This window comes from Quercus robur, chromosome 8, assembly GCF_932294415.1.
Source record: "Quercus robur chromosome 8, dhQueRobu3.1, whole genome shotgun sequence".
NCBI classification, from domain to species: Eukaryota; Viridiplantae; Streptophyta; class Magnoliopsida; order Fagales; family Fagaceae; genus Quercus; species Quercus robur.
Genome location: NC_065541.1, coordinates 65161130 through 65226065, shown reverse-complemented (window position 1 = coordinate 65226065; position 64936 = coordinate 65161130). Strand labels below are relative to the sequence as shown.

The 64936-nt window shown below is 33.6% G+C and overlaps 1 long non-coding RNA gene and 5 pseudogenes across 1 annotated transcript; 2 read left to right on the top strand and 4 right to left on the bottom strand.

Annotated features, from left to right (window-relative positions):
* Nucleotides 1–13983: 13983 nt before the first annotated feature.
* LOC126696640 (cellulose synthase A catalytic subunit 8 [UDP-forming]-like) lies at nucleotides 13984–19768 on the bottom strand (annotated as a pseudogene).
* A 1656-nt stretch (nucleotides 19769–21424) lies between these two features.
* On the bottom strand, nucleotides 21425–23469 carry LOC126697718 (uncharacterized). The gene is made up of 2 exons (XR_007646245.1): nucleotides 23102–23469; nucleotides 21425–21972 (listed from the first exon to the last, which is right to left on the bottom strand). It is a non-coding gene; the product is annotated as an uncharacterized LOC126697718 (long non-coding RNA).
* Nucleotides 23470–27451: 3982 nt separating this feature from the next.
* Nucleotides 27452–30445, bottom strand: LOC126696639 (amino acid permease 3-like; annotated as a pseudogene).
* Nucleotides 30446–31628: 1183 nt separating this feature from the next.
* On the top strand, nucleotides 31629–34264 carry LOC126696637 (uncharacterized; annotated as a pseudogene).
* Nucleotides 34265–36142: 1878 nt separating this feature from the next.
* Nucleotides 36143–37900, bottom strand: LOC126697717 (heat shock 70 kDa protein 4-like; annotated as a pseudogene).
* Nucleotides 37901–60351: 22451 nt separating this feature from the next.
* The window catches only part of LOC126696636 (phosphoinositide phospholipase C 6-like), an 11170-nt pseudogene continuing 6585 nt past the window's right edge, over nucleotides 60352–64936 (top strand).

Below are 64936 nucleotides of genomic sequence, written 5' to 3'. Positions count from 1 at the left end.
TGAAATAGTTTTCTTGATTAGATTACTTATAATTTATTTTTTTTATTAATTTGTGCTGCACACAACATGCTACTAATTTTACTTACTTTCACATCTTCAATTTATCACAGTATCAAAGCTTCAAACCACATCTATGAAAGAAAGGCATCTATATCTCTTTCTTTTAAATTGAAATTGGCTATAAATTTAATTGTCTAATTGCAACTTTATGGCTAATACATTTATCTATAATTATATCTTGGTCATGGGAGTAAAATATCAGAATTTATCCAATTTTAGGTTTGAAAACCGTTGAAATAGTAAAAGCCTTATACCTAATAAGAAGAGTTCCAAAGCATACCTTTGAAGTGATCCAAACCACATCTTCAAGATGTCTGAGAAAGAGCAGGTATATGTACAAACTTAATTATTAGTCCTTTATGCTCCTATATGAGTTCATATATTAGCTTAGGCTTAGGTCTTCTCTATGTCACATGCATGCTCCACCCCAATCCCCATCCCGTATTGCACACATAAATCCAGTTCAGTAATGTTTTAGTCAATTTATCTTTCTTCTCTTTCCAAAGTTTGGCTTTTTTAGAAGATCTTTATGTGTAGTTATGATGCATGGTTTCTTTATTCTTGTTTGCATTTAATTTTTTCATCTTTTTTGTTCTTTTATTTATTTATTTTTAACTTTACCGTTGATCTCAAATTAAACCACTGATGATTTTAGTTTCTAGTATAACTATTAGTAATTGTATCTTGGACTTGGGAGTGTAATGTCAGAATTTATCAATAGTTGTTATTTTTTTAGTATTGCTTATCCTAGAAACCAAAAAATTACAAAATTGCCCTACCACTTAGAATAAAATAAAATAAAAATACATTGGCATATCACTGCCTGCTAGGAAACCATTAAGGAGCAACTGCTAGGAAACCATGCTAATACACTATTCAATTAAACCAATCGAGTGTGAATTGAAATTCATCTTCTGAAACACATTATGTATGGATTTGCAACATAAGCCTATCATACGCTTTATTCATATCAATTTTCAGAAGTGCATGCTAAGTTCTTCTTCATAGTGTCTTCCTACTCTTCTCAAAAAATTCATGGTAAAAGTTTATATAAAATTAACATTCCCTAAATAAAAGCATTTTGAAGAGGAGTTAGAAGGGATTCCAACAGAGGCTCAAGCCAATTGAAAGGCACCTTTGATATAATTTTATAATTGACATAGCACATATTAATTGGCCTGAAATCATTTACTGGTCTCAGCCTAGGCACTTATGGTACCAGCAGAATAAAGGTTCTATGAAGCTCCCTTAAGAGATTCCTTGAATTTGTAAAAGAAAGTACAGCTCTAGTAACAAAAGTACCTGTTATATTCTAGAATTTTGAAAAAAAAAAAAAAAAGGCTGGAACATGGACTACCCCTGGTGCTTCCCATGGATCCATTTGAAAGATAATCTCCTTCACCTCTCCTTCAGTAAAGGTTCTGTGCACTTGCATCTTCTGCTCATTTAATAACCTACGAACTCGATTACTCTGAAGAAGTTGCAATATATCAACAATATTTCAAGGCTTGGTTTCCCATAAATACTCATCAATGCTCAAAGAACTATTCCTGAATCTCCAAGGCATCTTCTAACCACATCCCCTTCAAAGACTTAATACGTATTATTATGTTTGAAGATCTTCTCATTCAGACTAAAGCTTGAAAAAAGATTGTTTCTGTCACCCCATCCTGTATCTTTCATCTTGAGCCCACCTAATATGCTCTTGGTCTAACAATTCTTCAAGCTTAAACCTAAGCTTCCTTTCTGATGCAGATTGGTTAAGAAAGAATATAATATTTTAATATTTTATGTTGTTTTTTCTTTCCTAGTGGAATTAGGATTTATTTGCTTTTACAAGCTCAATTAAAATCCTTTTTCTAGTTGAATTAGGATTTTAATTTTTTTTTCTAGTTAAATTGTTTTTCCTTTCTCAAGTAGAAATAGGTTTATTATTTCTTTTCCTAAAAGGAGTAGGAGAAATTCTATTCCTATAAATACTCTTTATAGAGAGGTTATTTCTTTTCCTAGTTAAATTGTTTTTCCTTTCTCAAGTAGAAATAGATTTATTATTTCTTTTCCTAAAAGGAGTAGGAGAAATTCTATTCCTATAAATACTCTTTATAGAGAGGTTATTTATGTTATGTGTGTTTTTTAATAAAAGTTTGTTAGAGAGGTTTTCTCTATTATTTTGCCTACTAGCCTAGTGTTCTTGTAGAACTTAGGTTTTGTGGAAGAGTTGTAGAAATTGTGTGTTATAGATTCTGCTTCTACACGTTTTACATTGCATCACTTTCCTTCTCAACATCTTCCATAAAGTGTAAGCTGCTTGAACTTTTTTAAGTTTCTTCTGACTTGACTGATCCATCCTCCACTTGACCAAAATCAGTTTTGTTCCAACTTCCAAGCATATAGCGCTTTCTTTGTATCCTTGTCCTTCTTCACCAGTCTAAAACTATCTGTGCCTCTCACATCTGCCTTCCAAGCTACTTGGACATCACAACGTAGTCTTGTCTATATTTGGTTGCTTTCTTTCCTTTGTTTTGTGGCTACTTAGAGAACCAGTGAAAGTAGTTTTTATTGGTACGCACATCTAGATGAAGGTTTCCTGAACTATTGTGGACTGGAGTGGTGGATGCCGAACACAATGTGCTTTTCACTTCAACCGTTGTTCTTTTATTTTCATTGTCTATTCTATTATTCAATTCCTGCTATATATTATTGAAATAGTTTTCTTGATTAGATTACTTATAATTTTTTTTTTATTAATTTGTGCTGCACACAACATGCTGCTAATTTTACTTACTTTCACATCTTCAAGTTATCAAAGTATCAAAGCTTCAAACCACATCTATGAAAGAAAAGCATGTATATCTGTTTCTTTTAAATTGAAATTGGCTATAAATTTAATTGTCTAATTGCAACTTTATGGCTAATACATTTATCTGTAATTATATCTTGGACATGGGAGTAAAATATCAGAATTGATCCAATTTCAGGTTTGAAAACTGTTGAAATAGTAAAAGCCTTATACCTAATAAGAAGAGTTCCAAAGCATACCTTTGAAGTGATCCAAACCACATCTTCAGGATGTCTAAGAAAGAGCAGGTATATGTACAAACTTAATTATTAGTCCTTTATGCTCCTATATGAGTTCATATATTAGCTTAGGCTTAGGTCTTCTCTATGTCACATGCATGCTCCACCCCAATCCCCATCCCGTATTGCACACATAAATCTAGTTCAGTAATGTTTTAGTCAATTTATCTTTCTTCTCTTTCCAAAGTTTGGCTTTTTTAGAAGATCTTTATATGTTGTCATGATGCAAGGTTTCTTTATTCTTGTTTACATTTAATTTTTTCATCTTTTTTGTTCTTTTATTTATTTATTTTAAACTTTACCGTTGATCTCAAATTAAACAACTGATGATTTTAGTTTGTAGTATAACTGCTAGTAATTGTATCTTGGACTTGGGAGTGTAATGTTAGAATTTATCCAATTTTAAGGTTGATTACAAGGATGTTATACAGTGTTGAAATTTTTATTTTTAGATTATGTTGGAGCATAGAAAATGAATTTAAAATTTTTTACCTTAAGATGATGAGACTAAGGTTTTCTAGTCCCTTCACTAGACTTTATGACTTCCTTTATGGGAAGAAACAACTGACATAGGACAACGGGAACAAAATCAAATCAAATCTGACAAATCTAATTTGGATAGTCTGGATTTTGATGATTTAGGGTTAGAGGGAACAATGCCAGAAAATAGAAAGGGTTATAACTTATAAGGTTTCTAATTGGCCAAAGAAATGGTATGACTGTGAACAGTGTTTTCGCTAGTTGTGGGGAGTTTGGGGCTATTTGATGAATGAGTGGTTTAGGGTTTTGAAGTTTTTGGACTTTAGGATCTTAAAAGGGGAAATCAGCATGTGTTTGCAAGGTTCTAAGTTGCTAGAAAGTTAAGAGACCAGAAAGAAAAAAAAAAACAAGAAACTAATAGGCATCTCACCGCAAACAAAACTTCATAACTTTTATAAAAACTAGAAAATTATTTTTCTCCTTGAATTGAAAACATTATATCTGTATAAATAGATGACCTATTTCTTGTGGAACTTGGACCACTTAAAACTCCTAAAAGAGTTGGACTTTGACTTCTTGGGCTATACTACTAAACCCAAACAATATAACTAAACTCAAATAACCAAAATAGCTAGGGCCCAATGAACTACTTTTTTTTTTTTTTTTTTTTTTTTTTTTATAATATAAGGTAAAAATTCTACTCTAACTTAATTTAAGTGTATATGCGTGTGAGTTTTCTTCTTGGAGACTCGAACCTCGAAACTTGCCCTCCACATCCTACAAGCACTTATACTTATGGAGTGACCACGCATCCTGTGAGCCCAATAAACTATTAGTATAATGGTTTCTTGTCCTAGAAACCATAAAATTACAAAATTGCCCTGACACTTGGTATAAAATAAAAATGACATTAGTGTATCACTGCCTATATCATTCTCCCTTGGTGGAGTTGTCCTTGAGTTCGTCTTGAAGTGCAAAAGTAAGAAAGAATCTCGATTTTTTGAAGTGCATCCTAGACATTGAATAAACATACTGAATTTAAACCTTCTTTCTTTTCTTTGTCTGAGGTAGCAATGATAAGTAGCACCCAATAAGAGAAATGCTGAAAACTAAGATGACTTGGATGAAAAAACAGCATTATGTAACTCAGAGAAAAATGACATTTTACGTCTCAATAAGGAAGAAAAAGGCAAATTGCTCTTTTTTTCTAGGAAAAAAAAGTCAAGAAGCTCAATAGAGATAGATGATAAAATACCAAGTCATTACGCTTTAGTCTTACTCTTTAGTAGGCATAAACGATTTTTTTTTTTTTTCCGCTAAATAAAAGTAGAGAAGGTTAGTTTCACTGTTTGACTTGACTTATATAAAATTATTGTAAGTAGTGCTATTTTAATTTAAATATTATTTCAATGTTTTTAATTTCTTACGAGCTGATCTTTGTAGAAACTTACTTTGTTTATTTTTTTAATTTGTCTAGCAAATCGAAAAGATAAAGATTGCCATAATTGATTCGGGGATTGATAATAGATTTTCGACATTCTTACTTAATAAAGACATAGTTCGGGAAGTGTTTGATTGGGATGCTTTAGCATCGGAAAACACGTAAGACTTAATTCCTCACATTCAAGTTATTAATTGATTTTTTTGGGCCAAAGATTTTATTAAAATGTTAATTGCATTTAATGTTAATGCAGCATCATTCGAAATGCTTTGCGTTTTTCTAAGAATGGAGATAAAGGACGTGATAGTAAGGATAATACAGTACTCGACATAAAAGGTCATGGTACCCATTCTGCTGCATCGGCGACTAGAAGGAAAATTGAGACAAAATTGTATGACACCTTTTCGGTAACGATTGAAGGCGCAGCCCCATGTGCGGAAATTTATGTATACAAAGTTATACAGAAAAGTAAAAAAACTCTTCACCAACTTGATACTAATTTGGAATCAGACTTTGGTATGGAATTTGACGACGTTGTGGATGCATTTAAGGCTGCAATCGAGGAGAAAGTTGACGTTATATCAATATTTTTAGGATTTGGCATTCCAGAAGTGACGAGTCCATATCATCTTGATGCTATAGCTGTAGGATCATTTCTTGCCATGGAGGCAAACATATTGACTGTAGCTGCTTGTGGAAATAAAGGTCCTAGGAATAGAACTGTTAGAAACACTACACCCTGGATTCTAACAGTAGGCGCATCTGATTCAGAAAAAAAAAAATTATGACTACTGTGGTCATAGACGGAAAAGAATTTGAGGTACTTGTTTCTTTACTTGCATAATAATATTAATATCTCAAATAAAGTGATCTATTAATAAAACATCTTTGTCTCCTTAATTGTTTTCCACATTTAAAATTCAACCTCCTTAATTCAATAATTTTATCTTTGTTCATGCACAAACTAAAAAAAATATTAATAAGTCTATAATTTGATTGTTAAAATTGTCCACTCAAAATTATATGATTTATGCCTTCCTCTTGGGTGAAACAAACGAAGACTTATTCTTTATTTATTTCTCTCTTTCATTGTTTTAGTCAAATGATTACCCCCTATTCTCATGTTTTTTTATTTACTTTCATATTTTTGACATACTTGGTTTTTTAAATAAACTTTTTGCTTATAGGGGTCTTGTCTCAACCTATTAGAAACTGAATGGCATCCTTTAATAGACTTTCCCCGTCAACCAACAAGCTCCAAAAATCTGAAAAGAGCTAGAGGTTCACAGAAGACCAATGAAAAGAAAAGCGAAATATCATTAGAGGATAAGAAAAAGTACTTATATATCCAAAATTTTGAATCCTTTCATTATTACATATATGTTATTAACTAAAATGATGGCTTTATTATTTGTGCAGCCTTAAAAATCATTTGAAAGGAAGAATTGTCTGATGTGACAATTTAGACGAAGTGAAATTGGCATATAGGAATTACGCTGAAGCGATTTTATACAAATATTAAGATTTCACACCCTATGCCACTAGAAATGGTAAACTGCCATCAATTTGGTTCACTCATACAAAAGCTCAAAAGATTCGTGATCACGTAAGGTATGCTAAACTAATCCTTTATCAATAAATTGATCATTGTTAAAATTATGATTAAATGATTAAATTCATCATTTTTTAACAATTTAAGATTTTGGGAAAATCAGTAACTTAATATGGTATTAAAGTAGAAAATCCTAAGTTTGATCTCTAGCTTTACTATACCTTTCATTTAAAATGTTAAAAATCTCACATATTGGGTTATACTTATTAAAGGGGGATTTAGGTCCATACCTAAGGAGGAGTATTAGAATGATAATTAAATGATTAAATTCACAATTGGCATTTCAGGGTAATTAACCATGATTTTCAAACATTATAATTAGTAGGCTACGTTTTCAAACTATATTTTTTACTAGCATCTCGAGTCTAAGAGACTCGATTTAGGGCCTATAAATCGAGTCTTTGGAACTCGATTTTCATGGGTTGATCACGTTTGATGTGGTATTTTTTTCACGTGGCGTCTACCTGGAAATCGAGTCTCTAAGACTTGATTTCTATCCCAAAAATAATAATTACAAACATTCATACTCAGAAGACCCAAAATGCAGAAAGAGCAAAAACGCAGAAAGAAAGAGAGAGAGAAGAAGAAGAAGAAGAAGAAGAAATGGAGATGCAAGCTCAAGTCGACCCAGGCTGCGCCAGACCAGGCCGCGTGGGACCCAAGTCGCAGCGCGACCTAGGTCACAGCGCGACCCGGGCCGCGCAAGACCCAGGCCTTTCTCACTGCAACCCATGTTTCTATTTGTTTGTTTGTTTTTTTTTTTTTTTTTTTTTTTCTCTGATGAACACATACTTTTAGAATTGCTGTTGTCATTGTGGTTTTCTTTGTTGTTAAGATGAGAAGGTGTAAAGTGTAAAGGTCTTTTCTTTTCACTGTAAATGTAATATAGATGTAAATCGAGTCTTAGAGACTCGATTTACAAGTGGACGCCACGTGGAAAAAGTGCTAACTCAGACCCGGTCAGAACATGAAAACCGACCCTCAAATATAGTTTGAAAACGTAGCCTACTAATTATAATGTTTGAAAATCAAGGTTAATTACCCTGAAATGCCTTCACAATTTTCTAACCGTTTAAGTTTTTCGGAGAATTGGTAACTTAACAATTATATTTTAACATATATTAGTTCTTTATATCATTTTATTATTACGGCCAAAAATTCAAAAGTGGAACTCCAGTTATGGCCAAAATTTGTAAGAGTACGATTGTTGACAATCCAGATCCCTTGGTAATTGCTGACTTTTCCGGAAGAGGACCAAACCCAATTACGAAGGATATTCTTAAGGTAATTTAAATCTTTTATTGATTTATAGTTCATTTACTCTTAGAAAATGGTAATAATCTTTCATTATTTTCCTTCTTTTAATCTTATCCAACCTGATATATGTGCACATGGTACTAAAATTTATGTACCCTTTGTCAAAGCTAATAGTAGGGATGAATACACAATTAACAATGGAACTTCTTTGTCCTGCTCAATTGTAGCTGGAAAAGTTGCACTCATAAAACGTGAATTTGAACGAAAATCATTAAATAACTTAAATCTATCTGCAGCTTTGATTCGATCTGCTATCATGACAACAGGTAAAGAAATTTTGTTTTTTTTTTTTTTCTTTCATCATTTGAAAAAACAATTGTCTTACACTCTTTTTGTTATTTTCTAGCCCATAATTGTGAAGATAATATATTTGCTAAAGGGGCAGGAATTATAAATTTTGTCAAGGCTATGGATCCTGGATTAGCCTACGATTGTAGTGCAGATGATTACGTTAACTTGTTGTGTGGGCAAGGGTTTGATAAGGAGCTTACAGAAATTTATAAATATAGAGGTGACTCAAGGAAGAGCATTAAACCTTGGGAATTAAATTACCCCTCGCTGATGGTTGTAGTACCAAGTTCTAAGACCATATATTCGTTGAATATTCCTCGTCGTCTCACATATCTCGGGACTTCATCATCCGATTACATAGCAGAAGTGAAAAACGAAACAGAAGGAGATGGTATCAAAATTGAGGTAAAACCGAACAAACTACACTTCGACTGCTCAAACTGTGTGCAACAATTTATGGTTAATTTGAAGGTCGATAAGGAACTTTGGAAAATGCGTGCACTTTTTCATGCATCTTTAGTATGGACAAGCAAACATCATAGTGTAAGAAGCCCAATTGTAATTGTTAGAGAAGAAGCAAATATGCTTAGGCCACCTCGGGGGTTCTAATTTTTGGGATATTTATGTAATGAAGTTTGATTGTTTGGTTTTATATTTATAACCTGCTTGGTTATGGGTTTATCTTATTTTATTATTGTTTTAAGTTTACTTATGTTGTTAACTCAAACCTTGTGGCTTGTGATAATCGGAGAGAGTTCAATAGAATTTAGCATACCGTAAAGAGGACTATTTCAAAAAAAAGAATGAAAAATCCAAAAAATATGTACAAACAATAAAGAAAAATACATTAGATACAAGAGAAAGGAAAATCTATAAACAAAGAAATGGAATAAGTAGAAGTGAATCCTCAAGCTATGAGTTGGTTCCTGAACACTATGAATTCTAAAAAATATGACTATTAAACTCCTCCCAAGTTATCCACGTAAGTTATTCTTATATTCATTTGAACAATCTTTTGATTCTAGAAAAGTTTGATGAGATGTTTTGAGACCAATATTGAAATGTCCATCATCATTTATCACATGGAGAAAATCCTGTGAAATGCTAGAAAGACGAGATTCTCGAATTTTCTAATACATATTGGGCCCCATCAATTCAGGCTTCTCTTCTGAAAAATATCGAATAAATATATTTCCCGGCCCGAAGATAATTTGTTCTAGAGTAATATGGGGTGACGCCCTAAGGCACAAATAAAAGAACATCACTTTATCTATATTACTTTATGTGTAACTTCTCATATTCAAACCAATATGGGTTGGTTTGAAATATGAGAAGTTAGCAGATATCTGTTACAACTGCGGAAAAATAGGCCACTAGAGCAAGGATTGCCATGGCGATCCTTTCTTCCTCAAACAACCGGGTTGGCGTTTAAGGCCGCCGGCCCTTGCCTCAGAGCAGACAACTCCGAGGTCCCACACATGCCGCATGAGTCATGACACCCCCCAACCAGTACATTCAACCGGTCAAGACCTGTCCTCTGATACCACATCCCAGACCTGCACACAAGGACAAAATCCCATGCTCCAACATCACTACTGTCCAACCCAGCAGAGCATTTCCCACCCATCACAATACCAGCATGAAGTGGAAGCACTCAAGGCTACAGAAGTGGACAGCATGCCTATATTATCAGCGAAGGTTAGTGCCAACACAACATCTCATCTTGGGACCACCAGAAGTGACTTAGCCTATCAATTCGACCATCCTATGCCTTCGATTAGTATTGACCCAGCTGGACAGCCCGATAATAAGGAAGCCAGCCCATCCCACTTAATGGGCCAGAAACCCAAGATTTTAAAATTACCTGCCAACTACAAAGCACAACCCTTTACCAAAGCCCACATAGTTAAGCTACACCCCAAGCTCAAGACATCAGCCCACTCCACTCTACAGCCGATACACAGAACCCCTCACCAAAAAACATAAACCTCCCACTGAAGAGAAAAGTCACCCAAAAGGAGCTCGCTAGCTTCGCAAAGGGGCTTAAGAATGCAGTCGAGGTACCAGGAGCAGACCCAATCCCCTCCAAAGTCCATGGTGAATCCCTCAAGTCTAGAGCTTGAATGGCTCATCTTCTTCCATGTACCACCAATGCAAAACCAGGAATTTTTTAACTAATTTGAATTAAAGAACTAATTTTTTGAAGTATGTAATTAACTAAATAAGAGCAAAACATTTTACAATACATCTTTCAAGTTAATTACATATTTAATGGTTAGTTGAAACTTACAAGTAAGAACCACTCAGATTAATAGGATGCATAAAATGTTTACTATAATATTTTGCTCTTCTTGAAAGACGTATTTTAATGGGATGCATCAACTTTTCAGACGTATTTCAAGTTAATTACATATTTAATGGAAAATTGAAACTGATACATCTTAGGTGCGGAGAGAGATTTAGGCCTTATAAATCTCAACTAAAAAACACAATCTTAGCACAAAATAAAACACTTGTACAGTGACTTAAAATTAAAACCATGAATATCAAACTTTGTCTAAACCAAAGACCATGATAAACACAATTATATAGAAAAATTATCGCAAAAATTGAAATACCAGGAAAACAATTTGCTTTGATTCTAAAACTCAATTCATGTTATACAATCATGATATTGAAGTACGTTCTGATATTAATTGTTGAAAAACAGTAGAAGCAAATAGAATTAAAAACCCAACAATAAAAAAACTCAAAACGAACAAACCCAGCAATAAAAAATTCAACACCCTAAAAAAGATGGAGTAAACAATCAGCCACACCATAGCAGCCTTATAAATCTCGATTAAAAAACACAATCTTAGCACAAAATAAAACACTTGCCCAGTGACTTAAAATTAAAACCATGAATATCAAACCAAGTCTAAACCAAAGACCACAATAAACACAATTGTGCAAAAAAATTACTGCAGAAAATATAAACACTAAGAAAATAATTTGCTTTGATTCTAAAACTCAATCCATGTTATACAATCATGATGTTGAAGTAGACAATGGAAGCAAACACCACAACACTATGCTAAGAAATCAAAGTCACACTAAGTAGTTGGAATCACATAGAATTATAACAAAATCTAAAAAGGCAAACAAAAACCATAAAGCAAAATAAGGGGGCAAAAAAGAACTGAGATGTAGAGATACCTCAATCAAAGCAAGCAAGTTCTCTCAGTATTTATACACTATATGGAAAGGAAGACAGGAAGGAAGGAAATCAAATAGGCAGCCGTTACTGCGAAATAGTAGAGCAGGAAGTTGGTAGCGTTCAAACTCTCGTTATCTCACACAATACCTGAAGGCTCCAACATTTTTTTTCCCTCCCCTTTAAGCTTCCCTCCACATTACAATCTTCAAACTCTCTATCTCCTCACGTTTCTATTTGGTCACGCAAAACCCTGAAGGCTTCAACGGTTTTTTTTTTTTTTTTTTTTTTTTTTTTTTCCTTTAGGCTGAAAAAGCTCACACAAAACACTGAAGGCTTCAACGTTTTTTATTTATTTATTTTTCCTTTGAGCTGAACTGAAAAGGGTTTAGGTTGGGCTTAATAGTAGAACTAAATAAATAAGAGGTGAGCTGGATTAATTATACAGATTTATTATAGGAAGATAGTAGAAGTAAATAAATAAGTAGTGGGCTACATTTATAGGGCTGGGATTTATAGGGCTGAAAATTGTATAAACCATTTTAAAATTGTAGGACAAATTATATTTTTTTTAAAAAAGAAAAAAGAATGACGTGGCAGCTGATGTGACAGAACATGAGATCAGTAACATTAAACACTATGCTTCAGCTTTTAGTAATATATAGATATAGATTAAGAGTTTTTTTTTTTTTTTTTTTTTTGAGTCATGCTTCTCATCACAATCTTGTCAAGTGTTTTTTTTTTTTTTTTAGAGAGTTTCAACCTATAGGGTCTGTTCCTAATGATAGTTCTTTTATCATTAAACCAAAACACCAATCAATTTTTGGTGTAGGCGGGGATTGAACCCTAAAGGCACGTTTGGTAGATTGTAATAGGCATTGTAATGTAATAGTTATTTCTATGGTTTAGCTATTCAATAGTTTGGTTATGTTTTTATTACAAGGAATAGTCATTCCTTATGAATTACTATTCTTTAAAATGAGGAATAACTATTCCTCTCTAAAAGGGTTGTAATAGCTATTCCTTAATAGATGTAATAATTTCTAACATCAATATATTTCCAAATAAATAAACTTTCCATATCCACCTAACAATTATGGAAATAAAAAATCATCAAAAAATAACTCATCTCTCTAAAATTTAAAATATATTATTTTCTAGGAAATATATTTGTATGAATGAGATATTTCCTAAAAAAGATCATAAGTTTTATTCTAATGTTACAACTCACAACCAAACTAATGAATATGTTTAGTTATTCCATTACAACACATTTTATTCCTGGTAATAAAGATTACCATTCATGTTGTAATCCACATTTAGTGTACCAAACGTACCCTAAATCTCTTATTTAACTATTAAAAACTTTACCAGTTGAGCTAACTGGAACCACATCTTGTCAAGTGTTGATCAATGTAATATCAAACAAATAAAGACCTGTAATGATACTATATGCCATACAAAGAATAATACCAATCAAATATAAATTTTGTACTAAAGAGACCAATAAAATTGTACAAATTAATTGATTCCTATAAAACTATTTTATCTTCAAATTGAACAAATTTTAATCCAATGTAAGCCCTATCCAACACTGAGATTCAAAACTTTGACACTAACCTTAATTTAATGTCATGCATCTCAAGCCTTTAGAAAAATCAATATTTGGCCACAAAATAATCATTCAATAAAAAATTCTAAACACAAAGAAAGAAACATGTGAATTGAGAATATTAAAATACACTAAATAATAAGGAGAGAGAGAGAGAGAGAGAGAGGCATCATTGTTGTGTTGAAGCTAATTTTCCCATTGCAACTCCTAAACTTCATGTATCAGAGAAATTGAGAGAGACAATCCAACTTTGAGATATTATAGGGTTGAAATTTTGTAACATTTTGTTGAGGAGGAGGGGGAAAGAATGTGGAAGATTGAAAGTTTATTACATTTTGGTAGCAATAATATATCAACACATGAAAGATTGAGATAAATCCACAAAATGTAATAGTTCAAAAAAAAAAAAAAAAAAACTTGGAAAAGGTAAATGGCAAGTTTTATTTGGCAACACAATAGGGAGAATGAATAAATGTTGAACGAAAAATGGCAATGGAAAATAATGGCAACTTTGCACCAAATAGAAAAAAGAAGAAGGAAAAATTACATTTTGCCTACTTGTAGTTTGCCTGAAAAATACTTTATCTACTTATGGTTTAAAAATTAACACTTTACCAACTTGATGTTAGTTCCATTTATCTCCTATTACCCACTTCTGTTAAAAACAGGGGTAAATTTGTATCTTTATTACCCTTTATGTGTCTCTCATCTCAAAACATAAAAAACTAAAAAAAATCAAGAGAAAAGAAAATCAAAAAGCTAGGTTTTGTAAAAATTAAAACCTAACTTTTACAGCTTTTTTCATGTATCAACTTTTGGAGCTTCTATTTTAAAACCTTCATCTCTTTCTATAGAACTCACACATAAACAAAGCCATTAGCAACTTTGTCTTAATCCTAGAATGAGTAAAGATCAGATGAACCAAACATAGAGGCAACATCAACCATGAGTCTCGAAAGACATAACAGACCAAAGCTTTGAGCCTTTACACATGTTTGAGCAAAAACAGAGACAAAAGTGAAGGACCTTCAACCTAAGCTTAAATGCCATAAATGCAACTCTTTCAACAAATCAAACATAACCTCTCTGTGAATTAACATTTGTTCGCAATTTCATCCAAAGAATTGAATCTGTATAACACTACTGCAGGAACATGAACAAAAGCCCGAAGATGAAGTTCATCAAATTAGACATGGATGATTAAACAATCTAACGGTCTCGTCAATATACCAAGCCAAAAATAAATTAAAAGAATAAGAAGCTAATTAATTTCCCATTTCTTGATGAGTTGTTGTAAGTCTTGTAATGAGAACAACCTTCACTTTCTACGAGTTTGAACTCCTTTTGGATTTGGCTTTGCTTTTAACTTGAGGCTCCTGGATCGAAAAAAGAAAGTTGCACTTTGTGTTTTCACCAGGGTGTTCCGAAGGATAGACAAACTATTTAGTAAACAGACCATATACAGTTTTTTTTTTTTTTTTTTGCTAAACCAAACCATATACAGTTATACACCCTAAAACATACAGATGACTAACCTGTGGTAGATGCAGGAAAATGTTGGTCATCGCTATTGCTGGATTGTGATTTTCTGCACCCTTATTCAAGTCATAGCACACCTTCAGAAAGAATAACAATGCGTTGGATATTTTTATAAAAAATATCATATTTTGATACTCATTTATGTGAATTGAGGAAATCAATTACCCCTTAATACCAGATACGCTGATGCTTTTGAATTTCTGATATAGTTTGATACAGCTTTGAAATTTATATTTCTTACTTTCATAATATAGACATGTGCTTATAAGGAAACTAACAAAAACAATGGATAAATCCATACGTGCTATCTTTTAAACTTACATCAAAGAAAACTATTTTGCGGTTAGCATATCGATCACTGTGATCAATTCCATCAAACCAAATAGGGAACTGCACATAGCATATATCTCGACCAACTTGTGGGTCCATCAAGAAACACATCGCCTCACGAACTGCCTTCCATAGTTAACATAGTGATCACAATCAAGGTTGAGGATGTAGGGAGCATTTGTAAGAACTGCAGACACCCTAACCTGTAAATGCAACCACTAAAGTGTTATTGTAATGTTAGACTTCCAATGCCAATCATTAATTTTGTGAAATTATGTTAACATACCAGAGCATTTTCAGCATCAGCTTTCTTGTGTTGTCGGTAGACTGGTCTTTTCTCCCTGGATATATAGACCAATCGAGGAAGTTCATTTCCCTCTACATAATGGGCACCACTATGTCCAAGGAAAACCTGAATCGATGAAAAAAAATACCATAGTTAAAAACTTGTATTTTACAAAAGGGGATGCACCATGTAAAAGCATTTTTCTAAGATCTGTAAAAACATTAATGGACTAATAGTTGCTAAGATTGTAATTTGGCGAGAGAAAAGAAGAAATGCTATTTACTCAAAAATTATGTTTCCATATATATAATTTCAAGTAAATGCCAACGAGATCTTCAAGTAGTGGCCTTAAGCTTCAAAGTTTACAGCCCAAGAATTAGTTTGAGAAAAAGCCATGTTTCATTCTATATACTAAATGCTTCCTGAAATGTAAGATATTAAACATCTAAATGTTACACTATTAATTGAAATTTTATACAAAAAATATAGCTAGAAGCTACATTTACCTGAATCATTCCTGTGCGGTCATTACTGTCATTCCCTGGCCAAGGTCTTCCATCTAGCATAGTCCAACCTTTTTCTGGTTTTTTTTGAGCCTTCGCTACTAAAGCATTAATGCGCACTCTAAACTCTTCATAAGCTCTCTGTAGCAAAATAGAACCAATTTTGAGACTGCTTAGTTTTAGAGACACAATAATACATAAGTTTGCCAACAATAAAACTTAAGAGAAGCAGAATCTGCTGGCCATAAGTTTAATGTGGATTGAATCAAAATCCTTAATTAAGATGTCAAAGTGGAATTAGTAATTGAGAAGTTGTAGCTAGACAGCATTTCAGTTGCTTACCTTTATTGCTCTACGTTCTTTCACAAAAGAAGGTTGCACTTTATTCTTCAAATAGTCAAACTTCTGTGCAAAGTAGAACTCAGGTGTACGTGGTTCAATAGCAAATTTTTTGCAGAATGGTACCCACTTTCTTGCATAGTCAGCCATTTCAACAAGAGATTCAAATGAAAGCACGGAAGCTCCGTCATCAGACAAATAGCAGCAGACTTTATCCACGAGGTAGTCCATTGCAAGGATGGAAAGCACAGTATTGGCAGTGATCAATGGTGGTTCTTTCATTGGATCAACAGTGCTCACAAAGACATCCACAGAAGTGAGCTGGGAGGGTTCACCCTCTCTTTCAAACCTGATATGTTAGTGAGTTTAACCATCCCATGTATGTATTTGGTTCAAAATTTAGCTATCATATTTTTGTTCAAAGTGTTCATCAATTAATAGGTCCATTTATATTTTAGTTGGAAGTTTTACTCAATACATATTCTCTTCTTATGCAACCTTACATGTTAAATTACCTGCTGATTCAGCCTAAGCCTACATAAATGACACCTGTGATTGGGGACCAAGATATAAGCACAGAGTTGGGATCAATTTCAGAAACATCAGTTGACAATGTTTGTAACCAGGTTTAATTAAAAAATGACAAGTTATTAGAAAAGGCCAAGTTTTACAGAGGATCAGACGCTATTCAACCAGCTTTGTACATGCATAAAATCTTATTGCACCAGTAAACACTTTCAAATAATTATGGCTTGCATCTTTGACATTGAAAGCCACAAGTATGTATACCTTGCAGACAGCTTGTCGATATATGTCTCCCTATTGATTACCTATATAACTATATTGCCCCCTCTACAATATATTCATAGGTGTTAGGCAAATTTTGATTGCCTATATAACTATATTTAAGATTTGGTTACACCTACATTACAGGCTCCTCAAACCAGAGTCTGATATTAAAAAAAAAAATACAATTCTACTGGTGCCTTCAGCCTTGTACACGTTGATATCACAAGCATTTGATCAATACGTGTGAAGACTGAAGATGTGCACTTTGTGAATGTTATTTTATTTATTTATTTATTTTAATTCAGACAAGTGGTATCTCTGTGCCCTCCCAATCCCTGGGATGTGGCTTCACTTGTAGCCTCAGTATTTAATAATTGTTGCAGTTAGATTTCATCTCATATTGTCAATTTATTTCTTGATAGATTGTTCTAGTTTGTAGTTTCTTAGTTTCTCTTGATGGTCTTCTACAGTTTCCTCTGTTGCTGATTACAACAGAGAAAACTGTAGCTGTGATTGGCTTGGTATAATTACTTATGGAATTTAGCAATTTATGTGTAACGTTGTTGGTTGCAGCTATGTACTCCTTGCTGGAGGATTTTAAAAAGTAAAAACTCAAAGTTGTCTAAACACGCAAAAAAAAAAAAAAAAAAAAAAAAAAAAAAAAAAAAAAAAAAGAAAAGAAAAAGACATTAGGACTTCCTTTGCCAATTTTAAATGCATATGAATATGATCATCACTTTCTCTGAACGATGCTTGTTTCTCCTCCCATTTGTTTTTAAACTTTTAATAATGTAGCCTTGCTGCTTAGACAGGCAAACTGTGTTGGCTTTCTCCTCTGTTTCCTTCCTCTCAATCCCAATTCAACTGTTGACAAGAGCTGGTTTCCAATTTACGTCAACCTTGAACGTTGTGAAAGTTAATTTTCCGATCCTCATAATGATGAATTTACAACTTATTAAGTTTGCAAATGACTCTCTCACTTATGTCCCATTAATCTCAAACAAAGCTTCTATCATTGCATATGTGGGTGCCATGTATTCTGTTGGAACTTGGAATCAATAGGCAAATATTGGCCATGTCACAAAGTGAATAGAAATATGCCCCATAGACTGAAAGCACCAAATGCAAGACCAACAAACTCTTCCATTAACACTCAAAAAGAGCTTCACAATACTAGTTACTTGCATTGCTGCCACCGCTCTAAAACTTCAACTCTTCTTTAGTCTCAGGCAGTGGCGGAGCCAGGATTTGACTCGAGGGGGGGCAAAATTTATATACACTATGCATGCATATTGAAACACACACATATTACATATATGTTGGATAGTTGTAAAGGATTTTTTTTTTTTTTTTTTTTTTGCATAAATAAGCCATCTTCTTTTATATATATATATATATAGAGTAAAAATTCCATTTATAAATGAAAATATTTTTAGTAATTAAGTATGAACACCAAATACAACTAATGTAAGTTTGTGTTATTATATAATTATCTCAAAATTTTGGTTTATTATACAAAATTTTATGAAGTAGGATAATTATTACATAAAGAATTTTTTTTAGTAAGGATCTACATGGTGAAGTGGAGAATTGACACCAAATCCCAGCCAAAGCTAGAGAAAGAGATGCAACTTTGAGATGGATATATTGTCAAACCAAATACAAACCTTCTTCTTACTAAAATTTAAAAGCCAGCCAACTATTTTTTTTGCTGAGCCAGGGTGGCAACTGCCCCCTCTCGACCCCCCCTGGCTCCGCCCCTGGTCTCAGGTCGAGTAAATTTGAGAGCTTCAGCCATTATACTTGCACCTCTTTGTGACGGGTGAGTGGGCTTGGCAAATCTCCCCAACCCAAGGTTCCTTAAAAAAGCACGATGGGTTCAAAATAAAGCCCAATATCAAGCCCATAAACAACTTGACTATTTAAGTATGCCTAATTGTATCTTTATTTTATTTACTAAATAAAATTTAGTTACAATTCTTTAGATGTAATACATTGGACTTCAAAATTAAATTCAAATACATGGTTATGCTGTCCAAATGAAGAAAAAACATTGTTAGCTAAGGGTGCATCTACATGGGTTGAGATTTGAGGAGGTTGGAGGTTTGGATGGTGATGATCCGGTCATTGTATTCATGTGCTTTGCATCCGAGGCATTCAAGCTGCTACCTACAATACCTTTTTCTTTAACTACATGGGCTTCATTTACATCATTACATGTTTGCTTCTACTTGGGTCTAGACTGGGATTGTAATTAGCTTCATCTCTTGTAATTTAATTTTAGGCTCTAGTTGGTTGCTGATAAATACAAAATGTAGTAGAAATACTCAAGGGAACCCAACCCAAAAAAGAAAAAGAAAAAAAGAAGAAGAAGAAATACTGACCAACCAACCAAGAAAGAAAGTAACGGGGTTTTTAGTATGCATATGATTCATTCATCGCAATTATGTTAAAACAAAAAAATACATAATTTTATTTTTAATTATCATTTCAAAGATTGGAGTATTATTCATTACAGTTTTTCTCCTTTCTTTTTGTTTGGCCTAACATCATAGATTCACAGGATCCAATTATCATCTCTAACCAAAGAGGAAAAATTAAAATATTATATATATTTGCTAGAGTGGAGTGGGTTTAGCATTGGTATCAGGTACGAGAAATATTCATGTTTATTTTAGTAGAAGAGTCTACTTTTTCTATTTTACACAACCTATTTCAAAAACACCAACATAAACTTATCTATTTTATTCTACATTAAAAAAAATATTTATTTATTTATCAATTCTCTCTATCTCTCTCTCACTGTGTATACTACAATAAAAAAATTACATTCTCATAATCTTCTCCTCTATCATTATCCACAAACACATTGAATACATTAGTTGAAACATCCATCAAATTAATACAACCAGATCAAGGAAAAAAGTATATTGCATAAACAAATAGTTTTGCTTACAACCAAACTAGATAAATGGAAGTTACAGAAATAGGCCACCCAGATCCCCCTATTATTGCTTCTCAAATCCTAGATGATGTATCTGTTTTGGGTTTTAATCCCGTTTAATGAAAGCTTTCTAGCATTCCTTTAAAAAAAGAAGAAGGAAGTTACAGAAACAATAATGAATTATAATTTAAACAAACTTAAAAAACGTTACATACCGACTCAAACAAACTTACCCATTTAGTCTGGACGAAGAAAATCTCATAACTCGAAAGAGTTAAGAGTAATTGAAAATTTGAAATCGACTTCTCACATCAAAAAAAAAAAAAAAAAAAACCCAATCGTGTCGTATCTGTCGACTCTATTAACTACACACCACGTGTCCTTCCTACATGACAACAATATCCCTCCCAATGCATGTCTCACACTGGGGCCCACCAGATACTTATCCGCCCGAATCTCATCGTACACTTCAAAACTCTTTCATTCTCTCTGTAAGAATCTTTAAAATAAAAACAAAAATCAAAAACCAAAAATATAAAATAAAAATAAATTCCACAACCTCCTCCTTCTTCTTCTTCTTCTTCTTCTTCATAATATAGCTTTAGGGTTTTGCAGGCTCTCATACATACATACATACATACATACATATATACAGATATATATATATATATATATATATATATACTATTTAACTAATGTATCTACTATTTAACTACTATAAAAGTTGTTAGTTAAACTTTTTATATTTATTTTATTTTATAATAGTTGCTAGTTAAACAACTATTATAAAAAGATAGTTGTTTATAATTGGATTGAGATTCAGTAAGTAGTTAAACTATGGTGCATTAAAATTAATTCTATTAATATTTTTATTTTAATTCAGTAAGTAGTTGTTTATTTTAATTCTATTAAATATTTTTTTAATTAAAAAAAACCATTTAGTATTGCCAAGTAAAAAAAATTAATTTTGTGTTCCAAACAGTTATTATATTTGAGGGCCAACAACTATAATTATTTTGTATCTAAATTCAAAATAATACACACACATATATATAATTGGAGTATAGGGCCAGCAAGTATAATTATTTTTTCTTTTGTTATTCTTCAGAGAAAGTAAGAATTATAGTTGATCAATTGGGTCATCACTGGTATTTCTCTTTTATGGATAGATGCCATTTTAAGTATTGGTCGAATATTTATACTGGATTTAACCAAGATTTGAGGGACAATTTGTTTTCTTTAAATTTGATTTTGATTAATTTTTATCTTTCTTCCTTGTTTTACATAGAATTAGAGGGACTATGTTTCGTAAATTCCAAACCCACGATAAAGCCAAAACCTCAAATCTTCTCCAAGGCAACGAACCCCAGTTCTGCTTTCTCACAAGAAATATCCGTTAAAAATTAAAATATAAATAGTATTAACTTTTATACCATGCTGCAAAATCCCTTTATCCCTCAAAATAAAACAGGATTTGACATTCTGAGGAGAGTTTCAGGTGGAAGCTCAAATATGCACTATACGGTTATCGTCAGCATCAAATACACCATTTTTACTACAGTTAAAGCAGAAATCAAACAATAAAAGAATGCTAGCAAAAATTGGTGTGATTCTCAAAGTGATGGAGAAAACATAAACGAAAGGCATACATATGAAAGATCTGTACTTGGCATCCATTTGCCATTTACCATATATTCAATACTGGCAATCCCAGCAGTTACAAGAAATGGTCCACAAACTTTATATATCCATCCATATTAACAATAAACGAACACCCAGCACCTATTTTATTAGTTTCAACCCAGGGGATGCCCAGACCCTGTTAGCTTCAGCAATCTCAGGATCTGGGTGGCCTATTTCTTCTTGAGTGCCATTATCCTCAGCTCCATCCCTGTCTTCTGGGACTGGTGCTGCTGCATGCATATATCTCTTCCAGTGCTCCCCACCATTCCAATCTTGCCTCTCCTGCCCCCAATCTCTCTCCCTATCATGACCATAATCCTTTTCATCTCCCAGGCGGCAACAATCTCGGTCTCTGTCCCTGTCCCTATCCCTGTCTCCGTATGTCCCTCTCTCTCTATCCCTATCTCTTTCTCATCCATGCCCACATTTGCTATCATAATCTGCCATATTCTCTACCATAGTATCGTTACCTCTAAAACAGGAATAACAAAATGAATAATATAGAAAACTAATATAACTTTTGAAGGATTGATGATGTGGTAAATTCATTACTTAAAAATTTAAGAAGTGCAATACAATTGTCATATATGCTAATAGATGAAAAGTGATGACCTGTGAATATGCACCTAAATTGTGATCCATCATAATTTTCTCTAAACAATAACTTAGCAAAGAAACCAGCCAGACTCAAAATACCTAGCTACAGGGCTGTTTAAGCACTATAGTGGCTTCAACTGCCATGCAATGTTAAAAAGGTGAAAAATAAGCAACCATTTATAGGTAGGTGAGTGCCTGCCTCCTTGATACATGTTTTTGCAAGACAGCTTCCATTAAACTCTACAAGCTTCTACATCACACATTGACAAACTCCGTCCAAATATGCTCACTTAAGAATTCATATACTCATAACCAACCCTATTGTTTAAGACAATGGCCTATCCTCCTCCCTTTCTCAAAACCAAAAAATAGGACATCATATCACCTTTGTTGTCTTTAAAGCAACAAATACTGTGTTTTAGTTACCAAATTGTGAAAGAAATTAAAAAGCAGTGCAGAATTTTGCTCTACTCTCCAAAAATAAGAGATGTAAAACAGTCATACATAAAATATAAAATAGATTTTATTCCAACTCTAAATTATATGGAACAAAAAAGACCATATCACATTTGCACTCTAATAGTAATGTACGATCCCTCATACTCTCATTGCACACTTTCAGTACAGAGAAACCTGGCAGTATCGATAAATGATATTATAGGAAGTACTGAACACCACCTCAAGTACAATGTAAACCAATCATGCAATTGGATAATATGAAGAGCACAAATCCAACCTTGCCCACTTAGACCAATCCTAAACAGACATAAGCTAGATATATGCCGATAAAGAATGAAAAAGACAACTTGTCTAAAAAGAAAGGCTAAGGCTCATCTGTCAGCAGAAAAAAGTAGCATTCTGTTAGAAGACATGGGTGTCTATCACAACATAGATCCACTAGATAAAAGAAATTAAAAAAAGGAACTGTAATATAAATACAATTTTCATTCTATATCACACAAAAAGAAGAAAATCAGAAACCAGAAGCGTAGAATTAATTTTACCAGTATCACAGTCCCGTCTTCTAGCCCTATCTCTTTCCCTGGCAGGGCTTCGCCCATAGTAATAATCCTGCTAGAAGTTATGCCAAAATATGAATCTTACAGGAAAGAAAAAACACAAATAAGATATCTTTTCCATTATATCCATGGGTTTAGAGAGAAAACGAGAGAAATAATGGTATGTATCCTTAGAGAGAAAAAATGATAGGGCCTATCATCAAAAAGAGGAAAAAATAACAATACTTCTTTCCCTTCTTAGGATGAATAGAAAAGTGGGGTAAAGGGAGACATTTTGGCTTCTGTTGTTTGTTAGTCAATAGCGGGGGGATAAATAGCGAAATGAATCTATTTTTTATATGTGCTATTTTATATTTGAGATAGATGGGAAATAGATCAAAATACTTACGATTCATATGTGGTGACAAACTAGTCGATCTCAAACCCCCCCCCCCCCCCCCCCATTTTTTCTTCTTTCTCTCTCTCTCTTCTCCGTAATTTTACTCCCATACAAGATATTACACTTATATATCCTTCCATTTACTTTTCTTCCCCTCCAGAACCTTTTATCAAATACAGAAGTTAAACAGGAATGAAAGCAATGCAAACCTTTTCATGAGCCTCATCTTCTAAACCGTCAGTTGGTCAATCTCCTCCTCCTCTTCCTCCTCAAAATCATCTACCAAAATGCCTCATCTAGGTTCCAATCAACCTAGTGATTCAAAAGACATCAAACACGCATTTTCAAAGAGAGTCATGGAAGGCAAAGGAAGACAGAAAATTACAGCAGGAAACCTATGAAGGAGATCAAATTCACAAATACATGCCTGGTAAATACCATTAAGCAAATACCAGATTTAAATAAAAGCAGGTACCTTTTCTTGATACATGGAAAAGCAATGTCACAGAAATAATCTTTTGTCATAAGTCCATCATAACCTCATTCGCATGAAAAAGTGAAGCCTGATATAATTGGAAGTAAGGCAAAGTGCAGGCAGCTTAGTGTATTATAAATGCATATGAAAATAATAACTTATAGAAGTTGAAACTATCAATGAGAAAGAAATCGTGGCAGATTCAAGAGATATGTTGAGGATCTTACGTCCTTCAGGAAATTTTCGCCTGAGCTTCCTATAATCGTTGTACAGAGGCTTTAGGCACCAGTAGACCTCGACATCAGTTTCTGTAAGATGCAAATAAAAAGCACCAAGTATCCGTACATATCTGCGCCCAACTAAAAGAAGAAATGATGTTAAAATTCAAAGGGAACTGCCAGAGAAACAACTTCACATTAACATGACAATAGCACAGAGAAAAATGCAGCATTAAAAGAAGGTAAAACCCAAGGGAAAAAGCACTGCACAGTGACTTCCACAAAATTCAAGGTAAAACCAATATGCTAACACACGCGGATAATTATTAATTAAAGTAACCATCATATTAAAAAAAAAAACATGAATCTTATGTTTTTATCCATATTTTCATTTCAGCATCCAAATGCTCTTACATACTTCATGAGAAACTCCAACCCAATAAAACAAAACCCTCTAATTGAGTTGAGCTTCTATCAAATTTTTTTCTAAATCTAAGCAACCCAAAGAAAGAATAATATTCCTTGTCATTTGTTTCATACCATGTTCAGAAGCATGAAATTGGATGCAAAGAATAGAAATCATGGGTGCCAATTTCTTAAAATTCCAAATTTCCAATTACCAAAAACCCTCAAAAACATGGCACGAGAGACAAAAATCACTTAATTCAGCTTTTGTTGTGATCATTATCATCAACAAGCAAAAGAATGGAAACTGATGAGGCCCTACTTAATTCAGCTCGTCTTTTGATCATTGTCATTAAGAAGCAAAGAACAGATACTGATGGGACCCTGGTGTTTCACTATATCAGTTTCTCATTTCATTAAACTGCAAAACTAACAAGTAGCATTTTCAAAACCAAATCAACTGAAACCATCACCAAATTCCATAATCATTTCTTTTTAGCATAAAAATCAGTTTCCATTTCATATTTTATGCTCTAAAAAGAATCGATAGCAAACATGAGAACCCCAAATTTCCCTCTTTTTTTTCCTTTCCCTCTACTTCCACAGCAGCCACCAAAAAAATTATTAAAAAATATTTTCCCTCTATGATTTTTTTTTTCTTCTTCTTCTTCTTCTTCTTTTGCAGCTACAAAAATTTTGGTTTTCCATCCTCTTCCTCCACTTTCTCATCAACCAAACAAAAATCTACAAAGCAAAACAATTCAAACAAGATACAGCTACATCCACTCATACTTATGAGTGCGTGCATATATATAATATATTATATAACACTTCGTCCTCCATCAACAAAAATCACAATTACCTTATAACTCTAATCACAAAAAATCCTAGGGGTGTGATGAAAAATTATTTCACTTGCAAACACATCATACTCATCACACCTTTAGATTTTTTAAAGATTGGAAAATGTAGTAATCTCAAATTATAATAGATGAAAATTATTAACTTTTTATAATGATACAAATTCTTATGCAAAATTCAATAGATATTATAAGGAAAGTTTTGATGCATTCAAGTAGATATATAACTGATCCAAACAGCCACAATACAATTAAATACACTATACTAACTTAGTCGAAAAATAAAAATAACTAAAAACATAGGAATCAGAGATGAAAAAAGTACCCTTTCTAGGCTCTCCAATTTGTTTCATAGCAATAAACACAACAAAATTATTGATAAAAAATGAAAATTCCAATAAAGTTTAACCTTTTGCATGATTAACTAAGTTTTGTCTCTCTGTTACAACAGGAATGAAAGAAACTGAAAAAATATAACTATAAAAAAATTCATGTTTCCTCAGTTTCTTTTATGTATGAAGTGTGTGAGGACACCATTTTTGTTGATACAAATTTAATATCATGCTTTATGCTCATTGTAAAGTAAGCTACTCAAAACATATCTAATGAGCCAAAAGAGAGGTAGTAGTCTCCAAATTTGTGAGATTGTCCCTGCAAATCAAAATGGAAAATTGCTATCAACGTACAAAATGCAGTAAATCCATCCACTTTCAAGCTGCAAATTCCCTCTCAAACTACACAGAATATCCCCTTCAGGCTTTCTTGCAAGTTTGTTGGGATGTTCCCTTTAATCCTTTTTTGATGCTAAGTGCTTTTCAGCCACACCATTACCAAGAATGGCAGTATATTACATCCCTTTGATTTTGAGGGTAACTCCTAAGTTTGGCATCAGGATGAAGCTTCAAAAAAGAAAAGAAGAAGTTCAATATTGTTTACCCAAGGAAAAAGAAGCTTGAAACTAGGAAAAAAAAAATCCAAATGATAGATTAAGCAATCTACAAAATTAATTGAAATAATCCTATATTAAATCCTAATTTGTGGTCAGGTGCAGGTTTCTTCTTGGCATTCTCTGCTCTTTAAAAAGAGTTTTGAGAGAGGGCTTGTTTTTTGTTCTTTTGAATCAAATGTGAGTCCGATTGACAACTATAATCAAATATGTTTAAGGCAATTCATCAAATGAAAAAACAACCAACTCTAACTTTTTAATCAGTACACATTGTTACTTTCAACAGTATAAAGATAAATTTTAATCAAGAGCCAAGCTAGTTAGTGCTACTAAATCTTCAAATTGTTTCAAAATCAAATCATGAACTTTGCAAACTACAAAACCCATTTCTTCCCTTATTTTTGAGCAGGGCTAGCCCAACAAAATTTGGGGCCTAAGGCGAAAATTTTATATGAGACCTTTTTATATGTAAACATTAATTAAATAAATTTATATAATACTAATTAAATTTTTAAAAAAATCCAATGGATGGTTTAGTATATATCTAAAGCTTGTCAAATGTTCTCCTTAATTTGGTTAGTTTCACCAAAACATATGGTCCATTTGCATTAACCTAGATATCAGGGTATTAAAACCTATTTACATGTTCTAAATATTGTCTTATACGTGAGCCTAAATTATTGTTTGATACTGATGAGTTTGGATTAGCTTTTTTTTCTTCATCTAACTGTGCTTTTGTCAACTTTTATCAAATAGACAAATAAGTATTTAGATCCATGCGTGTAGATCTGTGTGGTTAGGCCCTATTGGAGAAATGAACAAAGACTTTTAAGTTATTAAAAACAAACATGATTTTGAAACTTATATGAAGGGTTGATTCCAATTTGAGTCCCAGCTTTGTGGCCAAGCACCCAGGCAAGGCAACACAGCATATACGAGATTTTTGCCATTAATTATACAGCAGGTGTATAGTGGGGTTTTTGGAAGCTAGTTTTGGTTTATTCCTTACTAGAATCCCAAAAGTAAACTATAAAAAAAAACTAACGGCTCTCTTAGTAACTAGTTTTGAATGGCTTGTAAGTCTTGAGATCCAGAAAAAGTCCTGCAAAGGAGCCAACAGTAGCAGCTATAAAAATGAAGAGACATGTCACACTGATTATCTATAGCCCAAACCACCTGCTTGTCGAGGGTGCAATCTTCTTTTGAGAAATGTACATCTCAATGGCGAAGAAAACTGTTAGTGGCCAGAATCCAAAGGCTCCTAGTATTCCAACAACAGCATTGAAGAAAGGCAAGAGCATGGATATGAGGGTTGTCATAATAACAAAGATTGTCCTCCATACTAGACGGAACAAGTTAAGCTGGTAAATACCAAAGAAGGGGATTGGTATGTCATATTCTGTTGTTACAAAGTCACTCTTTGGCCACTTCTTTGCACTCCATTTTTCTATAAATGCAAATAAAGGCTGGCAAAAGACCTGCAGTTTATATGTATATTAGTTTGAGATGCAAAGAAAGACTCTTAATCTCACTAAGACCAAAAGTTGTACAACAATTTATTTCTAATTGTTGCTTGAGTATGTATATAACTATTGTGGGGGCCGGTTAATCAATAAATATTAAAACCGTGTAAACTGGGCCTGTGGCCCATCCGAGGACGTTAAACCATCCGAGGAGGCCCATATAAGATTATAAGGGGAACCAAATGAAAAGAGGAGTAGATATCACATGAGATGGGTCCAATATGCGTCCGAGGACAAAATCCTTCTCGGCAGTATGTGTCCAAGGTCGATCTGAATGCCGTATTGTCACAAACACACTTCGAAGTTGCATTACCACAAAAGGTGGGACATGGGACCAAGGGTAAGAAAGAAAAGATAAACAAATATCTTTAACAACAGTTGCCTCCGCATTAATTGCCTCTCAACCAACTCTCTGACCGCATTAATGTGGAGGTGATGCCTAAACAGTGATAAAGCAGCCTTACAGCTGCTGGTTGGAGGTTCCAGAAGGTGTTGGATGGGACAGGAAGGGATCCCCCGAACCCAACCTACACGTGTGTGGTGAAGATGACACTAGGAGGGCAGTATATAACATGGAAGAATGGGCCAAAAATGAGGATCGGAACTTCTAAATAATTGATGTCTAGAAGAAAATCTCATGAAATAAAGAACTTAGCTTGCTTGAATGATAAATTGATCGTGATATTTATGTTAACCCATCTAGAAACGTTAAGTTCAATCGTTTTTCTTTTAGATTTAATCTAGTTCTTTTATATCCACGCTCTACAAATTTATTGTTTGGGCCTTTAGCGTTCGAACCCAATACGAGTTTGGGATCATTACAAATTGAGTCCTTACAACTATATATACCTGATATGCACCAACAAGGTGAACAACAATTGCTATATTGGCAATGTCCAACAGCCAGTAGGGGTTGTAGAATCCAAAGCCAGTTAAAAGATTTCCAGGAGGAAGCTCACCAAAGGATGCATATCCTATGCATCCACACAGTAAATAGAACACTGTAGTTACAGTGATTCTAAATAAAGTAGCCTTCTTCATGGTCTTGTGCTCTACAGGTGGTGATCTTATTGTATCCTATGGAGGCAAGCATCTCACAGATTATTTGATATGTTGGAACAGTATATGATTATGATCGTCATCATGGATGCATTAACAAAATGATCTCATTTTCTGGTCAGATATATATAAATGAAGTACCTGAATTTCAATGAGAATGATGGAAAAAGAATATGCAAAGGCAATAGCTCCAAGAGCTTGCAAACTCCTCCACATCTTTTGAGTAGCAATCACTGTTAATGTGCCTATGCTAATGCCCATTAGGCTTCCTTTGAATTTCCCACTTTCTACCAATAACAAAGGTAGCAGTTAGTCATACATATCTTGGTGGCTTGGTTCATTACTTACAGGAAGAAAATAGTTTCAATATTTCTTCTTTCTTCCTCTCTTTCTTATTTTTTAATGAGTGAGGTTGATCCCAAGAAAAAAAAAAGGGAGACTGAAAATAATAATCTCCGTTTCGTGAGGCATGGTCTCTAGCTAATTTTAATATATACTTTGGGGTGGGTAAAAGTTTCTAGGCTGTCAACGTTGTTAGTTGCTAATACAAACCATGTTCAGTGAGTGATGACATATCTAGTAATCACATAGTTGAGTAAATAAATCGCATATGATTGGCTCAAGTGTGACTTGCTTATATCTACAAAGTTTACTACAGATTATCAGTATGTATATACCTGCAACTTTGCCTAAGCCAAGACCAAGACCAACGCTTAAATATGTGAATGACATAATTGCTGCAACAATAGAAAGCCACCTTACTTGATCAAAGTCAGGAATCTGAGAAAAAAAAAACCTCTATGATTCCAAATGTTATCATCTGCCCATTGCTTGACATGTGACACGGATCTTTCCCACCACTCTTATGGAAACAGTTTGATCTCATTATTGCCCTGAATAAAACACAAACATAAGAGCAAAGGATATTGATTTCTTCTTAAGTACAAATTTATTTCTCTCTCATAAATCATGCAAGCTTTTGTTACAAACTAGTAATATTCTAAAACACTTTAACCAAAAAATATATATGTATATATTCTAAAACAGAATGTAAAACACGAGTTAGTATACTTGGGAAACTCACATCATACTGACTGATGCTGCAATTGTATATCCAATTGCAATGCCAAACAGATTCAGGTACTAAATCAACCCACATAACATGACCTTTCTCCCTTCTGCAGCCAAATGGACATCAAGTTTAGATTCACAAAAACAAATACTCTCCTAGCTGGAAAAAAAGGATACTCTTTATTTGAAATGGATCCATTTCATGATTGAAACTAAACATTACAAATCTAAAGGTTTATTTAGTACCATTTTATTTTAAAATTTTAAATGATGCGGTACTCTAAACATTGTTAGATCTTGAAAATAAAATCTTTATCATGTTCCTATCTTATAGTTATAGACACCATCTCACTGACCTAAGTTAGGCTTGACTACATCCATGTAGGTGTACATAATTAACTGAGTTACGTCTAATATGAGAAATGTCAACGGATGTTCTGTAATTATTAACAAATTATTTTAAGAAAATTTTTATTAAAAAGAAACAATTAATGTTTTCTCAGCCTTTTCTATTTCCCATGAAAATTGTGTCAAAACTTTCCTAAAATGGGTTATTAACAATTAGCCCAAGGGCATTTATTAACATGACCCATATAATATATTGGTAATGAACAAAACCAACTCCATATAATTTGAAGTTTAAGTAGTGTATTTATTTTTTTTTAATATCTAAAATCTATTCTTCTTACTATTTGAGAAGAAAGATTACAAATTAATTTTTTGTATTGAGTTTTACTAACATCTATTTTTGAATTGATAATATGACTTATCTACTAGAACATGTAGAAACTAGTTTATTAAATTTAATATTGTGACTTCAATTAATAATAAAATTGCACAACACCGTTGACATATCCAATTAAAAACTTTAACATATAATTCTATTTTGATAATTTAACAATTAGAATAGGAGATTTGAGATTTGAACCTTGTATATTTTTGTTGGAAACTCCAATAAAGTACTACTTGAGCTATAAAGTGAAGAGGGCTAAAACCTAATTTCCCATTTTAGAGAGAGAGAGAGAGAGATTGTTTGTTGTGAACCGGGGCCTTACTCTCTTTTATTTTTGGTTGTGAACCGGTCCATTCCAAATGATAATTAAATGGGCTTGTGGCCATTGTTGTTGAAGAAAGTTATATAGGGTCTCTTTTATGGAAAATGATTCAACAGGCTGAGCCCAGTGAGAGAGGATGGGCTATATCACTCTTTGTAAAAAAAAATCATGGGCTTTAATTTTATTAGACAGACCATATGGGCTTTAACTAGACTAGGCCAGTTCGCGTAGTTGGGATCTTTCTCTTTTAAAAAAAAACCTCAATTTTGTTTTGCTGAGAGACAGACAGAGGCGGTGAAAGAGAGAGAGAGGGACGGTGGCGAATGGAGGTAAGAATGGTTTGTTGCTTTTAGATTTTTAGTATGAAATCAATTTATTCAGGGCAAAGTACGCTGTTTTAATATTCGTATTTTGTGGAATTAGGGCTTTGAAACCTTGTTGATTTTGTTTGATCTGTTAAGGGTTGGTGTGATTGTTCTGTTCTATTTGATTAATTTTTGAGATTGCTGTTAGTAATAACCATGCTTGGCTTTTGTAAATTCGATGTTCATTACTTAGATGAGCTTGGAGAACAATGTCACACTCCATATGTTCCCTCTATTCAAATTCAATCTGTGCACAATCAATTCTCACCCTTGGAAGGCATCATAAAGTGTTCTCTAAAGGATGACGCATCACTAGAGAAACTCAATGCACGATTCAACAACAACCGCAACAACAAAGTCTTAGTCCCAAAATTTGTGGTCAGGTATGGATCCTTGATAGATTAGATTGGGTTATCCACATGAATTCTTTTCTTCTATCAAATCTTAAGTCATGCTCTCTTCTACTTCCCTAATTGACATGTCTTTTTCTTTTTCTTTTCTTTTTTTCTTTTTTTAAGTTAGTTATATTAATGTTATTTTTGGCCTTCCTCTACTTTCTTTTGTTCACTCAACTTGGATTAACTCCCTCCTTACCGGTTCATTACTTAGTCTCCTCTAAACATGACCAAACTGAAACCATCTCAAACGACTCTTCCTCATCTTTTCATCAATAGGGACTACGCCTATCCTTAAACAGATTCAATTTCAATTTATCGATTCCCACCATTGGTGGACATTACACCTGTGAATTGCGATAGACTATATCTTACAAGATAAGCTTGGAATGCAAATGAACTACTCACAAATTAACACTTGGTAGCTGACTCTGCAAGTATTAACCTCCCACCACCAGTTGACTCTTGTTCAGTTCAAAGGCACAGACCTTACTATGGGTGGATAAGCAGTGCTGACAATGATGAATGTGTGTACCTAACCCCAGCCATAAAATTATCACTGCCTGTTAATGAGCTTAAGCCTTAAGGTGATTTTGTTAAAAAATTTATGAGTGGTTTGGAGTTGATAAATTGAACATGGAGAGTATTTTGTTGGAGCACAAGAAATATTTGATTTCAAATAAAGACATAAAATCCTTGAAATTGGTGGGATGTTCACCAGAATTACTTGTCAACTGTACATTTTAATATGATGCTACATATATGGGAGGGTGGGGGGTGGAGGTGGGGGACGTTATTATAGGAAAATGTTGTGTTTTGTACCTTACTTCACCAAATAAATTCAATCAAGACCAATTCAATACAACCATATAACTTATTACCTAATGCACTTCCTTGTATAGTTACAACTTCCAGGGTTAGATGGTTGAATCTAATTGGAAAACCTAAAGTACAGTACCTAAGGAAATGTACCTAAGCTTTACCTATTTTATAAATTATTTTCATGCCAACCCTAGCTGAAAAATCAGTTTAGCCATGTTATTTTCCTGAATGACTTGGTTGGGACTCCTTCAAGAAAGAAGGTGCAAAACCTTGGTTCTTCTTCTCTCTTCTCAATTTTTCTGAAGAAGTCATGTTATCCTAAATGATATATAGTTTATAACTTATATATGTTGGTACAAGTAACTAAGTATTTTAATGACTATGCATTTACTTTGTTTTCTTTGCAGACAACTCATCCACTTTACAGGCACAACAAACTGGTACCCTATAAGGACCCTCTTTGTAAATCCTTGCACCCACCTGGGGAACGGAAATATCAAATACCAGAGCAATGTGACTATGAGGTTCAGTATGTAGATAGCAGTTCATCTACTGGTGCCCTTGCCAAGGATGCTTTTTTTATTCAGCTTTACATATGGATAACAATTTAAACCTCCTATAGCACTTGAGTTGGTGACTTTGCTTGCTTCCTTGATCTAAATTAATTGTACAAACCCTTAATTTTCAATTTCTTAAATGCCCAACAAAGAAAATTGCTTAATGGTACCAATTTGAATTTGTCCACTCAGTCACCAGACCATGGCAATAGTGATGTCATCGATCTTTCACCAGTATGCAACAAACGGAAGAAGGATTTGTTTCCCCATGGGAATGATGATGATTGTTATTTACCTAATAATGCACACTTTGACAGAGTTTTGGAAATGAAATTCCACCCAGTCGAGCCAACTTGGTTAAATGAGTTTAGTGGGGGTAATAAAGAATGTATATGGGCCTGTTACTACTGCAAAAACTATATACGAGGATGACGAAGGGTTCTTGATCATTGTTAGCATACCTTCTGCAGATCTCCAGAGAGTAAAAGTTACCTGGAAGAACACTCACTCACATGGGATCATAAAGATATCCTGTGCGAGTAAGGCCCGCATGCCATTTATTAAGAGACATGATAGGACATTTAAGCTAACTGATCCAACACCAGAGCACTGCCCTCCAGGGGAATTCATCAGGGAAATTCCCCTTCCAACCCGCATTCCAGAAGATGCTAATCTGGAAGCTTACCACGATGAGACAGGAACGATGCTTGAGATTATTGTGCCCAAACATTGTGTAGGGCCAGAAGAACATGAGGTCCGTGTATGCCTTCGTCCTGCTCCATGGAGTGAACGAGCATACGTCGACCTGAAAGAGGCATTAGTGTGAGGGATGCCAGGATGGTTACAGTGTTTGGTGCTTCATTGTTTTCTAACCATATTCCATAAAGGAATTCTATTAAATAAGATCTGCATTTTTTTCATGTCTCTTCTTCTCTCTTTTAGTCTTGTCTATAATTTTTATCAGATTTTTCTTTAGTTGGTCTTTTATACAGGTGACTGTATGTTCAATGTTTGACCATCTTAGGCTTTACTGACACGTCTCCTTATTTACTTGACATGCGTTAGATGCCCCTATGCTTGTTCTAAGCATTTGGTTTTGTTGGTCATTTGACATGTTTTGAATTTGAAATCTTGCTTTATAATTGGCTGGTTATAACATTTATGATTATGTTTTTGACAAATCATTTTTAGTGCCAAGGCTAAATGGCCTTGTGTTCCCCCTGCTTCCTACGTTCTGATATTTGATTAATTTAGTTAGTAGCTAAAGTTTTTGCGTTGCATAATGATGGATGTCGTAGAATGTGTTATGATGACCTCTGAGGAACTGTTGAAATTGTATGGTGTTTTTCTTTTTCTTTTAGTTGTTCTCATATCTAGTCACAGAGCTGTAATCATATTAAAAAGATTGAAGTTTAACATGCATGGAGGTCCATAAGTAGTGTTAATACAATGTGCAAAGTTCCTGCATTAATCGAGTGTAAGCTATGGCTTGCCCTCAGAGACTTCATCAATACTGCAGTGATTTAGGCCTTTGATGGTGATACTGACTGCCATGATAGTATTGATCTATGTCTCACACTCTTGCGAGTTTGTGAAGGAATGAATGGTGCGACCAAAAAGATCGGTGAATATTCAAACAGATTACTTAGGCCGTATACTATTATATATTTTCAAGGGCTTTGATTGTCTTGCACTCCTTTTATACGCCTAAAGTCTGTACCACCCAATCAAGTCATAGATTTAGGCGTTGGTGCTAGGAGCCGTTGAAACTTGAAACCTAGCACGATTCAAATCCTTTCTAACACTAACGTTATCAAGCAAGATTTTCAGGGCCTGGACAAAATTACATTAGGTTTATATGCATAATGAATTGAATGCCTAAACAAAATGCCCATATCAGTGTAGAACCTGATGAGGACTTAAGAGCCTTTACGTGCACGACATGGAATGCCAATCGCCTTGCTAACTCCCAAGAAAACAATACGTTAATCCAAAATTTACTCCAACGATAAGAAAAATTGTAAGAAGTTTCCTGCTAGAATAATATTCTTGTGCTCTTTTGAGCAAAAGAGCGAAAGCACCTATTGCTGCTTCCCACCTTATAGCCAGATAATACTCAAAATTTTCGCCAAATATATAAAATTCATAATCCAATGTGCCTCTGAAGTAGAATATATAAAAAAATGAAAATAGAAAGGTAACCAGAACCATTATTGTAATAACGAACCACATTAGATGTATATTCTACTAAGAGCAACTATATTGCTTTAGTTTACCAGAAAAAACTATATTGCTTTTGAAAAGGAACCGAATAGTATATAATTTACTCAAGACTACTTCCGATGTGTGGAAGTATCCAAAAACCATGTCCATCAAACGATGATGGCATCAGCCAAAATATCCCAAAAGAAAAAGCTTATAAAACAACCGAAAATAAATAAATAAATATCCATCAGTTTTCTAGCTGAATTATGGGGGCTTAGGGAGGGGTTTATTTTATGCAGTGACTTAAATGCTCATTTTCTTGTAGTGGAACTTGATGCTAAAGCTGTTGCGGATTGCTTTCTCAACCCAAACTATCACAATAATGTTATCTCACCCATTTTGGATGACTGCAGACAGCTGATGCGTCAATTTCTTCAAATTCAAGTTAGGCATTGCTATTGCCAAGCCAACCGGTGTGCGGATATGCTAGCGAGAATGAGCACTGACCAGGAGCATGATTTTATTTCCTTTGATTGTCCGCATGTGGACATTAGAAACATTGTAGATGAGGACTCTGCTGGGTTATATGTAAATAGAGCATGCTCTGTAACGGATGGTTTTGTTTAGTTTTTAATGAAGTTCGTTTCTAACCAAAAATAAATAAATAAATAAAAACTTCAGCATAGAGGCCTAATTAATCATTGACTTAATCAACTTCTTAGATCTTAGGACCAGCACCACTGGCACCAGCTGGACTAGCATCCTCATCCATGCCGCCACCACCCATGTCAGGGCCAGCACTCTGGTACATCTTGGCAATGATAGGGTTGCATAAGCTTTCGAGCTCCTTCATCTTGTCCTCGAACTCCTCAGCCTCCGCAAGCTGGTTACCGTCCAACCACTGAATTGCCTGATCAATGGCGTCCTCGATCTTCTTCTTGTCCTCAGGTGAAAGCTTGGAACCAATCTTCTCGTCCTTGATGGTGTTCCTCATGTTGTAGGCATAGTTCTCCAATGCATTCTTGGCTTCAACCTTCTTCTTGTGCTCCTCATCCTCTGACTTGTACTTCTCAGCCTCCTGAACTATCTTTTCAATTTCTTCCTTAGACAACCTTCCCTTATCATTTGTGATTGTGATCTTGTTCTTCTGGCCGGTGGTCTTGTCCTCGGCAGAGACATTCAAGATACCATTAGCATCGATATCAAAGCAGACGGTAATCTGAGGAACACCCCTGGGTGCTGGAGGAATGCCAGAAAGCTTGGAATTTGCCAAGCAAGTTGTTGTCCTTGGTTCTTGCTCTCTCACCTTCGTAGACTTGGATCAAGACACCTGGTTGGTCGTCTGAGTAGGTCGAGAACACCTGCTCCTTCTTGGTGGGAATTGTGGTATTCCTTGGAATCAATACAGTCATAACACCTCCAGCAGTTTCCAAACCAAGAGACAGAGGAGTAACATCCAAGAGCAAGAGATCCTGCACTTTCTCGTTGCCCTCACCGCTCAAGATTGCGGCCTGAACAGCGGCACCATAGGCAACAGCCTCGTCGGGGTTAATGCTCTTGCAAAGTTCCTTCCCATTGAAGAAGTCCTGCAATAGCTGCTGAACCTTGGGAATTCTAGTGGAACCACCAACAAGGACAACATCATGTACAGTGCTCTTGTCCATCTTAGCATCCCTCAAAACACTTCTCAACTGGTTCCATGCACTTCATAAAGAGATCAATGTTGAGTTCCTCAAACCTAGCACGAGTAATTGTCGAATAGAAATCGATACCCTCATACAAATCGATACCCTCATACAAAGAATCAATCTCAATGGTGGTCTGAGCAGTCGATGAAAGAGTCCTCTTTGCCCTTTCACAAGCGGTCCTCAATCTCCCAAGGGCTCTGGGGCTTCCACTAATGTCCTTCTTGTTCTTCCTCTTAAAACTCCTGAACAAAGTGATTCACCATTCTGTTATCAAAATCCTCTCCTCCAAGGTGAGTGTCACCAGCTGTGGACTTCACTTCAAAGAGACCCTCTTCAATGGTAAGCAACGACACATCAAAAGTACCACCACCAAGATCGAAAATCAAGACATTCTTCTCGCCGACACTGTACGCCTTCTTGTCAAGACCATAAGCAATGGCTGCAGCAGTGGGCTCATTGATGAGACGCATCACATTGAGACCGGCAATGACTCCGGCATCCTTCGTGGCCTGGCGCTGAGAGTCGTTGAAGTAAGCCGGTACGGTCACAACAGCATTCTTTATCGTGGCACCAAGCTAGGCCTCGGCAATCTCGCGCATCTTAATGAGGACCATGGAAGAGATTTCCTCAGCAGAAAACTGCTTCTCCTCAGCTTTGTAGTTGACCACAATCATGGGTTTATCACCAGGCCCAGCAATGATCTTGAAAGGCCAAAGCCTCATGTCATTCTGGACCCACGCATCACTGTATCTCCTACCAATCAGACGCTTCGCATCTGCGATTTCGAACGCAAAAAAAAGACAATGTAAGCATCCAACAAAAACAGATTTTTTTTTTTTTTTTTTTTTTTTTTTAAGATTATGCGTGTGTATATATGTGTGCACATGTTAAACAATTGTACAAAACAAATTACCACGTTTTTTTTAGCCCTCATATGAAACCTATGTTTTTAGGCCAAGACATTCTCTAAGACTCACAACCGAGCTAAAAATGCGGTCTTTTTGTGTTCCGTGATTAATAATTTTTAAGACAATATTATATTACTGTCAGAAACTTCGATTAGACCAAGCAATTCCCAACTATCTAACAAAATATACAAATACTAGTCGCTAACCCGTGCGATGCACGGGATAGTTAAACAAAATTTATACACATTCACTTTTATTGGTACAATCGTTTGAAAATAATTCTAACTAATACCCAAATGTAAGAGACACATTGACTTACTATTTAAAGTAGTTTTCTAAAGAATTTACACATATTGTGCAACTAAGCCTTAATTTCTCATCAACAATAAAAACATGGAAATTCAAAACATGAAAAGAAAATAAAAATTACAACAATTAATTCCATTATCTTTCATGCTATACTTTGTAATTGTACGGAATTAAGTCAACTCAATTTAAGTAATTATAATAAAATTGGCTTCTACTATTCTCTATTCTATAGAGATATGAACATATTGGATTTCTCAAACAATTACCGGTATTGCAATAAAATGATTTATTATTGAAAATAAGAAATAAAGAAAATCTGTCTATAGCTTAAAAAACACAATATACTAAAATTAAAGAGATAAAATTTTCGGAGGACAAAATATTATAGATAATTTTAGAAACAGATTATACACTTAAAAGGGTTAGTAATTTATAGCACTTACCCCCCACTATTAGTATACAGACACCAACTGCGGTCGTCGTAACCCTTTGAAAGAACCTTCCTCAATTGGACCCTATCAAAAAAAAAAAAAAAAACACCCAATTAACAAAATTGATCCAAAAGGGTCTAAAAAGCACACAAAATCAATTCAAAAAACAAAAATATGAGACAAAGTAATTACTTTCTGCTGCCAATGAAATCGTCTTTTGTATTGTTGTTCCAAACTGCAACACTTATCTCTTTAAGGCCTTCAATTAACGAAAACACAAACTTCTCTTGGAATACCGGAGTATTATGACCATCTATACACACACACACAAAAAACAAAATCAGCATAACTCACTATAACTCTATAGAAGCCTCAAAAATATAAAGAGAAATTAAAGGGGTTGAATTTGATATTTATGTTTGGAGAGAGAGAGTTTGCAGAAACTGTGGCTTTATATTTCTTAACATGAGAGAGGGGTAAGGTTGCTAGGGTTTTGAGGTGTTATAATGTTTTTATTTTTATTTTTTAAATATTGTGCTGACGTGGAAAATTGTGGTATTTCTTAACTTGAGAGAGGGGTAAGGTTGCTAGGGTTTTGAGGTGTTATAATGTTTTTATTTTTTAAATATTGTGCTGACGTGGAAAATTGTGGTGCCAGCAGAGGTTTCGGTTTTATATATATATATAGATTACCCAACAAATTCAAGTTCATCACGCGCACACATAAATTATCAGATCTAATAACTCATTGCTCAAAAAACATTTAATCTTTTTAATAAAATATTACCCAGCAAATAGTTTTATATCCAGCTCCCAAAAAAAAAAAAAATTCATATATATAAATACTAACAAATAAATAATATCATACTCCAACTTGTTGACAGTTATACCAAATTCAAACAAAAGGAATTTTATTTAATATTTTGGTAGTTAAATAACTCAGAAGTCAGAACTCAGAAAGACCATTCATTAAATTAAAGATAATCATTAAACGACCATCGTTATCACTTATCAACTACCTCTGCGAAACTACGGCAAGCCTATTTAAAAAAAATCTATCGTCGTTTTCAATTCTCTGCTCATAACTATATACGATGCCCTGATTATATAGGTGTTTTTTTTCATAAAATTATCACTGCCTGTTAATGAGCTTAAGCCTTAAGGTGATTTCGTTAAAAAATTTATGAGTGGTTTGGAGTTGATAAATTGAACATGGAGAGTATTTTGTTGGAGCACAAGAAATATTTGATTTCAAATAAAGACATAAAATCCTTGAAATTGGTGGGATGTTCACCAGAATTACTTATCAACTGTACATTTTAATATGATGCTACATATTTGGGAGGGTGGGGAGGTGGAGGTGGGGGATGTTATTATAGGAAAATGTTGTGTTTTGTACCTTACTTCACCAAATAAATTCAATCAAGACCAATTCAATACAACCATGTAACTTATTACCTAATGCACTTCCTTGTATAGTTACAACTTCCAAGGTTAGATGGTTGAATCTAATTGGAAAACCTAAAGTACAGTACCTAAGGAAATGTACCTAAACTTTACCTATTTTATAAATTATTTTCATGCCAACCCTAGCTGAAAAATCAGTTTAGCCATGTTATTTTCCTGAATGACTTGGTTGGGACTCCTTCAAGAAAGAAGGTGCAAAACCTTGGTTCTTCTTCTCTCTTCTCAATTTTTCTGAGGAAGTCATGTTATCCTAAATGATATATAGTTTATAACTTATATATGTTGGTACAAGTAACTAAGTATTTTAATGACTACGCATTTACTTTGTTTACTTTGCAGACAACTCATCCACTTTACAGGCACAACAACAAACTGGTACCCTATAAGGACCCTCTTTGTAAATCCTTGCGCCCACCTGGGGAACAGAAATGTCAAATACCAGAGCAATGTGACTATGAGGTTCAGTATGTAGATGGCAGTTCATCTACTGGTGTCCTTGCCAAGGATGCTTTTTTTATTCAACTTTACATATGGATAACAATTTAAACCTCCTATAACACTTGAGTTGGTGACTTTACTTGCTTCCTTGATCTAAATTACTTGTACAAACCCTTAATTTTCAATTTCTTAATTGATTTGAAAACAATTCAAGATTAATTGAGCTATACTTATAAAGTAGCATTATTTTTTGTCAGTCCTATTTGACTTAAAATATCTTTTCACGAGTTGAAAAGGGAGCTCGTTCGTTTCAAAATTGGAATAAGTTGGTTAAAGTTTCAAATTCAGATAAGAACTGCATGCTCCTTTTATGTTATGTCATGCTAAACTGCTTTAAGATGATTCCTTTATAAGTGGTTTGTTCAGTTTGTTTCTTACCTGGTTCATCTATTTTTTTGATTCCCTATATAGCCACATCTTGGTCAATTAACCTTTTTCACTTTTTTTCCCTGCCCATGTATTGTAGGAAACTTTAAGCTTATATCAGGACAAACTTGAAAGGTTCATAGACTTGAAATGTTTTGCATGCTTGGTATACTATCATATATATTGGTTGAATTGTTTCCTACGGCTACAAACATTATTCTACCGTTAAAGATACACAAAATAAATCAAGTCCTAGATACTCTAACCCACTAACACACATACTTGCAGGTTCTCTTTCCCTCAAACAAAATAAAATCTTAAGTTTTTGCACTTCGACCATGCACTCTAGGATTTATGTTTAAAATAATTCAAATTTAATTTTTGGATGGCGTTTTTTTTCAGGGGACATCCATGGAATTGGTAATAATGGGTGAAGATGGGAAATGTGTAGTCCTGTATGCGAGCAGCCTGTACTTGGCACAAATGGAAATGATGGATTTACAATTAGTAAAGAGCCAAACTCTAGTACTAGAAGTGTTGGTTGGTCTTCTTGGCATATGAAGAAAATCACATCTTTGTATTTGTGCATTTGAATGAAAGTAAGAAAAGCATCAAGAAGACTGGTTGTTTTTCAACCCAATTTTGATCAGGGTCATAAGGTTTGGACAATTTGTCAAGCCCAGTAAAAAAAAGAACTTTCTTTACACTCATTATTCAATAAATGAATGTGAATTATAATTTTATACAATAGGGCTTAACATTTCAACTTTCAATCATCATAATAATAAAGGATCATAATTAAGGGTCTATTTGATTAAGCATTTTGGGAGTGCTTAAAAGAGTGTTTTTAAAACTCAAAATTTTGTTTCACATTAGCAACTCCTTGTAACTCTTTTACAAACATTCATTTTAAACTCAAAATACCGTTCTACATCAACTTATACAAACAAACTCTAAGTTTGCGTTTACCATTGGCTTAAAAAGCCAGCTTTTTTTTAATATTTAGTTTATTTTTACTACTATTCATGGATTTTATTGCACTTTTTAATATTATTTATAGATTTCACTATACTATTTCAGCTACTTTTTAGGTACTTTCAGCAAAAAAAATTTCAGTTTCAGCTAAATAAGCTTTCCCAAACAAACACTTAAGTATTAAAATGTCTAATTAAATCAAACTAACATATATATTAAAATTTCATATATATTAAAGCTTCATTACAGAAAATACAAAGTCAACAACCATACTTGAATGTAGTACAAGAACAACTTCACAAACAACCCAAAAAAAAAAAAAAAAAAACATTACGTGGGCAACAAGACTAGACAAAACAAAAAGATAAAATGAAAGATGAAAAAACTAAAAGCAGTGGCCAAAACAAAAAGAATAAGAAAAGAGAGAAGAGATCACACTACACCAAAATAAGTCTATTACATCAAGTGTTAATACAACAAAATTAGTATAGTGGTATTAGACATAATATCACATCTAAAAATTAAAAGTCGTTGCATTCGTAACTTAAAAATAGTAAATTATTACATTAATAATAATTAGTTGTAATAATTTATAATTTTTAGTTGCAATAGAGATTTTAATACTAAATTGAATTTAGAAAATTTTTTGCAATAACTTAAATTGAAGAAATCAATTTTTTTTAATAACTTAAATTGAAGAAACCATTGTAATAACTTGATACCAATTATATATTTTGCGATATATTATAATAGATCGAAATTTCAAAGAGATGGCTTATTGCAACAAATTTAACATTGCAATAACTAAAATATTAATTATTTTACAATCTAATGCAATGACAAACATGAAGCTGCAATGAATATATTATTATAATGATCTAATTCCAATTATTTTACAATCTATTGTAAGAAAAAATATGAAAAATTTAACTATTACAATAAATATACTGTTACAATAATTTGAACCCAAATTATTTTTGTCAATTCTTTACAATCTATTGTAATAAAATTCATGAAATAATAGCCTATTGCTACAAGATATTCGAAGTAATAAATTGTTTATTGCAATAGCAAATATATTATTACATCAAAATTTTCATTAAAATATTTAAGGTTTATTGCAACAAAATTTTTTTGTAGCACAAACTTATTACCTCAAATTTTATTGCAACACTTCGCATAAACTATTGCAATGACTTTGATGTTATTGCAATTTTTTTTTTTTTGTAATAAACATTTTTTGTTGTAGTGAGAGGAAGGTAAACCCTAAGCTGCCGCCTTCTTCTTCTTTTCTTTTCTTTTTTTTCTTTTTTTTTTTTTGTTAATACCAGAACCTGACTCTACTACTATAGTACTATTGTATTTTCCAAACGATGAAGATCCGTGGTCCGTCCATGGGTGAGATAGCGAACTGTAAGGTAAAATTTAATTTTTGTTTGACTTGCCTGTTTGACCAAGTATACGTTTGGATTCAGATTATTCTCCACGCGTTTTGCGTTTCAGTCGTTTTTTTTTTTTTTTTTAAACCAGTGCTATTGCACTGTTGGACATGAACAGTGTAAACAGTATTTTAGTGTGAATAGTAATTCATTTTTTTTTTCAGTTTTCACACCCAAGACTCGGTTTATATTCTCTTAAATTATGGATTTTTTTTTTCAAAAAAACACATTTTGAAAACATTTTTGTTAGTTAGCAACATTTTTAAACTATTTAGAAACAAACGTCTCAACTGTGAAACTCGATTTGCCTCATCCACACAGCCAAAATAGGAAATTAACCTTGATTTTCAAACATTATAATTAGTAGGCCACGTTTTCAAACTATATTTTTTACTAGCATCTCAAGTTTAAGAGACTCGATTTATGGTCTATAAATTGAGTCTCAGAGACTCAATTTCCATGGTCTGATCATGTCTGGTGTGGGATTTTTTCCACATGGCGACCATTTCAAAATCGAGTTTTAGAGACTCAATTTATAAGTTCTGAAATTTTATAAAGCAATTTTTGGCCAAAGTAATTTACAAAGTCCTCTTAGCTTTGATCTTATGTGTTGCTTTTGCACTACTGCTTCCTGCAAATTCTTGTTTATTGTTTAATCTCTTAAAATGGATGAATGGTGACTAAAGTACCATGCCACCACCGCGCGAGACCCAAGTTGCGCGACCCAGGTCGCGCCAGACCCAGGTCGCAGCGCGACCCAGGCCTCTCTCACTGCAACCCATGTTTCTGTTTTTGGGTTTTTTTTTTTTTTTCCCCCTCTTTCTTCTCTGATGAACACATATTTTCAAAGTAACTGAGGTCGCTGAAGAACTCGAAGAAGTCGATGGAATCATTGCTGTTGTCGTTGTGGTTATTGTTGTTGTTGTTATCGAAAATAATATTTTCTTTGTTGTTAAGGTGAGAATGTGTAAAGGACAAAATCTTATCTTTTTATTGTAAATGTAAGATAGATAAGACTTGATTTACAAGTGGACGCCACGTGGAAAAAATGCCAACTCAGACCCGATCAGAACATGAAAACCGACCCTCAAAGACTCCATTTATAGTCCAAAATCGAGCCTCTTAACCTCGAGATGCTAGTAAAAAATATAGTTTGAAAACATGGTCTACTAATTATAATGTTTAAAAATCAGGGTTAATTTCCCATTTTGGCCGATCCACACCCCAAAGACCCACAACGAACAACAAACCCATTTCAACTTCAAGCAAACCCGGAAACCCACAATGAACAACAAACCCATTTCAACTTCAACAACAAAGTAAATACACAGAGAGAGACAGAGAGCCTTGATGCACCTGATCGAAGCCATGATTGTAGCTCGGATCTCTTGCGGCGTGGTGGTTCATCTATGTCGGGATCTCTTGCTTCCTTGTCCTCTTCGTCAAAGTGTATTTTTTTTATTTTTGGGTTTGGGTTTCTGATTCGATCAGTTTTTGTTTTGGATTTTGTTCTTGGGTTTTTGGGGCTTTGGAAGTTTGAGAAAGGAGAGAGGGAGAAGAAGAGGTCGAGAGGAAGATGGGGAAAGAATGACTTTTGTTTTCTTTGTTGAAGAATAAGGAGAAGGATATTATGGGTCTAGGTACCAATGCCACTCCGACCAAAAGGAGAAGGAAATAGGCATAGTGAAAGAAAATAAAGTACAAAGAGGGTCTGTTTGGATACCGCTTATTTGCTGAAAATTAAAAACTTATTGCTAAAAACACTGTAACAAAATTTTTTTTAAATATGAATAGTGTCGTGTGGAACCCACTTTTAAAGTTGCGAACTCGAGTGTAAAAGATTCAAAATTTTAGTTTGCTAAATAGTTTGAAAACTTTGTTAACTAACAAATATGTTTTCAAAATGATGTTATTTTGAAAAAAAAAAAAATCCTTTAAATTACAATTGTTTTTTCTTTTTCTTTTTTGAGAAAGCTCTTAAATAATATATATATATATATATATATATCTTTAAATAAAAATTTTTTTTTTTTTTTGAGGTGGGTAGATATCTTTAAAGAAAATTGTGCCCATAAGAACTAAGAAACCATTTCCCTTTTTCTTGTGTATTTTTATTTCCCCCTAAAAAAATCATTTAACTTTTTCAAAAATTTCTAAATATTAGTCTTTTCAAATATCCTTCACAAGTGTCACATCATGATGTTGAGCGCTTCGAAACTTTAGGGCCGTTTGGTAACATTATTCTAATAACGTTGTTTCTATTTTTTGAAAATACGTGTAGGTAAAAAAGTATGTAAAAATACGTGTAATATTATTTAAAAACCGAAAACATGTATTTAAATACATGTACCAAACAGAAAAACCTTTTATCAATTGGGCAATTATTATTTATTTTTTAAAAGCAATGTTAGATCTTGAACTTATTACCCTCCTATCAACTTTGTTTTTCTTTGGTAAGACTGGGTGGTATGTGGAGTCTATAATTTTCTGTGAACTGTTCCATTTGTCACAATTTCTATTTTCTTTGTACACACAATGATCATATATTATCTATTTATATATATATATATATATATATATAGATAGAAAAAGAATAATTAATTATTATATCTTTTGGGGTTTTTTTTTTTTTTTTTTTACATATTTAAAGTCAAACTTAGGTACAATACATTAGATTTTTTAATTAAATTCATACACATCATTGTATTAACCAATGAACACGAATAATGTTTAATTTTTCATGTTTGAAATAGATGCTTGATCCATCCTCTACTTGAAATTATAAGTGGGGTCTAATAAATAAGGCCCTAATCTATATGATTTAACAACCAAAGAAAGAAACATAATACAAAAATGTTGTTATATATATATATATATATATATACACACACACACACACAAAAAGGTTGAAGGGCCTCTCCCTAGCTAGAATACTACCAAAAAGTAAAGCCCAAGAAATTCAGACGATAGAGCCCATTTACACAAAGCTTGGCCCCCAAGATTTGGTTATTACATCATTGGAAAAAAACAGCTTTTTGGACACACTCTTTCCGACTTCAGTATGGAACATAGCTTTTTTTTTTATTAATCTGTGCTGCACACAACATGATACTAATTTTACTTACTTTCACATCTTCAAGTTATCGAAGTATCAAAGCTTCAAACCACATCTATGAAAGAAAAGCATGTATATCTTTTTCTTTTAAATTGAAATTGGCTATAAATTTAATTGTCTAATTGCAACTTTATGGCTAATACATTTATCTGTAATTATATCTTGGACATGGGAGTAAAATATCAGAATTTATCCAATTTTAGGTTTGAAAACCGTTGAAATAGTAAAAGCCTTGTACCTAAGAAGAGTTCCAAAGCATACCTTTGAAGTGATCCAAACCACATCTTCAGGATGTCTGAGAAAGAGCAGGTATATGTACAAACTTAATTATTAGTCCTTTATGCTCCACAGCTTGGTTTCCCATAAATACTCATCAATGCTCAAAGAACTATTCCTAAATCTCCTAGGCATCTTCTAACCACATCCCCTTCAAAGGCTAGTGTTTATTATTGCAATAGATCATAAAATAATTTATATCACATTATTGCAATGATAACTTCATTGCAATTAGTTCATAATTTTCATTGCAATAAATTGCAAAAATAACCAGTATCAATTTATTGCAATGATTACTTCATTTTAAGTTATTGTAACAATTTTTCATAATATATTAGGATATTAAAGCCTCTATTACAACCGAAAATTATAAGTTATTGAAACTAATTGTTATTGATACAATCAAGAAGAAAGTTGCCGTGATATTAATAGTCTTGGGATTTGAGATTCCAAAAGTGATAATATATTATGTTCATACCATAGTTGTGGGCAGAAATACTGGTCCTAAGTTTGGAAATGTTAGAAATTTCTAATGATTGGTGCATCTAAATTAGGGAAAAAAACTTTGTGATTACTATGAACATAGATTGAAAAATAGATTATAAAATAATTAATATTAGATCATTTTAATAATATATATTCGTTGCAATTTTATGTTTATCAATGCAATAGATTGTAAAATAATTGATATCAATTTATTATAATAATATCTTCATTGCAATTTCATGTTTATCACTGCAATAGATTGTAAAATAATTTATATCACATTATTGCAATGATAATTTTGTTGCAATAAGCTATTAGTTCATAATTTTCATTGTAATAGATTGCAAAAATAATAGGTATCAATTTATTGCAACAATTTTTTTATTTTAAATTATTGTAACAAATTTTTCTAATACATTACGATATTAAAGCCTCTATTGTAACAAAAAATTAGAAGTTATTGAAACTAATTGTTGTTGATGCAATCAAGTAACAAAAAATTAGAAGTTATTGAAACTAATTGTTGTTGATGCAATCAATAACAAAAAACAACTTTTTGGACACACTTTTTCCGACTTCAGTAGGGAACATAGCTTTTTGGACAAAGTTGGAGAGGATCGCAGAACCGGATTGAAGGCTTCCACCACCACCTTCACAGAAGGCTCTCCACTCATCAAGTACATAGTTTTGTCTATATTTGGTTGCTTTCTTTCCTTTATTTTGTGGCTACTTAGAGAACTAGTGAGAGTAGTTTTTATTGGTACTCACATCTAGATGAAGGTTTCCTAAACTATTGTGGACTGGAGTGTAGTAGCAGCTCCAGGAATTTTCTTGAGGAGGGTCATTAAGAAAGTTAAATTAAACAAATTTTAATAAAAAGAGAACTTGAATATATTTGAAGGGCCTCTCCCTAGCTAGAATACTACCAAAAAGTAAAGCTCATGAAATTTAGACGACAGGGCCCATTTACACAAAGCTTGGCCCCCAAGATTTGGTTATTACATCATTGAAAAAAAAACAACTTTTTGGACACACTTTTTCCGACTTCAATAGGGAACATAGCTTTTTGGACAAAGTTGGAGAGGATCGCAGAACCGGATTGAAGGCTTCCACCACCACCTTCATTGAAGGCTCTCCACTCATTAAGTACGTAGTCTTGTCTATATTTGGTTGCTTTCCTTCCTTTGTTTTGTGGCTACTTAGAAAACCAGTGAGAGTAGTTTTTATTGGTACTCACATCTAGATGAAGGTTTCCTGAACTATTGTGGACTAGAGTGTAGTGGTGGCTCTAGGAATTTTCTTGAGGGGGGTCATTAAGAAAGTTAAATTAAACAAATTTTAATAAAAAGAGGACTTGAATATATTGTGTTATTGAAAAAAAAAAACACATACATGAAATTTTACAACTTCTTTCTACAAGTTTTCATATTTTTTTCATTCTAAAAGAAAAAAGTTTTCATATTTTGAAATTGTCACATGATAGTTTAGTATCAGCTGTCATTATCTATTGTCAATGTAGATGTAACCATTTTACTTTGTTAAGTTTGTAGTATAACATTTTTATTTTTATGTAGTTATCATTATTTATTTGTTATTGTTTTTTATAAATTATTGACCCACATAACCACACTCATCCATACATAAATAATACATTTAACAATCACTAACTTCACTATTTTTTTTCTTGAATCACTAGTGCTTTTAAATGTGGGGGTTTTTGCCTTGTAGCCATTTTGGCTTGACACTTTTGTCCCACATCGGTTAGAGAAGCGCCCCACGCATGCCTTATAAGCCCTTGGAGCAAGGCATGGTGTACCACTCACACATGTGTGAGTGGTACACCATGCCTTGCTCCAAGGGCTTATAAGGCATGCGTAGGGCGCTTCTCTAACCGATGTGGGACAAAGGTGTCAAGCCAAAATGGCTACAAGGCAAAGCCCTTGGCCTAAGGTGAAAATCCTGAACTTCCACACTTGGGGACGAGGACAAATCCTTGCGGGCTTGGCTCCCCAAAGAGGACAATGAGCCAAGTGTGCGGGGAAAAAACCCCCACAACATGATAATAATATACACACATAACAAATCCTCTATATTTCTTGGTTATTAAATTATATAAAGTTATAGTATATTTATATTATACATGTACCTATTCACACACTTCACAATTCACACAAATATAATATAAATTTGTAATAAAGAGAGACATTCAAAACTCACAAACACTCACATTCTACTCTTAGAGTCGGTTTCTCAAAAAAAAAAAAATACTCTTAGAGTCGGAGATATATAGAAAGTCAGATAGAGAATAAAGATGAGATGAGATTCATGAGAGAAAGGGAGAGTGATTATATTTATATTATACATGTACCTATTCACACACTTCACAATTCACACAAATAACATTATATAAAAAATAAAAAAAATAAAAAATAATGCACAAAATTAGTATCAAAGACACACTCTCTCTCTCTCTCTCTCTCTCACACACACACACACAGACACACACACACACACACACACACACACATATATATATATATATTTATATATTTATATATAATATAAATTTGTAATAAAGAGAGAGATTCAAAACTCACAAACACTCACATTCTACTCTTAAAGTCGGTTTCTCAAAAAAAAAAAAAAAAAAAACTCTTAGAGTCGGAGATATATAGAAAGTCAGATAGAGAATAAAGATGAGATGAGATTCATGAGAGAAACGAAGAGTGATTTGTGTTATTAATTAGTTTTGAGATGAGCTGATCTATATTGTTTGATTTTGGGATAAATTGATTTGTGATCAGGGTGTGCAAGATTTAAACCAAGTTGTGCAAAAATATTTTTAAGGGTAATTAAATTAATAATAAATATTTTTTATATATAAACATTTTTTTTTCCAAGTCAGGGGGTTCATTTGAACCCTCTGAATTACAAGTGCAACCGCCCTTGGTTCTCAAGTTCAATTCTTAGAATGCCCTAAGCAGTTTATCAAAGTTTAACCAATAATAAAAAATAAAAAATAAACAATTGTAATAGTTTTTTTTTTTTAATAAAAATTTGTTACACAATGTGCTTTTCACCATGTAACTTGGAATAACTTATGTTCTTTTTTTTTTAAGTAATTTATTTTCATATACAATTTGATTTCTTTTAATAATTTGTGCACAGGCATAATACTAATAATTTACTTGATATTTTCAGATACTTCCAATTGATGTGAAGGGAGAGCTCCAAAGTATACCTTTAAAAAATCTGAGGAAAAAAAAAAGAATGTTTATTGTAGAGCTCCAAACCACATCTTCAAGATGTCTGCGAAAGAAAAAGAGGTATATGCACAAATTTATTGGTCTTTTTATATTGAAATTGGCTATCATTTAAATGTAAGTGAGTGTTCCAAACACTGAACCTTTTGTTTGATCTGACATTTGGTTAGGAGTATGCTCCTATTTGAGTTTATTTATAATTGTAGACTTCCTTTTAAAATCTTTAGATATGGGACATAGCTTAGAAAAAAAAAATTAGGTATCCATATCACATGCATGCTCCACCCCATCACGTATTGCACATGTAAATCTTGTTCAAATTTGTTGTTCATTTTTGGGATTTCAAGTTTTCTAATTACAACTTTATGTAGTCATGATGCATACTTTCTTTATTCTTTATAAGTGTTTTTTTTAATTATTTTATGTTACGGTTGATTTCAAAACAACTGATGATTTTACTTTTCTATTATAACCACTAATAATTGTATCTTGGACTGGAAAGCACGGGAGAGGCTAAATGGTTGCCGTACTTGTGTCGGACACAACTGGGACACGGGGTGCAGCTTGGACGCGGTTGTATGTGCGTCCCACATGATTTTTTTTTTTTTAATAAATCCGATACGACTGGGACACGGCCTTGCAAATTTCAACCAATACTGGCCGAAATAAAAGGTTTGGCCAACATGGCCTTTGGTTTTTTTTTTTTTTTTTTTTTTTAATCTAGAACAATGGAACCAAATAATTTGTAAGATTAAAAAAAAAATAAAGAAGAAAAAGAAGAAAGCACAAATTCAAGTCTTGTACCTCTTGGTAGACAAAATTGTGGCTCCCATTTGTGTCTCTGGAACTTTTAGAGGGATAAAGTCGAACTTTTATAAGAATTGGAAATGAAAAAGAGTTTTGGGAATGTGATATGAAAGCACATGGGTAGTTGGAGGCAGTTGAGCTTCCTAGAAGCTTCATGACTATAAATCTCATAACATTTTCGTTAATTTATTTACAAAACAACCCAAATTTGAATTTTTTTTCAAATGACCATATAATCTCCTTTATTATGATTTTTTAAAACTATATTAAATTCATTAATTTACTAGGATTTATAATAGCAATTAGTAAAAAATATTATTCTATTAATTACTAAATAATAATACTAATGTGTATTCATTTTATTATCTATATACTATTACTCTTAAATTGATATATATTTACCATTATATGAAAAGGAGATACTTAAAAATATATAGAAAATATAACTAAACATATATTAATAATTAATTAATAAACATATTTCCGCTGCACTCATGTCCTATTTTTTCAAAAATTGTCGTGTTGCGCATCTCACACACATTTGCACCAGCACCCACACTCATATCTATGCAAGTGCTTCCTAGATCTTGGACTTGGGGGTATAATGTTAGAAATTTTCTAATTTTAAGGTTGATTACAAAAATGTTATACAGTGTTGTAAAAACCGATTTAACATGATGTTGGAGCGTAGAAAATAAATTTAAAATAATATACCATAAGATGATGAGATTTAGGTTTATAAATATACATGGAAATATGATGGGTTGTGGTATGAATTAGAACTAGATAGAATGAGAGTTGCTTAGAACACTAAGTTCTCAAGTAAAAGCTCTCAAAGGCTAACTTTCGTTCACATATACAAAACTGATCTACAATGTATTTACATTCTGCTACTTAGGTTGCATTTGGTATTGGCTTAAAAAGTCAGCTTTTTTACTATTTTACTTATTTTTGTTACTATTTATGGATCTCACTATACTATTTTAGCTATCTTTCAGCTTTATCTACAGTACTTTCAGCAAAAAAAATTTCAGTTTCAACTAAATAAGTTGTACCCAAACAAACTTTTATATTAGTTGTTTGGCATTGACAATCTCTAGATGGTTGACAAGTATCTAAATCTTATTGGCCAATACTTAAACAATTATCTAACTAACTAACTAATTAGTTACAGGATAATTAGGATATATATATATATATATATATATATATAGCTATTTGAAATAACCCTCCATCATCTACTCTCTTCACAAGACTTTATGACTTCCTTTGGGAAGGAACAAATGATGTAGGGCAAAAGGGAACAAAATCAAATCAAATCTAACAAATCTAAGTCAAGTCTGGACTCTAGACCGTTTGAATTTTGAGGATTTAAGGTTAGATTTTGGTGGGGATAATTATGGAAAAATAAAAAGGGTTATAATGTTCTGGGGCAAAAAAATGGTATGACTGTGAACAGTGTTTTGGCTATTTGTGGGGAGCTTGGGGCTATTTGATGAATGAGTAATTTAGAGTTTTGAAGTTTTGGACTTTATGTTCTTAAAATGGATAAATCAATGTGTATTTGCAAGGTTTTAAGCTGCTGGGAAGTTAGGATATGAAAAGAAAAACTATAAACTAATAGGCATCACACGCATAATAAGTTGTATCACACAAACCTCAAACAAAACTTCATAACTTCTTTAAAAATTAGAAAACTTACACCATCTTTAAAAGTTTGGAGGGAGAAGGGAGTAGAGTTTAATGAGGGGAAAGGAGAGGAGAGGGGAATGTCTCTCTGTCATATTCAGACTTTTTTTTTTTGTCTTTTCAATATTGGTTTTTTTTATTTTTTATTTTTTTTGTCTTTCTAGATGTGAGTTAAGCATACAACAACCATCAGACCAATCATCAGATTCATCTCCAATCTCTACAAATTGGAACAAGAGAGGTGTGACATAAGATTGAGCCGACTGAACTTAAATCTCCAATCTCAAATAAATAAATTAGTTATTACATTTGATCTGTTTTTGCAGTGCATTGAAAGGTTATTCTCTGTTATCCTAAGTGAACCTCCAAAGCAGTTTTTTTTAAGGGAGATATTAAGCATAGTGGGCTTGATCTAGTAAAAGTTGCTCAGGATTTTGATGATCTGACTCTACCAGAGCCTTCTAAAAACATTATTCTTAGGTTTACCTATTATCATGCGAGTTCACCATTTCCCAATAAAATTTCTATATTAATTAAATTTTTTTTTGAATTTAATTAAATATTATATCAGGCTATTCTTGGCCTTGATGATGTAATTTCTTGGTTGATAAAACCTTTTTATATTGATATTACCTGTAGGGACTTGGGGTCGGTAACCAGTACTGGCCCAGCGTTGTTAGGGTAGGCCTAGCCCAATGGCAATAGTACCAAGAACATAGGATCGACACTTGGAGGTGGCCTACCATAATTGGGCTGGGCTCGGCCCAGTATCGATGAGCAGGCCGAGGATGGCCAAGGGGGGAGCAGTCGATACTTGGGTTGGTCCCCAAGTGCTGTTAGTGCCTTGGGGAAATCCGCTACCAAGCAATGTTCGGCATCAAGTGCAAGTTTCAAGAAAATCCTAAGAATGGACCAATTTTCTAGGGATTCTGGGCAGAAGTGGGGGCTACATGGGAACTGATGAAAAGATAATCATATGAGTCCCCACTAAGGGGAGACTATAAAAAGGAAGAGATGATGAATGGGAAAGTGGTTGGAAAATACAAGGGTGTAAAAAAAAATAGGAGGGAAAGAGAAAGGAGGAATCAAGGAAGTGTAGGGACTAGGCGTGGGAGGAGCAAGGGTTAGAGGATTGGGCTATCAAGGCAGTGTTTGAAGCTATACCTAGTGGAGTGCAAGGAAACCCACCAACAAATAAATTGGGAGCCCAAATTCCTCCCCCATAGGAAGCACCACTGAGTTTAGGTACCACATTACCTATTAAAAAAAATTGTTTCCTAGTAGATCAACCCCTCCTTTCTTTGTTTTATCACTAGCCTCATTCCTTTTAGAATATAGATGAGTGTATTCAGAAAATTAATTTGATTATTTCTGCAATATACATTGTTGTGTGGTTGATTGACTTGAGTAATCCATTTATTGAGACTTTTGTTTGGGTGTTTCATAATTGTTCTCTTGAACTTGAAGTCTTTTTATTCATTAATAAAATTCTTTACTTATCATAAATAAAAATAAAAATAAAAATAAAGTCCTTGAATACATTTGGCCAATACTAATTGATTTTTAATTGACCACACTGTCATGCATTTGCTAGTCATTGTATTGTTTTCTTTGAACAAACCTTTTTCTTTGAACCAAGCCCTAACTCTACACCCTGCCTATGTGTCAAGTTTTGATTGAATTTTAGCATCTTTAAATATATGTTATGGACCCACTAGAAAACACCAAAGCAAGATAAGAATTCAATTTTGGTTTTGGTTTTGACTATAAACCAAAAAAAAAAGTATCAACGCTGATGTCCAATTTTGCTAAGCAAAAAGGTGGCTTTATTTTTCAATAATGCAACTACGTAAGAGGGTTTGGTTTTATCCTATCTAGAACCTAGAAAATTATGTTAATATGCATCCATTTTTTTTTTAATTTGATACATAATATTAATACTTTTTAAACTTTAAAGAGGGTTCAATACAATATTAATATTTTTTGGGAAAAAAATATAATAATAATAATAATATTAAGTTTGCGGGTTAAGCTCAAATGAGCCAAATAACATTATATTAACAATTTTTTTTATCATTATTTATCACACTATTTAAACTTGAATATTTTAATTCTTTTTTAAGTATGACATAATTAATCTAATATCTCTTTGAACTAAGAAAAAAGAAACCAAAAAAAAAAAAAAAAAAAGTCAAGTGCTGGAAAGGAAAAAAAGAAAAAGAAAAGTCAAGTCTTCTTCTTCACAGTTTATAAATTATAATATCCTTGGTCCTTTTTCTCTTCTTCGAAACAATTTTCTTTTTTTTTTTTCTTCTTCGAAACAATTTTCTTTTTTTTTTTTTTTGAGAAACTGAAACATTTTTCTTTAGTTTAAGGGGAAAAAAAAAAAGCAAAAATGCTTCTAGACTAAAAGAATTCTAGAATCTAGATTCTAGATGCCAATTTATATTGTCTCTTTTTTTTAATAAGAGTTTATATTGTCTTCTAGTCTGACCTTTTGTCTTATGTACCAAATTAAGTTTGGTCTCTTCCATTAAAACCAAAAAAAAAAAAAAAATGTATTTGTTGTCCCAAAGTACTTAAACAAGTAAAAAAAAAACATATAATGTATTCTAGGCCTTTTTAGTCAAATGATATCTCTATTCCATAATATATAAAAGGCTCTATGTTGAATTGAAATCCTCTGACCTATACGGGTTAAACTTCCCACTATCCAACTATATTTTACTTCCTAATTATAATTTTTTTTTTATTTCACTTGTCAGAAATAAAGAGGAAAAAAATGTTATAAATGTTAAATGATTGGTTCACAAAATGTTCAAATTAAAAAGACAAGTTTAAAATGTCCAGAAAAGGGTCAGGGATATGCTCAATTATAAACTTCGTGGAATTGAAAATTAGCCTTCGATTTTCGTCTCATTTGCAATGGCTTATTGCTAGTCGCCTAGTCCATGTATTGTTATTTTTGGACTTCTCTAGATTAAAAAAAAAATATATATATATATATATATATATCAAGTTTTCTAGAAACACCTAGACACAAGTTTCTTTATTGTGATAATTCAATTATTGGTGAAGAACGAATTTGAATTATGGGTGTTTATGTTGGAACATTAAAAAATAGTTTTTTTTAATTTTTTTAATTTTTTATGAAAAGACTAATAATTTTGTTAAGATGAAGATAAATTCAATACATTGTGAGCCAAAGCCAACTCAATGAGAACTAGATTTTTCTCTATCCAAAGTTACATAACTATCTAACCCTTTAGCATATTGAGCTAAAATATGCGCCGGTTTATTTCCTTCTTGCTTATCAAGCGAAAATTGCACATAGCAAAAAACTTCCAAGCGATGGCAAGTCCCATAAATAATATTGCTGATAGAAACTTGTGGAATAGTCAGTCCTCTCACAGCATCAGAAACTAAAATTGAGTCACATTCAAAGTGTGCATCTCTTATTCCAACATGCCATGCAAATTCAACAGCTTCCTCCATTGCCTTTGCTTCGGCCTCCAATGGGCCCAAAGGATACCAAAGCTTCTTGCTTAGAGCTGCCACAACTAGGCATTCGTGATCACGTATCACCACACCCACCCCCGATGCATGCTGCTGTGCAAAGACCGCCCCATCCATGTTGATTTTGAACCAAGAAGGCTTCGGGTTTATCCATTGGGTGTTGTTATCCACTACAGGTATAGAAGGCCGAAAATTAGTAACTTGAAACTCATCAATTAGAGTTTTTGCCTTTTGGATAATTATGCTCCCACTTTGACTGGTCCTTCCTAACCGAGTTGCGTTTCTATTATACCAAATGCTCCAAGCAACAGTGACAACTATCTACATTATTTCACTGCTAGCATTCTGCACAAACTTGAGATGCCATAGAAAATCAATAAATTCCTGGAATCGCAGCCCATTCATGTCCAAAGGGAGATCAGATAATTCCCATATAGACCAGGTTTTTTCACAGTTCCAGAATAGATGCCCAGAGCTTTCAACTTCCAATCCGCAGGCTTCACAGGTTGGATTGTCAATCACTTTACGATGGAATAGATTCGCTTTAGTTGGGAGTATGGTTTTGCTTGCTCGCTAGGCAAAAGACTTAATCTTGTTAGGAACATTGAGATGCCAAAGAGATTTCCAAAATGACTTACTAGGGATGGCAATTTTGCCCCACCCCGCACAGGTTTTCCCCGCCCCGCAAAGGTGGTGGGGCGGGGTTGGGGCAATATTTTGTCCCCGCATCCTGGGACGGGGCGGGGATGGGTTTAGTATTTTTATCCCCACCCTGCCCCGTCCCCGCCTCGCACTAATAAGAACTATAATTGTAAATTTAGTAAACCCTAAATCACTAATATTTAAAGTGAAACACGACATTAAATAAAATATTTTTTATTCTAAACCTACTACTATTGCTGCTAACCCTTCTCCCTTCTCTATAGCCTATACACGTTTTTCAATTTTAAGCCAAACTCCACTCCAAGTCTCCAAGTCCAAGATGTTGCTTTTTACTTTTTAGGTTCATCTCATTCCTTTTGTTTTAGTCTTTCTTAAATCTGTTTTTTTCAGTTTGAATTTTGGTTCTTTTTTTCTATCTAAAATTAGTATTTTTGTTTGTAGCTATTAAAGGAGCACAGTTGAAAGGAAAAAAAAGGCTGGTCACTTATCCTTGATGATTTTGTTCATGCAAAGACAATGTTTATTTTGTTATAAGAAATTTTGAATTATGTTGTTACGTATTAGACTATTTAAGTACTTGGTTAATTTAAATACTTGGATTTTAAAACATTTTGTTTTGTTGTGATTTATATTATTGTAGCAAAAAATTTATTTATATATATAAAATTGTATTAGAGGCGGGGCAGGGTGGGTCCCCGCGGGGCCCTAAGGGGCGAGGATGGGGGAAGGTAGTATGCCCCGCACCCCGAGACAGGGCGGGGACGGGGAAGGGCAACAACCATGTGGGGCGGGGACAAAGATCCCATCCTCTGGCCCCGCCCCGCCCTATTGCCATCCCTATGACTTACAATTGTGTCCATTTGATGTACCAGCATTTGGGCTTGAGACAGCGGAAAGAGCAACCTTATTAGTCTGTTTGGATAGAGGGGGGAAGGAGGGGGAGTGAAGGGGAGTAGAGTAGAGCTGGCTAAAAATAAGCTAATTTTGTGCTAAATTTACTCTACTCTACTCTACTCTCCCTCCCTCTCTCTCAATCCAAACGAGCCATATAGGCACTCCTTACCGTGAAGTTTCCTTTGGGCGTGAATGCTCAAATTAAGTAGTCTTCTAGCTATCTAGAACTTAGGGGAATGCTTAAGATTCGAGCAGCATCATCAGTGGAGAACGCTTGCTTGATCATATCCATATGCCAAGTACCTGTTAAAGGATCAATGAGAGAACTGACTTGAAAGTGGATGGTTGAGGTAGCCACTTGTCTTGCCATACCCGAATAGATCTCCCATTCCCCACTTGCCACTGGTAGCCTTTTTGGACAAATTGATTGTGCTGAGAAAATACTTAGCCAAGCATAAGATGGATGATGTCCTAATTCGGCCGAGAGAAATTCAGTAGTAATACAGTTAAAATTGTGCTCAAATCCAATTGAGCTGACTCAACTAAGCTTTCTAGTTTACTCAGTTAAATTCATTCCCCTTGGCAGCTTCTAACTGTTGCTAACTGACACTTGCATTGCATAATGAGAAAACTCTAACTTTATAGTTTTAAACATAATTGTTTGATAATTGTTTCAATAAGTGGGGAGGGAGGATTCGATTTGTGCCTAGTTTTACTAAAGAAGACCAGATAATGCCACTAAAGTACAATGCTCTTGGTTATGAGGTTAAAAGATTCCATGAACAAAAAATGCATGTATTAAAACTCCTACTACCAACACTAACAGAGAAAAAACACTTAAGAGTATAGCTCTCAGAGGCATTCTATCAAATACCAGTTAGGAATCTTAAACAAATATAGTAATCAACCCCAACCAAAAAAAAAAAAATCCCAAAAACACTCAAGATATTAAATATTTCATTCATATAGCAATATGCAACGATCCCCACAAAAAAAAAAAATTGGTTTTTGGGGTTATACCACCCTCCTTTCCTCATAATTCCAATTCTCCATCTCTACCAACCACGCATGGCTTTGATTCATAATTGTGCTTCTTTTTTCTATGTCTTACAAAAACATTGACAAATATCCAAAACCAATTTAACCAAAATACTCAAAACAAAACCAAACAAAATCTAACACAAATAAATATCCAAAAACAAAATCAATTCAAACCCAAATACCTCTATCAAAATCAAATCTAACCCAAACACCTAAATAAAAACAAAAACAAAAACAAAAACAAAAAAACAGGAAAAAAAAAAAACCCAATATAAATGTGACTTATCTCAATTATTATTTGAATAAGAAAACATCAAATTAATTATGTTTTGTTATCGGCTTGTGGACCTTGTTTTAGAAGAAAGTTATCGGGTCTCTTTTATTGAAAATGATTCAGCAGGCCAAGCCCAAGTGAGAGAGGATGGGCTATTTCCTTTTTGTAAGAACATGGGCTTTAATTTAATTTTGTAAGAACATGGGCTTTAATTTAATTAGACAGAGAATATAGGATTCAACTAAACTACGCCAGTGGATTCTCAAAAAAAAAAAAAAAAAAAAAAAAAAAACTAAACTAAGCCAATTCGTGTAATTATTATTTTTTTAGGTTTTGGGGTCTTTCAATCATTTTTTAAGTTTCAAGGGTATTTTAGTAATTTTTAGATTTTTGGAATATTTTAGTCATATTAGAAGATTTTAGAGTACTTTAGTTATTTTCACTTTAGGGGCATTTGGTAATTTTAATTATTGGGTAATTGGGTGGGTTGAGGTTTATCTATAATAATTGATTTTGATTGAGTTTGGGTTTGAAGTAATTTGTTAAATGGATTTTAATGGTAAATGGGTCTTATATACTCAACCCAATTATACTCAACTCAATTATACCCACCCCAAATCCACCCAAGCCCACCAATTTGACACCCCTACCTTTGTCACACTAATCATTTACCTTTCTTTTCTTTCTTTCTTTTTCTTTCTTTTTTCTTTTTTCTTTTTTATTCCTAGTCATTTACCTTTCTTAATTTGAAGAACTCTAGTATAAGGACCACTTTAGGTTTGTTCTTGACAAATTATGTCATTCCAGGTACGCCATGATATGAATGCTCCATTGTCACATTATTTCATATATACAGGGCACAATTCCTACCTAACTGGGAATCAACTCAGCAGTGAGTGAGCGATGCCCCAGTTATAAAGGCATTGCAAAGAGGTGTGAGAGTAATTGAACTTGATTTATGGCCAAATTCTACAAAAGATGATGTTAATGTTCTTCATGGAAGGTACAAGCTGATTCTCAAATCTATCTCATTTGATTATGTAGTTATTTTCTTGTGTCTATTTGTTTCTTTGTTGTGCTATAAGTTTTTAAGTATCTATATGTGGCCAATGTCATGAGAGATGAATTCCTCATCCAAAAACATATGTTCTTAACTTATTATCATTGTTCTTTGTCCGTCTTATTATTCTACCCATTGTTTGAATTTAGGACTCTGACCACTCCTGTGAAGCTCATCAGATGTTTGAAGTCCATTAAAGAGCATGCTTTTGTGAAATCTCCATACCCTGTCATCATAACTCTAGAAGACCACCTTACCCATGACCTTCAGGCCAAAGTTACAGAGGTTAGCCTCTTTTTTTTATTTTCACATTAATATTTAAATTTGAAGTGTTTTATTGTTGTAACCTCAAGTCATATTTCATGTAGATGGTGACTCAAATATTCGGAGAAATGCTGTATCACCCCCAGGGAGAATGCTTAGCTGAATTCCCTTCACCAGAATCATTGAAACATCGTGTTGTTATTTCTACCAAACCACCTAAAGAATACCTTGAAACGAAGCATATCAAAGACAAAGGAAGAATCTTGACTAATGGAAGGGAATCATCTGAAGAAGCATCAGCTAAGGGGCCTGAAGTGGATGAGAGAGTGAGCTGGGATATGATATTTATCTTTGCAATTTTATTCCCAAAGCATGGGCATATTTACGTTGACCCTTTTGATGGATGGCAGAGCCAGAATGATCAAGATGACGAAGATGTTAATGTGTGTGACTACAAATCAGTCCAGCAATCTGCACCAAAATACAAACGTTTGATTACAATCCATGCTGGGAAACCCAAGGGTAGTTTAAAAGATGCATCGAGTGTTGCAGGTGATGAAGTTAAACGTCTTAGTTTGAGTGAACAGGAACTTCAGAAAGCTGCCACGTCTCATGGAACTGAGGTTGTGAGGTATATATCTAGCTAATTGATGGTAGCCAATTGCAGGACATTATAGCATTCTTATTGTCTACATTCACCTGGCAAATTCGTTCTGATATTGCTTCTTATGCTTTCTAGGTTCACGCAGAGAAATTTACTAAGAGTGTACCCCAAAGGAACATGTGTCACCTCCTCTAATTACAAGCAACACATTGGGTGGATGTATGGGGCTCAGATGGTTGCATTTAATGGAGGTCAGGCTCAAGTTTCAGTGTTCAAATAAAAACACAATTCAAATGAATCTTGCTGGGCTGTACTCCAGTATCTGTTTTGCTATATTTTTTATCAAGTGACTACGGCTTTGTTGTTGTTTTTAACGTTTTCATTGTATGAATTGATGGTAGAAACTTTGTCAACATTCATTGAAGTGTGAAATTCGTAAATTTCTGATCAACTAGTGCTACATTTCACTCAAAGCAAGTTGATAGACCATAGGTATGGCAACTGCACTGATCCAAATCATAAACCCCACCCCCCATCCCACAAAATAAAGTGTGCTTACATGTGAAAATTGTTATATGTAAGACCTTCCACTTTATTAAACTTTCTTGATCACCTTGCCACATGAGGGCCCTTTTATTTTCTCCTTCTCACTTGCTTGAGTTTAATTTTCTATGGCAAGAATCACTTCAAAAATTGCTACTCCTTTGTTTGTCAATTCATTTGCTCAAGTGGATGCTATTTTGAAATTGACATAGAGAACTATCATGCAAAAGAGTACAGGTGGTAAAGAAGAGAAGGCCAATTTTAATCAGGAAATGAGGTCACCATCAAATATCATGGCCTTACAAATAAAGATGCTTCCCTGATCATGCATTGAGGGTGTTCCAATTAGATGCTTACTTTTTCCCAATGATATTGTTTAGAAATTTTTAACAAGTGAGTTTTCCATTCATCTGATCTCCACCAGACAATTCTTATTAACATGTGAGTTTTCCTTTATCAGGGATATGGCAAATCACTCTGGTTGATGCATGGGATGTTTAGTGCCAATGGAGAGTGTGGTTATGTGAAAAAAACCTGATTTCCTGATGCAAACGGGTCCTCGTAACGAGGTATTTGATTCCAAAAGGACCTTGCTAGTGAAGAAGACATTAAAGGTGAGCACATCATTTAATCTTAGAAGTGAATGAGATTGTTTTGATGAACTCTTCTTAGAGCATCTATGCTAATTATCAGGTGAAACTATACATGGTAGATGCATGGCACTTGGATTTTAGCCAAACACATTTTGATTCATTCTCACCGCCAGACTTCTATAAAAAGGTTGGTTGGATTGTTCTGCATGTGGAATAGTAATCTCCAAACTGATTGAGATTCCCTATAAATATTTGCAAGGATTGGTAACATTTGCAAAATGATTCTATGTATCTTTGTCATGTAGACCTTTTTTTTTTTTTTTGAGGAAAACTTTGTCATGTAGGCCTGAAGCTTGGCGTGGATGTGCATGTCCCACTGCATTTAAACTTATAGGAATCACAGCATCTCATGATATTTTGTTAGATTGTAGCCATGCTTTTTATTAGATTTGATTGTCCTAATTGATTCATCAATTTGCTATGCTTTTATTTTTTATAAATGAGCTGATGGTAGGAGGGGTGGTGGGGAATGTTTTTCGCACCTGTTGTTTGCTGATGATACTATTATTTTTTGTGATGCAGATGTGAAGCAAATCCTACATGTTCATTTATTACTACTTTATTTCTAGGATGTGACAAGCTTGAAGGTCAACATGTCTAAGAGAAACGGTTCCTATAGGTGAGGTGAATAATGTGCATGCTTTGGTAGAGCTTTTGGGTTGTAGGGTAGAATCTTTTCCAATGACTTATCTTGGTATGCCATTGGGGGCGTCTTATAAGTTCCCTTCTATTTGAAATCCTTTAATGGAAAAAAATTGAACAGAAGTTAGCCGGGTGGAAGAAGCTGTATTTGTCGAAAGGTGGTAGACTAACTTTGCTTAAGAGTACATTATCTAGCCTCCCTACTTTCTTTTTTATCTCTTTTCACCATTCTTACTAATGTGGCTAACAAAACTGAGAAAATGCAAAAGGATTTCTTGTGGAGTGCTTCAAGGACACATTTGTTGGGATGGGATAAAGTGTGTATGCCTATTGCTAATGGTGGTTTAGGAATTAGGAAACCGACCACTTTCAATAAAGCCTTACTTGAAAAATGGTTTAGGCATTTTGGGGTCGAGGAGACCGGCTTTGGAGAAGGGTGGTAGTTTTGAAAATTGGAGAAGAATGGGAGAGGGGGGGGGGGGGTGGACTTCCAAGCTAGGAAGAGGTGCTTATGCGTGTGGCTTGTGGAGAAATATCTGGATGGGTTGGGAAGCTTTTAGCAAAAACATCTAGTTTAAGGTTGGGGTGGAGAATAGAATAAAAATTTTGGATAGATATTGTGGGGATCTCCCTCTCCACTTGACTTTTCTAGTCTTGTACAATATTGCTACTAATAGAGTGGAATCTGTAGACTTTTCTCTAAAATGGCAAGAATCAGCGGACAAGAGAAGTTGAAATGTTCGTTTCATTCGAGGTACTAATGATTGGGAGGTGACATTGGTGGATGATTTCTTTCAGTTATTGGCATCCAATTTACCATCAGCGGATGAAGTTGATCATATGAGATAGAAGTTGATGAAGACTGGGGATTTTGATATCCGTTCGTTTTTCCTTGGAATAGTATTTGGAAGGTTAAGGCACCCTATCGTGTCTCTTTCTTTGTTTGGACAGTTGTGTGGGATAGGATTCTCACAGGTGATAATTTGGAGAGTAGGGGTTTTGACTTTATTGATTGGTGCATCATGTGCCGTTGTCATGGAGAGACAATGGATCATTTTTTGCTACATTGTGAGAAGACTCATCGTTTATGGAGTTTTGTCTTTAGAACTTTTGGGATTTCGTGGGTTCTCTCAAGATTGGTTACAGATTTTCTTTTTAGTTGGTGGAATTGATTGGGAAGCATTCTTCTAACATTTGGAATTTAGTTTTGTTGTATTTGATGCGGTGTATTTGGAGGGAATGCAATCAGCGAACTTTTGAGGATTTAGATAAATCCAATGTCTAGTTGCTTGCCTTTTTTTCTAGTTCCCTTTTTGATTGGTCTAGGGATTAAAGACTCACATCCAATGACTCTCTCCCTTTGTTTCTAAGCTCTCTATCTCTTTGTAATTAGTTTCTTTTTTCTCTTTTTGCTTTCCTCTTTTTCTTTATAACTGGTAAGTTTTCCGTGCAGTGCACAGATAATTTTTAATATTTTATGTAAAATAGTTTTGGAGAATGTTATACATATATTATAATGAAAAAATAATCCAAATTTGAGTAAAGAAATATATACATTTTGAGATATTAAAAATTAGTTTAGTAAATTCACTGTACATTTGTAGCCTTCTCAAG